The 72,089-nt window shown below is 39.6% G+C and overlaps 1 protein-coding gene across 3 annotated transcripts; it reads right to left on the bottom strand.

The window, feature by feature from the left end:
- Positions 1-13,810: 13,810 nt before the first annotated feature.
- Positions 13,811-19,080, bottom strand: ZBED5 (zinc finger BED-type containing 5). Of its 3 annotated transcripts, none has more exons than XM_061203009.1 (3): positions 18,878-19,080; positions 17,158-17,273; positions 13,811-16,086 (listed from the first exon to the last, which is right to left on the bottom strand). In XM_061203009.1, exon 3 carries the CDS (start codon positions 15,943-15,945, stop codon positions 13,861-13,863), a length of 2,085 nt encoding a protein of 694 aa, XP_061058992.1. In that variant the 5' UTR covers positions 15,946-16,086; positions 17,158-17,273; positions 18,878-19,080; the 3' UTR covers positions 13,811-13,860. The 3 variants fall into 3 exon arrangements, with proteins under 3 accessions (XP_061058992.1, XP_061058993.1, XP_061058991.1); XM_061203010.1 differs by having other exon boundaries at positions 13,811-16,118; XM_061203008.1 differs by having other exon boundaries at positions 13,811-17,273.
- Between the last annotated feature and the right edge of the window lie 53,009 nt (positions 19,081-72,089).

The following is a 72,089-nucleotide window of genomic DNA, read 5'->3' on the forward strand; positions in this document are numbered from 1 at the left end:
GTTTTATATATATCTATTTATGTTAATCATTCCCATTGACTTATTTTCTCTCCTAGTTTATATAAAGTACATTTGTTGTTTAATTGTATTGTACTAATGTTAATTTATTAATTTTTATAATTGTACAATGGTTATATAAGATGTTAACATTATAGGAAGCTAGGTGAAAGGCATTTGTACCATTTTTGCAACTTTTCGGTAAGCCTAAATTTATTTCAAAATAAAAAGCTAAATAAAGCAAATTATCATGAAAACATATAGAATATATAACTTAGAAATACATATAATAAAGTGATGAAATTTCAGGTGCAACCTGGCAAAAATAAGACGCACTTACATAATGTTTTATTTATTTATTTTTTTAATACATTAAATGGCATTAAATATTTCTTCTAAACTACACCAGTCATAGCAGGAATTTTTGGCTATTATTTTTTTAGTTATTGCTGCCCTACAATTTTCTGTTATCTCTTCTTTGGAATTATGAGAGAGATACTGAAATCTCTGTATTTATCTTGCATGTTTCTTAAATCACCTCTCCCCCATATCTTTGTTCTTTTGAAATAATTCTTCAGCTTATTCTTTCATTTTGCTATTCATCAGAGTCTATTTACTGTTTAGACTGTCTTTTAATTTTTCAACCATCTTTAAAACTAGCTCTTTTTCATGAAAGTTAGATGCAATACTCTCTCATATTCCTCTGGGGATACTCCATATATATATTAAATTTAAAAAAATACATGAGAGGGACTTCCCTGGTGGTCCAGTGGCTAAGACTCCACGCTCCCAATGCAGGGGGCCCGGGTTCGATCCCTGGTCAGGGAACTAGATCCCACATGCCACAACTAAGAGTTTGCATGCCACAACTAAGAGTTCACATGCCACAACTAAGAGTTCACATGCCACAACTAAAGATCCCGCATGCCACAACAAAGATATCGCACGCGACAATGAAGATCCCATGTGCTGCAACTAAGACCCGGCGCAGCCAAATAAATAATAAATAAATATTTTTTAAAAATACATGAGAACAATGCCTGATACCACACCTAGTATGCACTAAATAAATATTAACAATTATTGTTTCCAAGATCTTCTGTTTATTCTAATAACTACTTGCTTGGGTGTTAGTTCTTTTGTTTGTTGACTGGTGTCACCCTTTCATGGTATTGGTCTTCCTTGAGTATTTGGTTGTTCTTGATTTTGTTCTCATCTTGGTATTCCTTGTTCTCTGTGCCTGAGGTAGTTTCAGTTTATCATAGTTTGCTCTGATGATTGTGAGGAAGGGCTAAAATGTAATCTTGGATGGCGCATACCAGTGGCTGATATTCTGGGTGTGCAATGAGGTTTCCTTTCCTGGATGTAGCCACCTGAAGTACTGCCCGACTTATCTGCCCCAAGTTTCCAGAGTCACAGAGTGACAGTCTAGTGTAAAATACCATTTCAGGATACCTTAGCTTTGAAAAGTGAATGGAGTGAGAAGCCAACCCAACCAGAGGTTTCAAATTCCATTCCCCAGTTACCCTTTATGGTTGTTCTAGGACATTGTGCCTTTCCCCCAGCCCACCCCCCAACTCCTTGTATCATTTGCCTCTGAGATTGAAGTTTGACTCTTGCTCTGCCATTCTGATCCCATCCGCCCTCTGACTTTCAGGGAATCCCCCAAATTCCAAATTTGTTTATAATCCTAGGCCATGTTTCTTTTTTTTTTTTTTTTTTTTTAAATAACTCTGTGTCCTGGCCACCTGGCAAACTCAGATTCATGCTTTTCATGTTTCAAGGCTCAAACTGTTTTTTCCTCTTTGAATCATACTTCTTTAACCATATTTCTTTTCTGAACTTAAGAGCTCCTTGTATACACCTTTATTGTTATTTACAAACGTCTATGTCCTTTCCCATGACTCTCTGAATAAATTAACAATTGAAAGATATTCTCTCCAAAGGTCTATTAGTAAGTAACCCTAGCGTGTCCACAAGATTATTTTCCTTAGATAGTCTTGCTGAGAGGAAACTTACACTTTGCAGGTTTTTTTAAATACTGAAAATTCTTATATCACTAATTTGGAGTTTATGGTACCATGGAGCACGAATGAAAAAAAGTTTAACTTGTCCTAGCTATGACAAAAATGATTAGGATGAAAAATCCTAGGAAGAACAATTAGGATGGAGATCTATCCTAGAGAACAAACAGATTTTTAACACTTTAGAAAGAATCATTGCTAGACAAGTTTACGCTAACCCTATAATTATTCCTATGTATTCATTGGGAGAAGAGTAGTAGATGGAAACCCTGTGGGTTTTGTAATCAGGCAGATGTGATTTGGAATCTCAGGTTTGCTACTTAATACCTTTGTGAAACTAGATAAGCAACTTGAACACTCTGAGCCTGTAGAAGGCAGCCTTCTAAAATGGCTCAAGGTGATCTTTCCCTCCTGGTTTTCATGCCTTTGTGTAATATTCTCTCCTCTTGAGTATGGGCTGGATCTAGTAACTTGCATTTTTTTTAAAAATTATTTATTTATTTATTTTTAATAATCAACAGAAATTTATTTCTCACAGTTCTTCTGGAGGCTGGGAAGTCCAAGATCAAGGTGCCAGCAGATTCGGTGGCTGGTGCAAGCCTGCATCCTGGCTCACTAGTGACTTGCTTTAATGCATAGAACACAAGAAAAGTGATGGAATAGCACTTCCAAAATTAGGTTATAAAAGTCTGTGACTGCTGTGTTACTGGCACTCTCTCACTTGCTCACTTCGATGATGCCAGCTGGCATGTTGTAAGCAGCACTATAGAGAGGTCCACGTGTCATGGAGCTGAGGGCAGCCTCCCACTCAGTCCAGCAGCCTGTGAAAAACTGAATCTTGGCAACAGGAGTGAGCTTGGAAGTGGCTCCTTCCCCAGTGGAGCCCTGAAATGACTGTAGCCCTGGCCAATACCTTCATTGCAGCCGTGGGAGATGCTGAAACAGAGTCTGAAGCTAAACTGCACCTGGATTCCTGACCTACAGAAACTGTGAGGAAATAATGTTTTTTACAGCCAATAAATTGTTATTCAACAGATAACTAATACTGATGTCATACCTCACAGAGATATAATTAAAAAATGAATAAAGAGCATCTGGCATCGTGTGTGTGTGTGTGTGTGTGTGTATATATATATACACACACACACACACACACACACGATGCCAGATGTAAGGGTCTCTACCAGGCAATGTTTTGTTATAGCATTGTTGGTTATAGCATTAGAATAATGGTTTTTAATAATGCTATAGTTTTACAGTGACTTTTGATACATATCTTATTTGACTCTCAGAGCAGGGATATAAGTAAAACTGTGGTGTAATAAGAAATTTATGTGGTCTTAGTCCTGGGTTTCTGGCACAGAGCCATCCAAAGAAAACTCTTGGAGTTTCCTGCGTGATAGGAGCGCCTTTTGTCTTTCAGTAGGAGTCTCTTTTGAGCACTCTTGAGTTTTTGCTAATGAGGTGACTTCGGGTGGGGCCCCTAGCCCGGGATGGGGCTGGTCACCAGAAAGACTAAGTGATTGGAGGGTTGGAAATTTCACACCCACCCACTGACATCTGGGAAGGGTAAGGTCGAGGAGGGCTACAGATTAAGCTCTATAGAAACTCTTGAACCACAGGAGTTGAGCTTCTGGGTTGGTAAGCACGTGGGCATGTGGGGAGAGTGGCCTGCTGGGGGAGAGCGCACGCGCGGGTGAGCCTGGAAACTCCGCACTCCCTCCTCTATATACCTTACTTACCCTATGCATCTCTTCCATTTGGCTGTTCCTGAGTTATAGACTTTTATAACAAACCAGTAAATTTGAGTAAATGTTCCTCTGAGTTCTGTCAGCCACTCTAACAAATTGAACTGGAAGAGCGGGTCATGGGAACCTCCAATTTAACCTGTACTTGCTATTGGTGTCTGAAGGAGGGTTGGTGGGGACTCTTGTTGAACTGAGCCCTTAACCTGTAGGATCTGACACTATCTCCAGGTAAACAGTGTCAGAAATGAATTAAATTGTAGGACACCTCAGTCAGTGTCTGCTGAGAATTGGAAAACTGCTTGGTGGTGTTGTAAAAAACACATATTAGAAAAACAGAGACTAAAATATTATTCCTCTTTTACAGAGGAAGAAACTGAGCTTCAAGAGAATTTAAGTGACTTGTCCAAGGTTCTACAACTAGAAAGTGTCAGAGCTGAGATTCAAACCTAGCCTTTCCCCATCGTTACCATGTTGACATCTAACACTTAACCAACAACTATTAGGTGTCAGACATTATTCTAGGTCCTGAAAATACAGAGATAGATAAGAAAGTCAAGGTCTCTGCCCCCATGGAATTTACATTCCTCTTTATGCAACTGGAAATGAAAATTTAAATGTTTCATTATTTCAATCTTTCCTATGTTTATTTTGGAGTAGTGTGTTTTTAATATTTTATGACTTGGAAATGCAACGTTTCCTTTATCATCAACTTTGTCCTGATTTGAGTAAGTTTCACTAGCAGTGATGTAATACAAAGCAGAGGCATGGTTGTGTGTTTCAGTATTTGATTGGCTAAGTACTAGATACATCCTCCATACGTACACCAAACAATTCTTCATTGATTTTCATAACAGTTTGTGTCTTGAACTTCAGGGCTTTGTTTCATAAGCTCTATTCATTTCTCATGTTTTGGCATAAAGTTTAGTTGATGAAAGTCTGCTTTTTTCCTTGAATACAAAATTAAGCAAAAATAGAATAGGTACAGTTTATTGGTGTTGCACAATTTAAGGAGTGACGGACTTATCTGATGCTTGCAGGAACACTGAGACTATCCTAACTGGTAGTCAATATATTGTGAAATCAGTAAGACTCAGAACTTCAAGCCCATAACAGACTAGAGCTCTCTATTGTATCTGACAGAACACTGAAGCCTTGAGAGTAGCTTGTTTTCTAGAACAAGTACACAGTTTGACTGTCAGAAAGAAAACTGTTTCCAAAGCCTTCCTGAAAAGGGATGTTATGTTGGCTTAGTTCCTGATGACAGCTGTCTGGTTGATTCACGGTGCTTTGATCGACCATATGTATATTTAAAAGCTGGGAGGGCTACGTGAAAAGTGAGTTGATGTTAAGGTGGATGTATTCTAGAGCGATTCTCACTGCTGCCTCTTGAAATAGGTGCTTGGTTGAGAAAGAAAATGGTGTATGAATGTTTGAGTGTATCTGGGAGCCTTTTAAAGACTCCAGAAGTATTTGAAGATTGACAATATACCATGACTTTTTACTTTACTTTTCATTTATACATGTAGAATAGTAAAAATAACATTTTGCATTTTAAAGCCCCCCTCTAAACCCAAAGTACTTCGTAAGTGTTAGGCACTTAATTCTTCCATAGCTGTAACATGGTTATATAACCTACCTCAGAATTAATTGCCTAAGACCCATGAAGTGCTCTAGAAATGGATATCCAGAGTGACTTTTAAAATATTGTTTTAGCAGCATGGAGAAAAGCCTTGGACTAAAATCTTACTCTGTCATCCCAGGCCAACCCCAATGCTTGTACCATTCAGACCAGAGTTCTCTTTACATTATTTTGGGAAGAGAGGTAGGGGCTACTTTATATGAAGTCTTGAAATCATTAAAAATTAAGTTAACAAATAGTTCCAAAAGTGAAATTCCTAAGGATGAGTGAGTCTCTTTTGCTTCTCTACCCTCTAAGAATTCTGGGATCCTCTTCCTTGAGGGACAGGGGAAGGGTAGGAAAGAGTTACGACACCAACAAGGACATGATTTAGCAGCCAACTTGAAGAGTTACTAGACAAGGCTTGGAGACTCAACATTCATCCCTTCATTCAATAAAAACATAATGAAAGCCAAATCTGGGCATTTTTATACATCATAAGCCTTTGATTAATGCACTATATTTCCTTATGAGAAAAAATAATCAAAAGATAATCACCATTATATTTTGCATGCCCTCAAATTTAGATAGTTGTCAAGTTTATGCCACAAAACAGTGCCATAAGGAGTAAAGCATGGTGCTATATGGGATAAAAAGAGGCCCAATATATGTTCCCTCCTTTTAAGAGTGGAGATGGAGACTCTTTCAATTAACATGTACATTTTCCAAAGTGGGGTCTCTAAGGTTCTGGGTCTTCTCAGAAATATATGAAGGTCCCAGTGTCATCCAAACTCTGAACTCTTCAAAAGAAAGGGTGGATATTATGTACTAATGGATTTAAAATACCCCAGGTATAGTCCTCAATGCCCTCACACATTTACAAATGTCCCTTGGAGATGGTATCCTAATCCCTACCCCCTTCTCCCCTTTGAGAACCACAATGCCTTCCCATTGTACTTGAAATAAAATCCAAACTCCTTATACTGGCCTCTAATACCCTAAATAATTTGGTTTCTTCCTACCTCTTTGGCAATTTTTACCACATGCACAGTGACGTGTGTGCATTACTCCAGACGTTTAATCTTCCTATTCCTCAAACACACCAAGCTCTTTCTGTATCTGGGTGTTTGCACTTGCCTTCTCTCCATCTGTAGTATTCTTTCCCCAATCTTCATCTGACTGGCCCCCTCTTATCACTCAGGTTTTGGCTGAAATGTCACTTTCTCAATGAGACTATCTCAGATTAACTCAGTTAACATTCTCCTTCATTAACCTATTTACTTAATAGCACTCAATAGTTTGTCTTTCCCACTAGAATGTAAATTCTTTGAGAGTAATGACACCTTTACTCCCTTTTCTTAGTGTTGCTGTGGATTCAGTCTAACTTTGATATTTCTTTCAGCATGTCTGTGGACTTTTAGGAAGGTAAGAGTCAAATGTAGGCATTTAGATCACCACCTTACACCGAAAGTCCCAGCTTGTTTGGGGAAGGGTTTATTTTGCTCAAAGGTATTTGTCAAGAAAGCCTTGTGAACTGCAATGTAACAGATTTTGCGTTGTCAACACATAACTCTTATGCGAAGTTAAAACAATCTTGTAGGGAACTTGTTTACAACTTTGACAGAAAACAGCTTTGAAGGTAGAGGACTACTCAAATTATTTCTGGCTGATCATTTCCCCTACAAAGCATATGACTTATTAAACGTCAAAAATTTTTTAAATCCCATCACATTTATCAGGGTCTTCAACAAGTTAAAGGAAAAATGAATAGCAGATTTGTTTTCAAGGTTAATTTCTAATTTGAATTACACACCCGATTCATAACTAGGCCAGCCTAAACTAATACGTAAAATCCATTTATTACCAAGTTGTCCCACGAAGAGAAATGGCATTTTTTATAATATCTAATAATGTCAATACATGTGCTGATTTAGTTTCTGGTCTATAAAATATTGCCAGTGGCAGAGTTTTGAGTGATAGCACTATGGTAGATGGCAGAATAACCAGAGATCAGACTATTTCAGTTTGGGCTGGGACTCATCATTGCAGCTAAGTTTACCAGTAAATTCTAGTTTTATATTGCTTTCCCTTTAGACCACTATATTAGTTAAGATGATTTTGTCTATGGTAATAGAAAACCCAATGTAAAGGGTCTTAAACAATGAAGAGTTTTATTGGCCTAGGTAACAAAAAAATTAAAGGCAGGAATGTGATCAAGTTTGGTTCAGTCAGGGCTCTGGTTTAATTTCTAATTTTTTGGTTGTGCCCCGCCTATGTATTGGCTTTATCCCCATGCTGGTAGCTAAGAGTTGCAGCAATCCCAGGCCTCCCAAGTACACAGGATATTTATCTCTTCATTAAGAGTGAGGAAGCAACTTTTGTCAAAGCCCCTGTAATACTGCTCTTGCTTTTCACTTGCCTGTATTGGGTCACATGCTATTCCTGGGCCAATTACTGTGGCCAGAGCAATACTATGCCTTAATAGGCTTACAGCCAGGTTCCTTGAACAATTTTTTTAAGGGCAATGGCATTACACTCACTGGTGTTTTTCAAACAGTGGATTAGGACCTAAGAATGGGTCATGAAATTAATCTTTGAGTTTTCATCATTTAAAAAATTAATATATTTGGGATTACATTGCACATACAAAGGATTAGTACTGTTTTATGAAACTTTGGTGCTCACACATGCCCACACCTAGATTATATTGTAAAATCTGTTTCCTATGTGAATTGGGGTCAAAAAACTATCTTAGACAAAACAAGTCCACTCCTGAAGCTGGAGACGGATCAGCTTTTACTTAAGTATATGGATTATGTAGGGGAAAAGTGGATACCTGAAAGAAAATCAGGGTACAACTTGGGAGGGGAAAATAGATGCTGGGGATTAGTCAATAATTTCCACTGTAACCTGCCTGATGCTTGAGTTATGCCTTCAACTATACTAGATTCCAACATAGTCATAACCAAACATATTTTAGTTTTTCCAATGTACATTTCCCTTCCAAAAAAGCACTTCATTCCTTTCATCCAGTAAGTATCCACGATGGGGCAATTTATAAATTAATTGGTAAATAAAATATTATGGTAAAAGACTAATGTAAAAAGCTTGGCTTATGGGAATTCCCTGGCAGTCCTGTGGTTAGGACTCCGTGCTTCCATCACAGGGGGCACAGGTTCGATCCCTGGTTGGGGAACTAAGATCCTGCAAGCCATGAGGCACAGCCAAAAAAAAAAAAAAAAAAAAGCTTGTCTTAACAATGTCCTACTGTCTAGCACAGGGAACTATATTCAATATCCTGTGATAAACCATAACAGAAAAGAATTTGGAAAAGAATGTATATATATGTATAACTGAGTCATTTTGCTATACAGCAAAAATTGATACAACATTGTAAATGAACTATATTTCAATAAAGAAAAAAAAAAAAGGCTTGGCTTCCAAGGGAAAAATCCACATATTTCAAAAAACTGAGCATATCTTATCCTCACCCTAATCTTTATTTAGGTTAAAATTTTTAACTTATTTGACAAGAACGTTAGAGCTCATTCTAGTTCAACCCCTTTCATTTGGTAAGTGAAGAAACTAAGGCCAAGAAAGAAGGATGAACTTATCTAAGGCAATTAGTTGAAGAACAGGAGTCTCTTGATAGCTGCTTCAGAATTCTTTACATTGTAACTAATTAACAGTGCAGTTATTACCAACTTTAACAAAGGAAAGTAAATAACATGCATAAGCTCCAGAGGCACCTAGATTTACATAGCTGTTGGATTCTTTCAAGAGTTGTAGGTGAATTATATTTTGGAGAGTAAAACTGCATTTTTAAGGAAACGGGGGGCTTATTAATAAATGCTGCTTTGGGGAGTCAAAAAGATATTTGTGCTCCCATGTTCACAGCAGTATTATTCACAGTAGCCAAAGACAGATATAACCCAAGTGTCCATTGACGGATGACTGGATAAACAAAATGTGTACACACACACACACACGAAAACTACTCAGCCTTAAAAAGAGGAAATTCTGGCACATGCTACAACATAGATGAACCTATTTATAGCTATGTGAAATAAGCCAGACTTAAAAGGACAAATACTGTATAATTCCACTATGAGGTCCCTAGAGTAGCCAAATTCAGAGACAGAAAATGCGAATAATGAGTGCCAGGGACTAGGGGAGGAGAATGGGGGGTTAATGTTTAATGGGGACAGTTTCACTATGGGACGATGAAAAAGTTCTGGGGACGGATGATGGTGATGGTCCTTAACGCCACTGAACTGTATACTTAAAAGTGGTTAAAATGGTAAATTTTGTGTAATGTATATATTCCTACAATTAAAAACAAAAAAGAAAACCTTGTACAGAGTAAAAAAAAAAAAAATGCTGCTTTTGAAGTCTTTGAAAGACAAAGAATAGTTACTGCCTTATCTGTTTAAGTTGAAGCCAAGAATTTTAAAGCTAATTTTCATAATGTTATAGTATGAATTATATTTCACCTTAATACCTTACCTTTTAAGTTAGGGAATTCAATTCACTGAGCACTTACAGTATTATTAGAAATTTGCTAAATCTATGAATGATCCAAAAGAAGTCTAAACTACAAGAGATTACAATTTGTGTATTCATATACGTGTGGTACTAGGGCAAGATTTACATAGGAAACAATCCTCACTAAGAAATCAAGACAGGCGGAAGGGGGGTGGGGGAGGGAAGGATTGAGAGTTTGGAATTAGCAAACTATTATATATAGGATGGATAAACAACAAGGTCCTATTGTATAGCGCATGGAACTATATTCAATATCCGGTGACAAACCATAATGGAAAATATGAAAAGGAATATATATAATGGAATCACTTTGCTGTACAGCACAAATTAACACAACACTGTAAATCAACTATACTTCAATAAAATTTTTTTAAAAAGACAAAAAAAAAGAAATCAAGGCAATTTCAATTACACTTGATCCTTGAACATGGGGGTCGGGGTGCCAACCCTCCACGAAGTTGAAAATCTGCGTATAACTTATAGTCACCCCTCCTTATCCACAGATTTAACTAACCATGGGCCATGTAAGCACTGTATAATTTACTACTGAAAAAAATCTGGGTATAAGTGGACCCATGCAGTTCAAACCTGTGTTGTTCAAGGATCAACTGTACTTGAATTATAGGGATTAAAAGTGGGATAATGTACATAAAATATTGTACATTGGCTATACCTCAATAAAACAAAAAAACCCCAAAGTGATGAAAAGAGATTCCTGATAATATCATCTAAACAAAGATCCAATCATCCCTGAGGCTACTGCAAACACTGACCAATAAGTAAAACTTTCTGACTTGAGTAAGTTTGATTTGGGTTTCTATAAATTACAATTGAGAGCCTTGACTAATACAAGAAACATTTGTGGTTCGTATTTTTATTTAAGGAGAATGGGGAGCCAACTAAATTAACTTCAGAAACAGGCCAAAAAAAAAAAAGTGGGAAAGCCCTTTTGGATTGGATACATTACAGGAACTTCACTGTTTCATGCAGGCAAGAAGGGCAGCTGTCATTTGAGGTTGCCATGTTATTTAGCCCCCAAATATCTCTTGCAATATTAAGTAGAACGCCACCCATTTCTTCCTTTAGAGTTTTCTCTTTTGTGTGACAGGGTTTGTCAGTCTTCCATCTAGTTCTAGATAGAGCCTCTAGTATTTGGAGCCTTAGGAAGTACTGGCAGAATGGTAACCAAAGGTTTTTGGAGGTACAAAATAAAGGGAATCTGAGTGCTCAAGATTTACTTTGCTTTGGTTTTATTTAAGGAAGGTTGATGCTGAAGGGTAGGTAGAGTTTAAACATAAAGGAAAAGAATCTCCTCTTTTGGGATTCAGTCACGGTAACTACAGTGGGTTAGGGTAATAAAGAAGTTACTGTCTGGAACTAGACTTGCCCATCATCCAGCAGGTACAAGACCTACCTTTAGGTACAAAAGTCTGTTCTCACTAGCCGCACATGGTACCCATAGGTTAGTCCTGATAGGTTACAGAACAGGTCAGTAGTTGACATCAAGAACCAAGTTGGGTAGTGCCGGCATTAAACAGGTCTAGTAGCAGTTAGCAGTGTCTCAGTCAATAGATTTGGGTTTAAATGCAGAAGAGCAGACTCTCAGAGAAGGTGGTTAGGGGTAAAGGACTAGAAAGCGAGAGGTCTTATATCTCAAGAGGCTTACATCCTGGACAGATGACCTAAGCAGAGGCTCAGGTTCAGCAATCACACAGGGAGTCTGGTTACCACACTTGAGGCACCAGCCAAATGTACACATCATGGCATTGTACATACTTCTTGAAATAGTGTACCTTTAATTCAGGGATTAGCTGACAAAAAGTACTGCATGTATGAATAATTATGATGAATCTTTTTGGAGAATTAATTTTACTTGATAGCAATTTAATCCCTATGTTACATATTTTTATACTAAAACAAGCAGTCATGCTTTGAAGTAGATGGCTATTTTGGATGAATTTAGACAAGAAAGCACAGATTTCAAAGAAATGCTCACATCTTAGTAGGGAGTTTTAGCTATACTCCCAAGTCATTTTTTGATGCTCTTAGAAAAGTTTGAAATGCAATGAAGGCAAAAGTACTGTCAGAAAAGACCATTTTAAACTAAGTTCTGCTACTTGTGTGACATTGGGCAAATTCAGAAATTACCTAATCCCATAGGATTGTTGTAAGATTACTGATAACATACAAGCATATAGCAGAGTAACTGACAGGTAAATAGGTGCTTAATGTGACAAAGGAGAAAAAACCTAGGCTAAAAATACTTAATCTTGCTGCCTCATATTAGGTCAGGTCCTATATAGCCTGTTAGGTCTCCACATAGAATAAAAACTCAGACTGGAAGTGTGAGTGTGGAGTGAAGTTTGACTGGAACATGGCTGGATATGGCAAGGAACTAATGTAAGTCACTTATCTATTCCTGACTACCCACTGTTAGATTTATATACATACTCATTTTATCTTAATAACTCTTTAAAGGAGGCATAATTACAATTTTACAAATGAGACAATAGGTTCAGGAAGGCTCAAATTGACCAAAGTTAAGAGCTAGTTAGGGAATTCCCTGGTGGTCCGGTGGTTAGGACTCCGAGCACTCACTGCCGAGGGCCTGGGTTCAATCCCTGGTCGTCGGGGAACTAAAATCCCACAAGCTGCTAGGCATCACCAAAAAAAAAAAAAGCTAATTAAGTAGTGGAGCAGGTACCTAAGCCTAATCGTTCTATCACATTCTGCCTTAGGGAGGGGAGGTTCTCCTCTTCCCCAAAATGGGGAGTGGGTTTGAATAAGTGATATTAAATAAATAATGGCTATCTAGTAGTTATATGGTAGGTCTTGGCTACAGGAATAACAAAAAATATTTAACCCTGAGTTGGTGAACTGTGTTGCGTGATGTGACATGGAAGAGAAGACTAGAGGCAGGAATGTCGGTCAGAAATCTTTCATAGTATTCTAAGAATACACTGACAGGGGTTTCAAGTCCAATCATCTTCAAGTACAGTAAAGCCTCGTTAATTTAGACTATAGTATATGGAATTGGCAATAATCTATACACGAATTGAGAAACAAAGAAAATGTGAAAATGTTCTTCACACTCCCTCCACCTCCCCAACAGTTCAGCTCGAATCAAAGCTCTGACATTCCCCAGTAACTTCTGCCTAATGGCCACACTAAATTCTAGGTAATGGAATAACTGAGCCCAAACCACAAAGAGTAGCTTTCTATACACGATAACATACATATATAAGCTACCATGTCCTCTCCCACTTTTCATTGGTTCACCTTCACCAACATTTTTTCCTTTATTTAGCATCTACTTTAGTAAGGTCTTCTGCCAGATAATGGAGACATGGAGCTGGATAAGACCATATAACAGCTCAGTCCAATAACACTGGGAATTATGAGACCACCAAGCAGTTCACAGCTGAGACATACACAAAAAATAGGGCCAAATAGAAAGATGCAGAGAATGAAAGTACTGAAGATAAATTAAGTCAAAGGGTTGAAAAGCAAATAGGAGTCTGTCAGGAAGCAAGGAGAAGGAATGGCTTTTTGAGACCTGAAAGCATAAAACAGTGATATGTTTAGGCAAGAAGGTCCCTGTGATTGGAGGGTTACAGGGTGGCATGCTTAGAAACACTGGCAGCGATTAGATCCTGAAAAGATACATCATGCTAAGAAACTGGGACTTTTCCTTGTGAATCAATATTTCCCAGAGTCATGACCATGGAACCCTTTGAAATTACGTGAAGAAGAAATACCAACAGTAGTACAGGTTTAAATTTTTGATTCTCTACCTTTCTTAAAATCTAAGAGGTATAAAAAATTTGAATCATTTTTTTTAAAACCCCAAGATATCATCAGTGAAGTAAATCATCTTTTATTTTCATCTTATATTTGGTTATCAAGAGGCATGCAAAACCCTCCAATTTTAATGAGAACAGTGTTTTTGTGTCTTTTTGTCACATATCCGCTTAATATTAGGTGTAATGTTGCTAAGTCGGATCCGCATGTGAGGGGCAGCATCAAGTCTTTTCCTGTATTTCGTTTTTGTTGCAGCATAATATGAAAATCCTGTCTCACACAGGTGCATTGTAGCAAAAGGAAGAAGTACACGAACTGCACGCCTTGCAACACTTGGGTACTCTTGAATTAGGCTACTCCAAAAATCATTTAGTGAAAGTTCACTGAAATTTTGTTTCACTTGAGAATCAGATGTTAAATCCATCAGGCTCTCGTAGTCCCGTGCTACTAATGAGGCTGGTTTAACAGTTACTGTAAATGGATTTCTAACCCAAGCATTATTGTCATTTGTTACAGGAAAATATTTTAACAGAGTAGAGCGCAAACCCCTTAGGTGCTGCACTATGGCACTGCAAATATCTTTATCAACTGTAGAATTAATTTCAGTCAAAAAGTCACTGAGTGTAGGAAAACAATCAAAGTTTTCTTCTTCGACAGATGAGGCCCAAAATTCCAATTTTCTTAACAATGATGACATTTTATCAAATACTGTGAACACTGTCACATTTTTTCCTTGCATTGACAGATTAACCTCATTTAATTTAGTAAAAATATCTGCAAGATATGCCAGTCTTAGCAGCCAAGATGAATTTGTTAAACAATCAGACAGTCGAAAAGCAGAATCCATGAAAACCAACAGTTCACGACGAAGCTCAAAAAGTCTTACAAGAACTTTACCTCGGGAAAGCCACCTCACCTCTGTATTTAGAAGAAGTGCTGTGTGCTGGGCACCCATTTCTTCACACAAAATTTTTAGTAGTCTGGATTGATGTGGTCGAGCTTTAATATAATTGATGATTTGTACGGCCTGATCTAGCACATTTTTCAGAGATGCAGGCATTGTTTTAACTGCTAGTGCATGCCTATATAACAGGCAGTGACTACTGGAGCTTTCGGGAGCCACATATTTTATCAAGGTGACAGCCTCAGCAATTTTCCCGTCCATTGCCCTGGAAGCATCACTACAAACATCAACACATTTTTCCCATTCAATTTCATGTTTCTGCATAAAACTGTTGATGCAGTTGAAAATTTCTTCACCAGTGGCATTACTTTGCAAAGACTCACATAAGAGTAGGTCTTCCTCAATAGACTTATTAAACCTGTAACGAACAAACACAAGCAGCACAGCAAGTCCTGAAACATCAGCTGATTCATCTAGTTGCAGTGAAAACCCATCACAAATTTTCAGTCTACAAACAAGCTCTTCTTCAATGTCAGCAGCTAGATCCTTAATTCGACGTGCAACAGTACTGTTTGATAGCTGTACTGCATCTATTTTTTTACTATACTGTTCGTCAAACATCCGCATCACCACATCTTTTGCACAAGGCTTGATAAGCAATTCTCCAATAGTATGAGCCTCTCCACTCAGGGCTATATGGTAACTTACATTGTATGATGCTTCTGTAGCACTTTCATTATCTGTATTGACAATTTTAGGTGCTGGGGGTTTATTATTTTCAGGTGACTCAAGATGTTGCTTGAAAAAGCTTATGTCTTTGTCTTTGTATGCAGCATGTTTAGTTTCCAAATGTCTTCGAAGCTTACTAGGGGCCAAAGAGCTATTTGATAAAATTTTCTTACATAATACACACTGGGCATGAGGTGCATCTCTATTTCCAAAGTAAGTAAATCCAAAAGACAAATAACTTTCATCATATTTTCTTCTTTTTGGTTTCTTACTAAATGTTGTTATTTTGTTGGAATTGGACATAAATTTGACCCTGGAAAGCTCACCTTCTGAATTTTTAGAAACTGCAGGCTGCAACTGCTCATCTTCACTCTGTAATATTCCAACCTTTTGATCATTTGATTCAGACACAATTTGGTAACAAAAAGATTCTACTTCTTGTTTAAGACTTCCTTGTTTCAGCAACAGATCCATAGGCAATGAATTTGTGGTACAAAACATGGTTAATTTAGAATAAACATTGAGTATCACAAATGTGTTGAAATTATAAGACAGGATACACAGAAGATGAGCAACCATCAAAGAGATGATATATAGCAACACATCAGTTAATTTGTAAGTGCTGCCTATGCATCAACGCGCAGATGGAACATCACACGTTCGTGTATCAGGTGATCTCTCATTCGACTTCCTGGTGCTCTCAGGTATGGCACACCTTTTCTTAAAGGTAGATTATCACATAAAAATAAAAGCTATAGAAATGAGTTTAGTAGTCTTAAACTTACATTTTAAAATAAATTCTAAAAGAAGAAACTATTGTTAGCATTGATCTTTTTCTCACAACGCTTATTAACTTAAGATAACAGTAATCTTCTATAAAACACAGTTTGGGAACCATTGGACTAAGAAATAATGAGTTGATAAATGCATTTTTAAGGAAGGGACCTTGAGGTCCCATGGCAGGGTTGGCAAACTTCTCCTGTAAAGTGCCATACGGTAAATGTTTTTTACCTGATGGGCCGTATGGTCTTTGTTGCAACTACTCAGCTTTGTAGTTGTAGCATGGCAGCAGCCATAGACAAAACGTTAAAGAATGGGCACAACTGTGTTCCAATAAATCTCTATTTATAAAAACAGACAGCATGGGGCCATAATTTATCATCCCCTTTCATGATATACAGTATCTTGGAATCTCTTCTAGCTTTCTGATGCCTACTGCCATTAGATACATTCACTGTTGACACCGTCATACATCTTAAGGCTCCTTTCAGGGCTAGTAATTATTCTGATGAGCTATGTCAAAAACACACAAACAGTTCAAAGTTTTGCAAGACACAGAATTCTGTTGTATCTAAACACTGTGTGTTAACATTGAAAAATAAACTGTAAACCAAAAGTTAGCTACTATTTCTCTGGACTTAAATTACATAAATATTTATATTATCCAAAATAAGACTCATTCAAAATAATGCATATATTTTACTGATTACTCTGCATCCCATTATTCTTTAGGTGAAGGCTTAACGAAGACCTAAAGAAAACTCTCATTTAAATAGGTTTATTCCTCATATAATAGTTTTTTAAAAGCAAAATTAAATGGAAGGGTAATGCAAAGTTTAGGACCTCTGATGAATACCAGCCTTATAAGTTAAGGCATTCAAATTTAGTGTCTACCTAAATATAGCTACTTTTGATTTAAACTTTATGATTTGGCTCAGAGTAAGCTTTGGATTCTCATATTAGATCCTGAATCAAAATGGTTTTCTCAGTAACAGCTAGAGGGTAAGATACCTGAAATGAGGAGCACTCCCTTCTGCAATCACTCTCTCCAACTTGGCAGCTTGAAATGCAGACGCTTCAAAAAAAATAAAATTAAGGGATAGGGTGGAAGGGGAGTAACCAAAAGCCTAGAATGAGAAAAAATAAAATTAGACACTACAAAAGGAGAACGAACTATACACCTCTAAGATGACCATTCTTTACAATTTATTTTAGAGCCAGGCAGTGCAAATGATTCTTCACTGAAATAGAAGATGCCTAACATAGTAAAAATGCTAATATTTTCGTCCTGTTTAATACCCTGGTAATTTCATTATTTTGAAATGCTCCCCCATCCACTGACTTCAAAGAAAAACATTAAAAACTCTCAGAAACGAAACCTAACTTTTTAAAGTACAGCCACACCTTAAGTGTCTCTAAAACTAAGCACTGAAAGTAATCTAAAATGGAATTATACATGAAAGGGTCACATGAACTATGCCTTTTTGTTACAACCACTCGTCTCAATAACCAAGCTCCTTAACGTTACTAATGTTTATTGAGTGATCATTGTTTACTATGTGCCAGTAACTGCTAAATCCTTCCTAGATTAGGTCACTTAATCCTCAAAACAAACCTGAGAGTCAGGAACTATTATTAATAACCCCCCTTTAGGGATGAACAAATAGATACAGAGAGGCTAAGTCACCTCCTAAGTTAACACATCTGGGAAAAACTCAGAACAGAACCCAGAAAGTTCGACTGCAGAGCCCACGTGCCTAGTCACTGCTTGTGTGTCTCTGAATACTCTTAATCTCTCAAGCACTAAAAAATCTGTTACCAGGAGTTGGATGGTGCAGAGAGAAATGAATTACGATGGGTTACAACTGCCAGAAAGTCGAGGGTCTCAAACTGGCAGCAGGAGAAAGCCCTACATCTTCATTACTGGGAGCGAAAGAGTAGACTGTCCTTTCACAGTCCTGAATGCGCTTTAGCTGCCGAGAACTTCATGGAGCCGCTGGGTGACCTCAAAATTTAGGATCCCTCTCCCCTGCTACCACAGAAGGACACGACGGAGTGAAAACGCTTTGTTCGGAGAGCCTCAGTTCCACCTTTTTAGAGGTGCTTCCCCGAATCTCTCGAGGACAAAGAGACTGGACTCCCTAGAGTAAAGTTTCTATTCGACTCCCTGAAAAGGGGCGGGGGGAACCCTCATCTTTTGTCTCTTCGGCTAAGGTGACAGGTAGCACCCTCCATTCACCCCCCACCCTCAGGCGGTTCCTGCTCTGAACAATACCCATGGGGCAGGAGGGCTGGGTAGGAGTGCAGTCCATTCATAAGCCGAGGCAGGAGGTGGGCACGGACACCCCGTCCAGCACCTAAGTGCCTTTTTAAACGGGCACCTCGACGGGCGGCCCGGCCACCTATACCTCGGCTGCTCCTTGTCACAGGAGCGCGCTGCCCACCACAGCTGGGGGCTGGCTTCCTGTGGGCGTCCACCCTCGCCTACGGAACTGCTCTCGCGTCCCCGGGCGGTCGCCTCAGCTAACAACCACAGGAAAACGTCTCAGCACCCGACGCTATCTTTCTCCTTCATCTCCATCAACGATGGAGAGAACGGTCTCGGCTGCGGCTGGGCTGCGGAGCAGCGCCGCGATCCCCAGCTGAGCCTGCGGCCGCCATTTTACGACGCTCACGGCAGCGGCCATTTCACAGCGCACCACTCAGCCGCCGCGGCGGCTCTGGTCCTCACCTTCACCGAGGCCTGAACGGGGTCAAGAGCCAGTCGTCGCGGACTGGAGGGGAGAGGGGGTAAGGGAGGAAGGGGAGAAATGAAAAACAAAACAGAGGGAAGAAGGATTCGGGGGGCCGGGCGATGCTCTCAGCTCAGGGATATCGCCTATGCCACCTCCATAGAGATCCAATTCGCGGCGGGCGCGGTAGCTCGTCTGAAGATAAATTTAGCACTCTGCGGCACCCGAACTTACTGTCTCCTTGAGCGACTCCGCCGCCGCCCAATCAGCGCCGGAGTTGCTCCCCGCCACCAATCCGCGCTGAGTAGTGGGGTGGGACCAAAGGGAAGGACCAAGCCCGGTTGAGGCGTTGCCCAGCTGCCGTCGCCCCTGGCAGTCTGCAATCGTGAGCTGAAGGAGGCTGAGGTGAATGGCAGACGTGAGGCGATTGTTTTCAAATTTCCCTGGGCCCGAGCAGCCCCGGCGTTTTTTACAGTGTAGAGTCCTGGGTGCTGCGAGATAGCATTTGTGGTCCTGTAGGCTGGACTGGCTTTGAGAAATCTGCGTATCCACAAGCACTGGGGCTCTGCCCCGGCGGCAGATTTGAGTGGATTCGCAGAGTCTCGGCTGCTGGTGCTTTCACGCCCTCTTTGTTCCCCGAGCCGCACCCCAGGCCCAGATTGCGCAACCGCCTCCTCTTTTCCTTGTTTTCTCACTGGAATCGGGGCAGAAAACTCTCCCTTCCCCGCCCCTCCCCGACGCTGGCGTGTCGGGGGCCCCTAGCGGGCAGAGCTGGGAGCTGAGCCTGATCTTGCCGGGGCGCTGCTCTCGGGTGACCCCACATTGGGTCGGGGAGCCGCGGGTAGGAATATGTAGGGATAGCGGCGTCTCCGCAGTGTCAACGGGAAAGAGGCCGCTTCCTGTGTCTTTGCACCCCTCACTGGTGGCTCCCTCCTCGGAGGAACGTCCAGCGCTCTGGAACAATCAGTTTGCTAGCTGTAGCATCGGGTGTTTTAAGCCCATTTCTTCTACGCCCATCCCCTCTTTTTAAAAACAACACAGCAAAAGGCTTCGGGCTGTGTATTCCGTTATTCCATATTGTGTGAGATCCGTCGTGGCGACCTGCAGTCTGTTTTTCCAAACTGGCATCTTAAAATATGTACACTTCTTGGAGGGAATTTGTTAAAATACGCGTAGCATTAAACAGTGGGTCCCATTATTTGCAATATTTTAGATTTTCGAGGCCCCGTAGAAATAGCCAAATGAAAGTTGGATCTTGTTTTCAGGCGCTGCACCAATGACAGAAAATTCCCAACTTGTGGTCAAAAGCAAGGGCAGCTTTTGTTTTTCTTAAATATGCTCTTCTTTGATATGCGAATAAATTTCTTAGGCGTTGAAAGAAGTCTAACCTTTTATTTAACAGAATTTTCAGGAGGACTGAAAAAGATGATTTCCTAGGACTGATAATAGATGTTAACATTTGGTCCTAAATGCTTTAAAGTCATTTCAGCATCTTCAGAACTTTGCCCTATGGTAGGCTATCCAATCATTTTTAAATGATCCCTCTTAAATCGGCCTCATTTGAGCTTTAACCACCGAGGGGGAAATCATTTTGGGGAAGGGGCGCAATTTTACTTGAAGAGCGAAGAATTTCATTTTGTAATTGCAGGAGTTGTCTAGCTTAATAATATTGGAATAATATCCCACATTTTCATATGTTTTATATTTCAGAAAAGCCTTTTACATATATGCTCCCGATTTAATCTTCACGTATCTGGTTTACATCTTCATGAATTGGGAAAATCCAAAACATTCAGCTGATAACAAATTCAACTGAAGTCAAGTCTAGGATTTAACCTAGGTCCAAAAATCTGAAGTCTGATAATTAAGGGGCTTGAAACAAGAACTTTTTCTGTAATTGATTAGTCGATACGTTATTATAGGATGTTGGTTGCTGAGACAGATAAGAAAATGTATAGACAATGTAGAACTCAGACCAATAATGATAATGGCTAGCATTTATTGAATATGCAGTATTGGCAGAGGCTGTTCTATCTACACACTTTTTAAAGTACTAGCTCATTTACTCTTTACAACCCTATCAGATGACGATGCCTATTTTACAGATAAGGAAATTGAGCACAGATTGGTAAATAAATTGCCCAAGTTCCCACAGCTAATTGTTGGCAGAGCCAAGATTAAGTGCAGTGAGGTTGTGGGAACTACAGGCCATGTGTGTCTGGGTGGGGTGTGCTTGTACATATTTATATCAGGCAGAAAACGATTTCAAGTAAGATTACAGTAATATATTGGGTAAGCAGGTAGAGCTTCACCATGAAAAGGGAACTCGGTCAGTTACTTGGGGCTCAAGTGACTAACCGAGTTACTTCCCGTAAAATCATCATAGGAAGTAGTAACAGGAATTTTGACTGATATCCCAAATTTGCAGCCTTAGTTGCTGTGAGAGGTCTGAGATGGCAATTCTGTTCATGTTGGTTGCATGAGTTAATTTGCACTGCAGTTAGGTTTGCCAGAAGCAGATGATGAGACAGGGAGCTCTGGAGTCAGTATTGTAGGTTGGAGTGTCCCACTCCACCCTTTATACTCCCCTCTCCCTCAGATAGTATATGGCGGCCATGGGAAGGGCAGGACTGCAGCTGAGGCAGACCCTGAATGCGCTGACAGCTGGAGGCCATCTGCTGATCACACTACTGGCCCCTGAGCAGGGCAGCAAGTCCTTTCTTGAAGAAGGATCTGAGTGGCACATCTCCATGCCTGCCACAATGTGTCACCTTTAATATAAAGGTGGTAAATTAATACAATTTTCCTTATTTCTGTGAAAGTTAATAATTACTGTGGTGTTGTGTGCTTTGTGAACTTTTAAGATCTATGGGGGAGGGTGGGAGTTTAGGGGGTGGGGGGAGGAGGAATTGGATGAAGGCAATCAGAAGGTACAAACTTGCAGTTATAAGATAAATAGTACTAAGGACGCAATGTACAACATGATCGATATAATTGACACTGCTGTGTGTTATATATGAAAGTTGTTAAGAGAATAAACCCTAAGAGTTCTCATCACAAGATACTCTTTTTACTATTTCTTTATTTTGTACCTATATGAGATGACAGATGTTCACTAAACTTGTGATAATCACTTCATGATGTATGTAAATCAAATCATAATGTTGTACACTTTAAACTTATACAGTGCAGTGTGTCAATTATATCTCAATAAAACTGGTAGAAAAAATATGAAACATTTAAGAGAATTTTGTGACCACAGGTATAAGATTGATTTATCGCTATTAGATTTACAAGAGTTATGTAAGTGCTTATAAAATTTCACTGCCAAGATGTTAGATATATTACATTTGTAATTGTAGTTTAAGATATCTAAGAAAATTTAATTAATGGAGTATGCAAGTGATGTTAAATATTCAAGAAGTATTTAGTCTGTTATGCTTGTGAATTAAATAAATCATAGAGAATAAGTGAAAGTGATTGTCCATATTTTTATGCAAAGATTATGAGATTTATAAATAGACTAACAAGATTTATAAATTGAGCTTTTTAGAGGCTTAAGAAATACAAGTTTACAATTTTAATGTCTTTGCCTATTAATAAACAAATTAGTCATGTCAATTATCAGTTTTTATTGTAGCTAGTATTCACTCCCAGGACTTTCACTATTCCCTCTATGTTCAATGATTCTCAAAAATATAACATGAGCCCTGACTTCCCACTTGAACTTCAGTTCTAGATTTTCAAGTCTGTAGACTTTCTATTTGAATATATACCAACAGCTCAGATGCGGCATGTTCACAACTATACTAAATCTCTCCTAACACTTGTACTTTCTCAACGACTTCATTTTTGTTAAAGATTTTATCATTATTTTAATATTGCAAACTAGCAAGCTTTTGGAGTCAATAGTCACTCTTCACTCATCTTCATATTCCATATGTGCAGGCATCAAATTGTTATTTTCTTCTAATATTTCTTAGGTTCATCCACATCCCTCCATCACTATCACATGTTCTCTAGACCAGGCTCAAGAAATGTTCCTTCTAAATTATTGCCACAGTCTTCCTAGCTTCCATTGTTTTTCCATTTAATTGGTTTAGCATACCAATCTTCCATATTTTAGAATGGAATATGGAGTGACTCACTAGTTCTTCTATGTCATGGCATAGAATCATAAAACTTTAGAGCTGAAGAAAATCTGTAGAAAATAATATAGTCTTCACTCAGTATCTGTAGGGGTTTGGTTCCAGGACCCCTGCCCCTTGGATACCAAAAATCTGTGGATGCGCAAGTACTTTTTATAAAATGGCATAGTATTTGCATATAATCTGCTCACATCCTCCTGTACACTTTAAATCATCTCTAGATTACTTATCACACCTAATACAATGTAAATGCATGTAAGTAGTAATAAATTCAATGTAAATGTTATGTAAATAGTTGCTGATGCTTGGCAAATTCAAGTTTTGCTTTTTGGAACTTTCTGGAATTTTTTTCTGAATATTTTTGATCCAAAGTTGGTTGAATCCTCAGATGTGGAAACTAGATACATAGAGCCAACTGTACAATGTAATCCCCTTTTTCCTCCGTCCTACAGAAGAGAAGAATGAATCCCAGAGTTATCGCATGACTTTGATGTCACATTGATAACTGGTGACAACGCTGAAATAGATCTCAAGGTGTATGAGGCATGTCTTAGGATTTCTTTTTTTTTTTATTTCCCATTTTACTGGACATTTAACTGTTCATTTGGCATATATGCCGTAAATATTTTTTAATAAATTTATTTATTTTATTTTTGGCTGCGTTGGGTCTTCGTTGCTGCCCACGGGCTTTCTCTAGTTGTGGCGAGCAGGGGCTACTCTTCGTTGCGGTGCACGGGCTTCTCATTTTGGTGGCTTCTCTTGTTGCGGAGCACGGGCCCTAGGTGCACGGGCTTCAGTAGTTGTGGCGCATGGGCTCAGTAGTTGTGGCTCACGGGTTCTAGAGCACAGGCTCAGTAGTTGTGGCGCATGGGCTTATTTGCTCTGCAGTATGTGGGATCTTCCCGGACCAGGGCTTGAACCCGTGTCCCCTGCATTGGCAGGCAGATTCTTAGACACTGCGCCACCAGGGAAGCCCCGTAAATATTTTTTGATATGTAAATTAAGCCATCTTTGACTCTGTTAATAAGTCCTCTTTCTGTTGCAAATGATAGAAATCCAATCCATAAGCAAAAAAGTTAATTTCTTGACTCACATTACTAAAAAGTCCATCAGTATAGGTATGGATGGGTTCAATGATTCAAATGATGTCAGGGCTCTGTTTGACTCTCTCTTTCATGATAGGCCCTCTCTACGTGGCAGTATAATGGCTTCTGGCATTCCCAAACTCATGGTGGAAGAGAGCATCTTCCCCAGTAGCACTGGGGAAGAGTTTCCAGAAAGGTCTTTCATTAAGTTTGGGTTATGCCTGTGAACCAAACACACTGTGCAGGGAAGGAGTACTCAGTGTGGTCAACTTGGGACATATATGTCCTTTAGTTTGGGGAATATGAGTTTACTCTGATTCACCACCAGAATCTCATGGAATGGGTAAGGGGCCACCCCTAAAAGGAAGGGATTGCTGGAAAAGTGGAATATACCTACCAAATTTACTCTCCTTGCCCCTTATATCTGATCAGCTACCACAAAATCCTCCACTACTATATCTCTTTGTCCAACTTTTCTCTTCAATTCCACTACCATTGATTTAGTCCAGGATCCTATTAGTATTCTCCCAATCAATCTCCTGGCTATCGCCAATATCTATCAAATTTATCCTGCACACAGATAAGCACTCTATACACATTAAAGTCATTCCCTCACTCAAAGCTATTCCCATTGCTGGGGTGATTAACTCCTTGGCTTGGCATTTAAGTTTCTCACTAAACTGGTTTTGGTTTTTAAATTTTTTTCAATTTTACGGCAGTGGAGGTGCTGGGTGGGAAGTGAGGCAAGGAAGGACTGGACTGTCTGGAGCTCCCTCTCTTCAACTAGTGGTCATGTGATATGTAGGTTAGTTGTTCTGGCTTAAATGCTCAAATTTGGGGTATTCATTTTGTTGTTGACTGAAATGCCAGGGGATGGGTTTACTTATGGTGTTTCTAATTTTAATTTTTACCCTGGTAATACAAGCATAATGTTCAAAAATTCAAGTAGCACTAAAAGATTTATAAGCAACAACAACAAAAGATATTCCTTTGCCTCTCCTTCCGTTGTAACAACTTGTAACATTTTATTCCATTCCTTTTGGTATTTACCTCCATATTTCTCAATGAATATGTGTATAATGCTATTTGCTCACACATGACCCATTATCATTCTGACTCCCAATCTACTTAACCTAAAACCTATAAAGCCCCTCAATTCATTGGCTAAACCTATAAAGCCCATCAGTTCATTGGCTCATTCCTTCAATGTCCCAATCCCAAAATCCTGAGAGAGGAATCTGGTCCCAAGTTATGTTTTCATAAGGTCACCTACCACTGGCCAACCTGGGGTGGGCTGCTCTTGAGTCCCTACTGGGAGCTGTTGTCAGGGGTAGAGTATGATGTGTGGGTGCTCTGGGCTGGCTCTAATAATTCGGTGTCTGATTGTAGCTGAGGTCACAGATCGATGCACTCAGCTCCATTACAACTCTCTTCTAGCAAATCTCATTGCTTGAGGCTACAAACCTAGAGACTAGTTTTCCCAGAAGTCCTTACAGCTTGGATTCATGAAACCCAGTCTCTGTAAAATAGATGTAACTTAGCAAGTTAAAAGTGAACATTCTGAGGTGGAGGCTGTATTTCTGCCACTTCTGTTATTTCCACTGGCACATGTTGGTTTTTCTGGGACAGCTCCAGTGGAGGTCCCAGCATTCAGTCCCTAAATTTCATGGGTGATGAGAGATAGGGAGCAGGGCATCCATTTTCCTGATTCAGATTATGTCAGAGTCAGCGGGTATGGAGATGGCTTCCTTATTCCCCAGCCTCAGAAGTGTGGCAGAAGCATGGTGCCCATGTGGGGCCAGTTCTGAAATACTTTTCTAGAAGTTGTGCCTGTAAGTGCAGCCTCAACTCTGTTCTACTAGCCCTTTTAATGATTTAAGAAATCCCTAATTCCTCCTAGTAAATCCCTTTCTGTTTAAATTAGCTAGAGTGAAATCTGTTATTTACAACTGAATTCTAATGCACCTTTCAAAAGTGTTCTTTAAATATTTGTTCAACAATTACTTGATGGGGGCAATGAGAAGCTTAATTTTCAATCAATTAAAATTATAGATAGGTCCCTAAGCAGTGTCAGTATTTTGAAACAATGTGGCAATATATTTTACCTTAAAAATTAGTTTCTATTATCTTTTCACTTTTCTTTTGAAATTTTTCTGAACCAGACTCATTCTTTGAATAACATATCAAAAGGTGTGAAATTTGTATTTTATAATTTTCACTGGTTTCCTGGCCAACAGTACTCACTATCCATGAATTTTGGTTTCAGATTTAGTCTGCCTGGTGAATTTCATCTAATTTTCCTGCATGAATACTAGACACAGAAACATATGACAGACTTAGCTAGACTTGGGGAGAGCTGGCAGGCATAGTGAATACAGGTCCTGGAAGAAGACTGGTTTCAAATTGCACCTCCACTGTTTGCTACTTGTGCAGTCTCAAGTACAAGGTACATCTCAATTTCTTCATATGAAAATAGGTTTAAAAATGACAACATACAATAATTGCTGGGTTTAAATGCAATCATACATAAAGTACTTGGTATAGGGTCTGGTATGGTATAAGCATCCAATAAATGTCAGAGTAACTCTATTGTTTTTAGTTTCGACTTCCCTGTACTGTATTTCAAGCAGGAGCAAATTTATATTCTTCCACGTGTGTAAGAATCTGCCTGCAGAAGCCTTTACTGTTTTTATAGTTACTAATTATTCCAGTGATATTTCAGCGCCCCTTATAGATTAATGATTTGGGCAACTGCCCAACTGTTCACCTTTTAATCCAGCTTTGGCTGTGGTTAAGGAAGGATCATGTGAGCAGCGGAAGGAGGGGGCAGTTCACTCAGAAAAGGACCACAGCAGATATTGCAGTGAGAAACATCTCCAGCATAATCCTCTTTAGTTTATAAAAGGCTTAGGTCACTCTGTCACTTTAAATTGTGACACGTCACAAATAAATGCCACACACCTCTTTTCTAGACACTGCAGTTGAGACCTGTTGGTCTAGAAAAAACAAATGATTGGCTCCCAAATTGAGAGGCTTGAATGTGGCAAATCAGATGTTTTCTCACATTTGGGGGTGGGGGCAGAGAGTATACGTGTATCAAGAACTCAGGTTTTGTACATTAATAGTAATTTATCTGGAACTTCACACCTTACAGAGCAGCTTCACGATCTCTCTTATTTGAACTTTGAGACAATCCATTTAGTTAAGCCGGGAGGTGTTCTTATTCCCACTTTACAAATGAGGAGTCTCAGGTTTTGAGGAGTTGATGGAGTTATGCAGGGTCACACATATGGTTACTGGCAGAGGCAGTGCTTGGATCAGTTTTCCTGATTCGGATCAGTGTCTTTCATGCTTCTTTTTCTTTAGAAAGTTTTCCGAATTAGGCTAATGCTGTTGTAGAGTACTCCTGCTAAGTTATTGATTTTAGGCTAAATAATATGATCCGAGCTGTCATTTGGAAAAGCACTATGTTCTAGGGCTGTCCTCTTAAAGAGGGTGAAAACTAATCTTACTCTCTTACTTTCTTTGGAAGGTTGATGCTAAACTTTTCAAAGGCATCCCTTTAAAAAGAATGCCACAGTGGGCATTTTTTAAAGCCAAAGTGAAGGTTTGCAAGTCATTTAAACATTCAATTACTTGGGGAGAGACTAAAATGCCAGGGGATGGGGTTATTTATGGTTCTGTGCCAAGAGCCAGTATATATATTTATCTGTACAAGAGTGGAGTCCTGGCTCTGGATCATTTCTTGACTTGTTTGAGAATCTGGGCAAGTCATTTATTATGTCCGTATTTTGGAATTACAGCCTTGCTTCAAAGATGTGCTCTATGAATAAACAAACCTCTATTTGTAAATCTTGTTTAAATGTCTCTGATGAAAGGCACATCAGTGTTGATAGTTGTGAAGGGTAAGGATGCTGATAATAAATAACAATGGTGATATCAGTGTCTTGAATTTATGCAGTAGCATTGTTCTGAGAAGCTTTGAACGCTTCCCAGGTAGCGTGTATTCTTTAAAAACCTGTAATTACAAACATTTCACAAGAAATTATTCTTATAATTTTTTATAGAAATGAGCAAAAAAGATTTAAATATGATCTCATTTTATCTCCTCCTATCCCTCCCATTCCCCTCACTCACCAAAGGTAATCACGGTTAATAGTCTTTTTTGTCTATACAGATACATATGTACACGTACAAATGTATATAATTGTTTGATATACATATTTTATCAATTATTCTGCAACATGTTTTAGCCTTATCAATATGCCTTGGAGACATTTTCATGTTAGCATGTAAAACTCTTTTTAACAGTTGCAGAGTATTCTACTTAATTTATTTAATCATTCTCTTATGGAAAGATTTTTAGATTGTTTCTAATCCTGTAGCATTAAAAACAAATGCTACAATAAATGTCCTTGTGTGTCTTTGTGCATCTATGTGTGTACCTCTGTGGCTTACATTCCTAACAAGGAATTATTGGCTTAAACTTTAAGCCTTTAAGGGTATATGTTAAATTGTGCCCCTCAAAGCTGCTACCTATTTCCAGAAATAGCACATGACAGTACCCATCTCCCATACCTGTGCCAACATTGTTTTGTATATTATCAATCTTTCTAAATTTTGCAATTTAATAGATTAAAAACTCTCATTTTAATTTGTATTTTCTTGATTACAAATGAGGTTAAGCATCCTTTTATAAGTTTATCAACCATTCATATTTACTCTTCTGTGAATTGCCCATTCAGAGGCATTCTCATTTTCCCTGTTTCTTATTGCTTGGTAAAATCTCTGAAAATGTTATGATTATGAATGCTGTGTTAAGCATATTTCTTCCAACTTACCATGTATCTTTTAAGATATTGTTAATTTTTTTCCCCTGAGGAAAAGTTTTTAATATTTATGAAATCAATCTTTTCTTTTATGACTTCTGGGACTTATATCTTGCTTAAGAAGGAAATTCTTCCACCACTTCTATCCCAAGATTATAAAAAAGCATTCTCTTATTTTCCTACTGTTTACAAAAGCACCAAGTACTGTTTAATCCTTGTGGAGTGTATTATTCTGAATAGCTGTGAGAAAGGGACCTATGTTAATATTTTTCCGAATGTTTAGCCAGCTGTTTCAAATCAATCAAAAATTGTTCATTTTAATCCCAATGAGTTGAGATGCCATCTTTCAAAAATATCAAAATTCATAATTATTGATTCTCTGTCTAGATAGAGCTATTTGTCTATTTCTGCATTAACATTGCAATATTTTACAGTTACACAGCTTTATAGTCTATCTTGATATCTGGTATAGAAAGTTTCTCCTCATTATTGTTTTTCCCCCCAAATTGCAGGGCTATATCTTGTACATTTTTTTCTTCCATAATAACATTAGAATAAGCTTTACAGATTCTATAAATAATAACCTAGGGATTTTGATTTGAATTGGACTTAATTTATAGATTAAATGTAGGAGAGTTGGCATTTTTATAATATTGAGTCTTTCCATTCTGGAGCATTGTGGGTTTTTCATTTAGTATTTAGGACCATTATTTAGGCCTTATTTTAGGATTTTCAGTGTATTTATATAGCTTTATTTATCTAAATCTTAAGATTTCTTACAATGTTTGCTACTCATAGTTATGTTTGCTATTATGAATAGGATTTTTTCATTCTATTTTGTAATTGTTTACTATTGGTAAGAGAAAAGTTATTTATTTACTTACTTATTTGGTTGACATGTTTATTAAGTCTCTCCTCTCTCAGGGTCTCTTTTACTTTCCTTTCAGTATGGAAGACTTCAAACATATAAAAAGTAAACAGAATAATTATGAACCTCCATGTACCTATCTCCAATCTTCAACAATTACCAACATTCTGCCATTTTTACGTCTTCTATACATCCATCCAGTTACCCACTTTCCACTCCCCAAATTAATTGCTGTTACTTTTTACAGTTTTTTTTTTAAGATTAAAAAAATTAAAGTTTTTTGTGGTAATAATTATAGATTCACATGAAGTTGTAAGAAATAATACAGAGAGATCCCATGTACCCTTTACCCACTTTTCCCCATTGGTAACATCTTGCAAAACTGTAGTAAAATACCATAACCAGGATATTAACATTGATGTAGTCAAGATAAAGAGGATTTCCATTATCACAAGGATCCCTCATGTTGCCCTTTTATAGCCGTGGTCATTTCTCTCCCTATCCCACCCCTAGTTAATCCCTGGCGACTACTAATGTGTTCTCCATATCTATAATTTTTTCATTTCAAGAATGTTAAATAAATGGAATCATACAGTATGTAACCTTTTGGGATTAGATTTTTTTCATTTAACATAATTCTCTTGAGATTCACCCAGAATATATATCTATCTTTTGTTTTTTTACTGCTGAGCAGTATTCCATAGTATGGATGTACAACAATTTGTTTAACCATTTTGAAGGACATCTGGGTAATTTCCAGTTTTTGGCTATTATGAATAAAGCTGCTATAAACATTAACGTACAGATTTTTTTTGTGAACATGAATTTTCATTTCTCTAGGATAAATACCTAAGATGCAATTGTATGCAAAATAGTCACTGTAGGGTAGTTGCATATCTAGTTTTTTCAGAAACTGCTAAACTGTTTTCCAGTTTAGCTGTACCATTTTACATTTCCACCAGCAATGTATGAGTGATCCAGTTCTTTGCCTCCTCACTAACATTTGGCATGGTCTCCATTTTATATTTTAGCCATTCTGATAGGTACATAGTGATGCTTCATTGTGGTTTTAATTTGCATTTCCCCAGTGGCTAATGATGTTGAACATCTTTGCATGTACTTATTTGCCCTCTGTATGTCCTCATAGGTGTAATGTGTCTTTGTGTTTTTTTTTGTTTTTTTTTAATACTGTTGAGCTTTGAGAGTTCTTTATATATTCTACATACTAGTCCTTTGTCGAATAAGTGGTTTGCAAATATTTTCTCCCAGTCTGTAGCTCATCTTTTCATCCATTTCACATGGGCTTTCACAGAGCAAAATTTAAAAAATTTGAATATAACAAGTTTTCCTTTTATGGATCATGCCTTTGTGTCACCTAGGAACTCTCTGCCTAGCCTGAGATCCCAAAGATTTTTTCCTATTTTTTCTAAAATTTTTATAGTTTACATTTTATATTTAAGTCCATAATTCGTTTTGAGTTAATATTCTCGTAGGTCAAGATTCTTCTTCTTCCCCCACCGCCCCGCCCGCCATTTATGTCCTATGGCTCCAGCACCATTTGTTGAAAAGGATATCTTCCCTCCATTGAATTTCTTTTGATCCTTTGTCATTTGGGCATATTTGCTGTGGGTCTGTTTCTGGGTTCTCTTTTCTATTACATTGATCTCTGTGTCTATCCCTCCACCAATACCGTAGAGTCTTGGTTGCTGAAATTGGGCAGACTTCTTTTTCATAATGGTTTTAGCTGTTAACCTTTTCATACTAATTTTAGAATAATTTTGTCTATATCTGCAATAAATCTTGCTGGAATTTTAATAGGAATAGTGTTAAAACTGTATATGATTTTGGGGAGAATTGACATATTTACTATGGTGAGTCTTCCAGTTAATGAACATGGCATGGCTCTCCATTTATTTAGATCCTCTCTGAATTCTTTCATCAGCATTTTGTAGTTTTCAGCATGTAAATTCTGTGAATATTTTGTTAAATCTGTACTTAAATATTTCATTTCCTTTTTTTTCCTTTGAGTGATTGTAAATAGTACTGTATTTTAAATTTTGGTGTCTATGTATTCATTTCTAGTATAAAAAGAGATAAATTTTTTAAACAAGAAAAGCTTTTTATTCAAAGGCAAAACAAATAATATAAACACATATATACAGACCACAGTGAGAGAGTTCACTGGGCTTTATGGATAGAAAACTTCTAGTATCCAGAACACACTAGACAAAACAGTGTGACTTATGACAAAGCAATAATAAAAAACTACAGTTACATTATGGCATTTCTAATAACTGAAATATTAAATCATTTCTCTAAGGAGAGAGTACACAGGTTAAAATGTAGTATTTCTGTTTTCACAATCACTCAAACTGTTAAATCCTTAAATTTGAAATTTTAAAAATTGTTAGCTTAATAATCTATGAAAAACTATGCTCTACTTGATTTTCAAATGTTACACTAATCTTGTATTTTGGGGATAAACCCCACCTAGTTATAAAGAAACACTGGATATAAACTCCATCTATGCCAATTATGTTATGTCTCAGCTCCAAATCCACCTTCTGTATGCTGGGATGCTGGGGCTAGTTCTCCACAAACTGTTTCCCAGACTCCTTTGTCAGCTTGCTTCTTGTTAGGTTCTGCCAATAGGGGCACTAGAGGGAGACTGGGAGGCAGGAGAAGGGGAGAACGGACTTCCAGTTCCTGTTGTTCTTGTTAGTGTTGCCTGCAGGGCCAGCAGCTCTTCACCTGCAGCAGCACTTCTTCCCAGTCTTGGCAGTTGGTCCAGCCTTCAGCTTCATTCAGTACTACTGGAACCGGCCTCATCACACCCCCTCAGATATTACCAGGAGCAGTCAGGTGGTTCTACCCTCCTCAGAGGTTTGAGCCCTAGCTCTAAGGGTATATTCCTATTCTGGGCTTCTAGGTTCCGGTTACCTCATTCTCTTCTTTTCATTCCTTCAGGCCTAAAGGCAGCAGCGGCTTCCTGAGGTTATTATTTCTAGGTGACCTCAGCATTTCCTTTTTCCTTTTTCAGCCCTCTAACACCAATTTCCCTATAATAAATTCCCTCTGCTGAAATAACTAGTGTGGTTTCTTTTTCTGACTGGACTCTGACATAATGAGGGTCACCTGTAGTGCCAGCTCAGTACCACTTAATTAAAGTTATTCCTTCTATTCCTCAAAGATAGAATTCTGGGATGGATTTGTAGCTGTCCTTGGCCTTGAATAAAGTGCTTAGTTCCTTGTCAACAGAAAATGGGATTCTGGTAATCTAGAACACACAGTAGGATCACGACTAATTAAAGTATCACCTGGGGTTGCTTGGAAAGATGTACCTATTGAAGTAATTGCCTTTGAGACTAAGTGGATGTTGCACTTATCTATTATGGTAGTAATGATGACAACAAGAACTGTGGGTGGGGTGTTATCTTATGACTGCACTAGAAAACTGACAGAAAATGACAAAACTCAAGGCTTTAAAGTCTAAGGTCAAGTCACATTCAGACATCAGAGAACTTTTATGGCAACCCTAAAGAGGCCTTCTTATAGCTGTAAGACTAACTTTATTAAAAATGTGACTGGGTGGGTTGCAGAATCATAATGGAAATTGAATTCACAGACTCATCAAATTGTTTATGTGACAGTCAGGGCATTGGGAACAAGTGGGATTCTGAGACTTGGATTGGACCTGGATGAAAGTAAATGCCCATATCTCTCTGAGCAAGCAGAGCCCCTCTTCTTATGACTGAGAAGACTGACCTTTCCTTCTTGAAGACTCAGTAATCACCTTACTTGAGGCAGCTACCTTGCAAGGGGATTCTTATACTCCTCAAGTCCCATCTTCATTGTACATTATTTTCTATTCTATATGTAAACTAGAGTCAGACCTTAGTATGCTCAAGCAGAACGAATGAAGATTCTGACCTGGGAAGAAATTGCTTATACTTCAAAATAAATGCAGGAGTTTGATTAGTTTGATTAGTAGAGGCCCAGGAAATATGTGTGAGAATAGATTCGAAGGGTGTTAGGCCAAAAAGAACAGAATATAGTTTTGTATCAGGATTAATATATTAATATGTGTACATTTACCAGATATTCTGGATTTAATGTTTTAGCTAAAGCTAGAAGTGGCTCAAATAGCTTGCTTGGATGACTAAATTGTGGACTCAGTGATGGTCTACATTCAATTAAGTTTGGTGCCAGAACTTCCGTTGCATAATATACGGAAGGACTCCAAAGGCTAAGTAGGTGGGAATATTGGAATAGATTTTCATGTGTGACCTGCTGTGATATGGTGACTTATAATAAGAAATATATACAGACAGTTCCCAACTTACGATGGTTACGCTTATGATTTTTTTTGGCTTTAAGATGGTGGGAAAGCAATATGCATTCAGTAAAAAACCATATTTCAAGTTTTGAATTTTGATCTTTTCCTGGGCTGGCGATATGTGGTATGACACTGTCTCATGATGCTGGGCAGTGGCAGCAGCCACAGCTCCCAGTCAGCCATGTGATCATGAGGGTAAACAGCCGATACACTTATAACCATTCTGCACTCATACAACCAGTCTGTTTTTCACTTTCAGTATAGTATTCAGTAACTTACATAAGATATTCAACACTTTACTATAAAGCAGGCTTTGTGTCAGATGATTTTGACCAACTGTAGGCTAATGTAAGTGTTCTCAGCATGGTTAAGGTAGGCTAGGCTAAGCTATGATGTTTGGTAGGTTAGGTGTATTAAATACACCTTCGACTTACCATATTTTCAACTGGGTTTATTGGGATCTAACCCCATCTTAAGTTGAGGAAGATCTGCATTTGGTCTTCGTCCCCATCTCTGGCACAAAACTCCTAAAATCCATGGAATTTCCTAAGTGATAAAAGCGAGAAAGGTGTCTTGGTATTTATAACAAACCCCTTTCCACGCCTGAGTTTATGTTAATGAAGTGACTTTTGGAAAGCCCCTAGGAATGGGGGCTGGTTGCCAGTGGACCCAATCAAGTGATTAGAGGGTTGGAACTTTCAGTCCCATACCCCCTGACCTCCAGGGAGAGGAGAGGGGCTGGAGATTGAGCTCAGTTGCCAATGGCCAATGATTTAATCAATCATGCCTATATAATGAAGCCTTCACAAAAACCCAAAGGATGGGATTCAGGGAGCTTCCAGGCTGGTGAACACATTCACATACTGGGAGGGTGACACACCTCAGGTCCACAAAGACAGAAGTTCCTATGCCAGGACCCTCTCAGACTTCACCCTATGTATCTCTTCATCTGGCTGTTCATCTGTATGCTTTGTCGTATCCTTTATTGAATAAGAAACTGGTAAACATAAGTGTTTCCTTGAGTTCCGTGAGCTGTTCTAGTAAATAGTCAAATCCAAGGGGGAGGAGGTCATGGAAAACTATGATCTGTAGCCAAACCTGAGAGAAATTGTGGGTAACCTGGGACCTACTACTCGCAATTGGCATCTGAAGAGGGGGTCAGTTTTATGGGACTGAGCCCTTAACCTGAGGGATCTTATGCTATCTCCAGGTAGATAGTGTCAGCATTGAGTTAAATTGTAGGACACCCAGGTAGTGTCGCAGAATTGCTTGGCATGGGAAATGCCCACACATCTGGGGTCAGAAGCATTGTGGATGTGGTAGTAGTGTGAGAGTGTAGGAGAAACACAGGATGGAGTTATTCTTACTCAGTTGGTGTTACCTCCTTTTTACATCTCCCAAGAGGTTCCAGAGGAGACTTCCTTCCCTAAAGGATTAAATTCATTAGTGAGGAAGATACAAGGATCCATGACAAGCTCTATGGTATCTCCTCTGCAGCCCAAGAATGATAGTGGAAGATATGGCATTGAGATGGACACAATACCATCTCTTAACCACCTTTTAATAATCTCCCTCTGCCTTTTTTCTTCTCTCATAAACACACATATAGTCTTCCTTTTCTGGAACACACCTGTAGTCACAATTTCCTAGAAATGCTAAAGGAAGTAATAAGAAGTGTTTGCCTTCCAGCTCTCTAATATTTTTATCACTGACTGCTGTAAAACTGGTGAGTCACTTTAGGTAAGGGTGGGAATTTCAAAGATTGCTGAGGATAATAGCAGACCAGGGAGGAGGAGTTCTCAAAACTTCACTCCTAGTTACCAAAAATAAAAATGAGAAATGGGGGCAATTACACAGGAAACTAAGATGGTGTGTTATCAGTAAGTGGTGTTAGCCATTTTCCAGTTCTCTCAGGACTCATAACTCCATCAATGATGTGCTTTTTAAAATTTCAAATTAAGTCACCAGAATTGAGATATGAAAAGCAGTTGATTTTATCACTCTCCAAAGAAACTACATTGGGTATTTTTGGAAAGTAATTTCACTGATAATTTTAGTAGAATGATATTTGTGTTTCCAGAATTATTGAAACATTATAGATTTACTGAAATGCTTTACCTTATCACTGATTTAGAAATAATTTGTTTTCTAGACTGAGAATAACAAACCACTTCTAAAAAAAAAAAAAAAAGAAAATTTGCGATAGTCTGAAGGAGAGTATATCTGGTAGCAGATCCATATATATCTAAACCTTTTTTTAAAATCCCAAACCAACCTTTTCTTGGTTGTAAATGCACCAAGCCTTAATACTCTTAGCTCTTGGCCTGACCTTGTCATTCCTAGAGGAAGAAAGTGCCTGTCATAGCCTACAAACTCATAGTGTGTTTGCCTGAAGGTGGGGAGTCATCAACTGAAATCAGATGATTTTTCTCTTCATTATAGTTTCTTCATTTTATCCCCCCACTTTTCTCAAAACGGTATGGGGCCAGGCCAGCAGCTCCATGTCTGAATGGGTTGTATGGAAACCCTTTCATCTACTTTCCCAATCCTGCTCTCAAACTATCACTTTTCCAGCATCTACCGATGGATCTTAGGGTGTCCATGCTCCCTCAGGACTTTAAGCCTCATGAAAGGTATGAGGAAATTTATCCAAACAGCAGATAAAGTTAAGGGGCTTCACTGCTGTCATCCTCCCTTCCACTCTGGTTGCAGTTGGGACACTATCCACGCTCACTCTTCCCCAACTCCATCTGCTTTCTACCCCAGAATGTAGAAACCAACCATGGCAACCATGAGAGCGAATACAGCACTGATTCTCCAAAATTTTGGTGTCAAGACCACTTCACACTTTTAAAAATTATTGAGGATCCCAAAGAGCTTTTGTTTGTGATGATTTTCTATTGTTTTTGTTGTTGTTTGTTTGTTTGTTTGGCGGCCTGGCTTGCGGGATCCTAATGCCCTGACCAGGGATCGAACGGGGCCCACAGCAGTGAAAGTGCAGAGTCCTAACCACTGAACCGCCAGGGAATTCCCTGTGATGGTTTTCTATTGTTATTATCTATTGATAGTAACTATATTATATTAGAAATTAAAATTAGAGAAATTAAAAAATATTTATTTAAAAATAACAATAGAAACCCATTACAAGTTAATGTATAATAAATAACATATTTTATGAAAAATTACTATATTTTTCAAAGCAAAAAATTAGTGAGAAGAGTAGCATTGTTTAACATTGTGACAAATTTCTTTAATAACTACTTAATAGAAGACAGTTGGATTCTCACATCTGCTTCTACAGTTAATCTATTAAAATTTTTTTTTTTTTTTTTGCCACGCAGCTTGTGGAATCTTAGTTCCCCTACCAGGGATTGAACCCGGGCTCATGGCAGTGAAAGTGCGGGGTCCTAACCACCGGACCGCCAGGGAATTCCTAAAATATATTGTTTTGGTTGAAGCAGATGAAAAAAACTCAGCATCACACAGATGTGTAATTGGAAAAGGGAGGAGTATTTTAATAACTTTTTCAGATAAATGTGGATAATCTTCTTTGATACTACACTGAAACTTGACCAGTGCAAGTTTCTTAAGGATGGTTCAAATGTGGAATCTGAAACCTTAGCAGTGAATGTTTTTTATTCTATTACATTAAAATCAGGTGATCTACTTTGCACCTTGAAATTTTTGATTGCCCATGCATGATTTTGTAACATCATTCTTTGGTCATTTGGAAAATATTGGTTCCTTGAATTATGAAGATCTTTCAAGTACTGATACGTTTAATAATACAACATCAAAAAACATTTTTTTAAACCACTGGTCTCATCAAAAAAGTCTTATGTTATATTGGAATGATGGCAAGCTTACGGTGGTGTATTCAAGTTTTCAAAAATTCTAATATTTTTTCTTGAAAGCTAGAATGTTGTCATTGACAACAAACACTGTCAGCTGTTTCCTTTGCAGTGACAGGCTCACTTCATTCATTTTTGGGATAATGTCTGCCAGATATTTAATAGTTTGCCTACTATTCTTTCAAGAAATAATGATGTTCCATGAAAAAAGCAGCTAAGTCAGCTTGCAACTCAAACAATTGTACAAGTGCTTTTTCTCGAGACAACCATCATATTTTGGTATTCAATAGAAGTGCTTTATATGTACTTCCCATTTTGTCACACAGAATATTAAAAAGATCCAAAACTTGATATTTTAATAACATTAATAATTTTTACTGCTTCTTTAGGGCGTTCTTATGGGAAACGGTTTCCCACCTCCCGCCATCTGTGTCTGGTGATGAAGAATACAATGGATGCTAGTACCAGTTAGGTGTCTAAGGCATCAGCAGTGTCATCCACAATTATTTTTGTTCCATCAATATAGATGTCAACACAGTGAAAAAGGCAAATAGCATGTCAGTATTATTTTGAAAATAGTTTTTATCTCACAGGCCTCACAATGATATCTGCTAGTCCAGCATATGAGACAGTGACACAATTCTAAAATTTAAGTCTTTTAATATGCTAGTCTTGAGTTCCCTCAGCCTACTCTTCTTTATGTCCTTGTTGTGCTGAACCTGATTTTTTTTTTCTACAGTATTTTGGGGAAACCTTATCCATGTACATCCCTATCCCGTTCTGCCTGTGTTGGGTACTCAACTTTGTCATTAACTGCCTTATCAGTTTGATCAGTAAGTCAAATGTTTATATTTAGAGATAAATTTTAAAATGTACATCGAGTTATATTTAGCCTATCTGCTTCATATCTTTCAGGAATTCATCAATATTTCTTTGGTGGTAATAGCATTCCTCTCGATTTTTCTAGTACTGTTTTTTTTTTTTCTTTTTATATTTTTGTTATTTCAATGGCACTTTTGGAAGGAGAAGTGGAAAAAACTTTGATTCCATTTGTCAATTTCTTAAATCCAGAGGTATTATTCCTTGTATTTGGAAATAATGGGAATTTGGATTTTCCACTAATTTAGATGGATCTTTCCCCCAACTAGGTGGGTTTAAATAGTGAGGTTTTGGGTACTTTGTGACTTAGAGATGGACTCTTCACCTCATTGTCAACTTTGGCCAAGCTGCCTCCCTCCAGAGTTCATTTCAAGGGCAGGGAGGTTATACAAGCCAGAGATGTCATGGTGTATCAGCCTTTCTAGTTGGCTCAATCCCAGAGCAATGTTCTGTTCTTACTCCAAACAATTCTTCATTGAATTTGGCAACAGGCATTGGGCCTGGCTCTTAAGATCCTGTTTAAAAAATGTCTATCCTTTTCAGTAAGTTTTCATGGCTTCATATTTTCTGTCATGAAATTAAGATTAAAATGTTTTTCTTTTCACCAAGTTCTAAATCAAACAAATAGAATGGAAATATTTGTGGGAGAGATATTTATTGGAAGGGGGGTTATAGAAGGAGAGGGAATTATGCATCATCAATTGACTGAGTAATGCAGAATTCAGGATAATGTCATCATTCATAATCAGTTTTTTCTGCATATGAAAATATTAGCAACACATCAAAGATTAGACTCTGTACTGGATATTTTTTACTTGAGCAGAGATAAAGTTCACTAAGTTTTCTTCTGAGGGTTGAAGTTTTCTACAATAAATCAAAAATTCAGATGTCACAGGGATTTTTCTTTTAAGAAGATTATCAGAAAAGGTCTACTAAATCAATTCCTATTAGTGGTGTCAGATTCACTTTCCGTGTTTTGGCATATCATGCAGACACTTAAAAAAGTTCCTACTCAGTCCTAGAATAGAAATTGTGTCTAAGCAAAAGTTCTTCTTGAGGTGATGACGTTGCTCAGCTAAGAATAAATTAGTAAATCAATACTTGTTGACTGAATCTGGGTAAAATGGCTTTGAAGAATTTAACATTTCTGTATGGCTTTTAATAATTATAAATACAGTAAGAAGATTAGTCTCATTCATTTGTAATACAACCAACATGGTTAATAAGAAGACATTATTGTTCAGCATCCATAGTAGTAACAATAGCACCATTTTTCAAAGCTCTTCTCCAAGGGGGCTGTGGAAGAGTAGATTATTGTTTCGCAAACATTCATTCCCTCCCCTCCAATCCTTATGAGAGGGGTAAGTATTCTTCCCTTTCCCATTGATGTTGGACTTGGCTGTGTGATTTGCTTTGGCCAAAGGTACGTGGGCAGGAGTGGTAACATACAACATGTGCGCCTGGGCCTTGAGAGGAACTGTGTGCATCCCTTCATTGCTCTGGGAGCTTTTGTCCTCTGGCAGGAGAAGAAAATGCCCTCAGGTAGCTGTTGTTCCTTCTGCCTAAACATCCCACCTCCCCCACAGACCTGCAGCCTAAAGCAGGCTGTCCCAGTCAATCTGAAGGCTTGTGAGCGTGAGAATAAATGCTAATTCTTGCATGACAGGTTTATGGCGGTTTATGATGCAGCAAAAGCTGATTTGTACAGGGATTCATAGCATTGCCTAGACATCATACAACTGCTTCCTCTAGGATATTAAGGCAGCAGGTATTATAATTACTAGGTTGCTAGGGGAGGCAGAATTTTCAGAATTCTGCAAAGAACTTCTTCTTTGACCAATTGCTTGTCAGAGTGTGTTTTATTTCTATGTATCTGTGAATTTTTCAGACTTCCTTCTGTATTTTTTTTTTTTTTGGCCACGTGCAGCTTACGGGATCTTAGTTCCCTGACCAGGGATTGAACCCATGCCCTTGGCAGTGAAATCATGGAGTCCTAACCACTGGACTGCCAGGGAATTCCCCCTTTTGTTATTTATTTCTGGTTTCATTCCACTGTGTTTGGAGAAAATACTTTATGATTTTAATCCTTTTATTTTTATTATTATTATTATTTTTTAATAAATTTATTTATTTATTTTTGGCTGTGTTGGGTTTTCATTGCTGTGCGTGGGCTTTCTCTAGTTGCAGTGAGCGGGGGCTACTCTTCATTGCGGTGCGTGGGCTTCTCATTGCTGTGGCTTCTCTTGTTGCAGGCGCACGGGCTTCAGTAGTTGCGGCTTGAAGGCTCTAGAACACAGGCTCAGTAGTTGTGGTGCACCGGCTTAGTTGCTCCGTGGCATGTGGGATCTTCCTGGACCAGGGCTCGAACCCTTGTCCCCTGCATTGGCAGGCAGATTCTTAACCACTGCACCACCAGGGAAACCCATGATTTTAATCCTTTTAGATTAATTGAAACTTGTTTTGTGGCCTAGCATATGGTCTATCCTGGAGACTCTTCCTTGTGTATTTGAGAAAATGTGTATTCTGTTGTTGTTGGGTGGAGTGTTCTATATATGTCTATTAGGTCTAGTTGGTTTATGGTGTTATTCAATTCCTCTATTTTCCTGTTAATCTTCTAATTGTTCTACCCATTATTGAAAGTGGGGTATTGAAATCTCCAACTATTCTTCTAGATCTTTTCATCCCTTCAATTCTGTCAGCTTTGCTTCATATATTTTGGGATTCTGTTGTTAGGTATGTATGTGTTTGGAACTGTTATATCTTCTTGATGGATTGACCCCTTTATCAATATATAATATCTTTCTTTGTCTTTCTGATCTAGAGTGGTAAAGTGGATATTTAACCTACCTCACTTCTAAATAACATCTGCTTTAAGCAAATCTTTTATGCAATAAATCCTTTAACATTTGATGCACAAAAAGTTATGAATGAGATTGGTATTTTAAGGATGGAAATAAGGCCAGTGTGGCTGAACATATCAGTATCAACTGGAGTCAGAGAGGTAGGCAAGGGTCAGATCATGCAGGGTTTTGTAAGATAAGGTAAGGAGTGTGGAACTTGTTCTCAGTGAAATGAAAATTCAGTGGAGGGTTTCAAGCATGGGAGTTACATTTTAAAAAGTTCACTCTGGGAGCTGTATGAAGAATGGGTAGTAGACAGGTACAGGTGGAGGGCAGGGAAAGGAGTGAGGCTTTTTCTATACTCCAGGCAAGAGATGTTGATGGCTTGACCAGAGGGACAATAATGGAGATGGAGGGAAATGTAGACTTTTGAGATATATCTTGGATCTTGAGTGGATAGGACTTGCTGATGGACTTATGTAAGGAATGGGAGAGAGGACTCAAGGATAATACTTTTTTTTTTTGCTTGCATACCTGGATAGCCTTTCCTGAGACAAGGAGAAGAGGAGTAGGAGGTCTTTTTTGTTTGTTTTATTGGTTGGGTAGTTGCTTGGGCTACAGAATAAATCAAGAGTTTTTTGTTCAGTTTTGTTATTTTAAAATGTCTATTTTAGACAACTTTTCAAGAAGGAAGGAGTGGACCATTGCATCAAATGTTGTGTGACATCAAATAAGATGAGGACCAAGAAGTGACCACTGGATTGGCAACATGGGGGTCATTGATAATTCTGAAAAGAGCAGTCTCTGGGGGCAGAAATGTGATTTGAGTGGATGAATGAGAGACTGTGAGATGAAGAAGTAGAGACAGCGTATATAGATAACTCTACCAAGAAGTTTTTCTGTGAAGGGTTTGAGAATTGGTTGGTAATTATTGGTAGAAATTGTGAGTTTTAAGGGAGTTTTCATTTTTAAATGAGAGAGAACACAATTAGCAACCCTAGCCCCTACTAAATGCCACTAGGGCTCCCTGGTCACTGTGACAGTCAAAATGCATTGTCATTCATTTCCTAATTCTTCTTGGAAGGGAAAATCCTGCCTTCCGACCTTCCAAACTATGACTTGTGTAATGATGCAAATGATCTAGTAGGGAGGGAAAATGCAAGAGAGAGAAGGGATAATTGCAGAAGTGAAGACTGAATACAAAAGGGGATAGGATCTAAGGGTTGCTCATAGTAATGGAAAGGAAACAAAGAGAATGTGTGCTGAGTGGGTAGGTGGTATGAGGGGAGGTTATATGCTGTGTATAGGGGCAGCAGTATTGGGGTAATGGATTTGAAGAGGGAGAAGAAGAAGGAAACAGTTGTTTTGGATGGTAGAAAGCAAACATGCTAGGGAAGTGTTATCAGATTGAAAGAAGATTGAGTATCCATTTGAGATTCCATTGTTGTCTGTTTCTACCATTCAACTCTGAGCTCTGTGAGTGCAGAAACTGTGTCTCTTTTGTTGTGCACCAGTGTACCTGTGGCACACAGTATGGGACCCAGTGCCTAGTAAGTACTCAGTAAATATTCAATGATTTAATGACGTTTGACTCTGTTGAAATGGCTATCTTAGATGACAACTATATTCTTTACCAGTATTCCATAATCCTTGTTTTTCAGATATCTTATTCATTCATTCATTCACTCCATTCCTCCATCCCCCTGTTCGGAGAGCTCTGTGCCTTCTGCAGGTCTTGAGCTGATCAGCTTATCCAAGTGGCACCTCCTGGGCATGACCTCACTTGTTCATCAACTTCCTGTTGATGCTTTTCTAGGGTTTCTATTGTGGATGTAATTGTCATCTAATTAGTTCCCTTGCCATCTCCTCCTTTACACTCACACATTCTTTGATGAGCTCCTTGCTTTTTGCATTCTTCTCTCCCCCGACTTCCATCAGCATAGGTGCCCTCCGCTTTCCAAGTATCAGCTTGCTCCCTCCTCAGGGATTCCCAATATCTACAAGATACACTAGTATTTTTTAACTTTTCCTTTTTTAAATTACATGCATATTGTAGAAAAAATTAAGAAAACCGACATAGTGTCTTAATACTGAAAGTATCTTTCTCAGACACCATCTGGTATATTGCATTGATTGCAGTTTTTCACTTCCTCCTTTCCAGTAAGAAGATTATATATCCCTTCCTCACTGACTTGGGCTTTGCCATATGGCTACTTCTGGCCAATGAAATGTGAATGATATGACTTATGCTATGTCTGAACAGAAGTTTTAAACATGAATGTCTGATTTGGTTTGGCCATTTGAGTTTCTGCTCTTTGCTACAAGCATAGCATGTCCCAAATAAGGGCTGTTCCTTCTGCCTGAGTCCTGGAATGAGAAAAACTGTGGAGCAGACCCAATCCAATCCACAGCCTGACCCTCTGTGTAGTGAGAAATAAGTGTTTATGTTTATAAGCTACTGAATTGTGTTTTTTGTTGTTTGTTATTAAGGCAAGACCTAATACACATTTCTTCCACCAAGATTTGACTTTCAAGCTCAGTCCTCTCAATCACTACAACAGGGATGTCATGCATGGTGCCAGACCCTCCTCTTGTACTCGTTGATCAGGGCATTCTTTCCCTCTGAACCCAGATAGGAACCCAGATATGACCTCAGAATGTTTTTGAATACAGTGTTCCAGGGAGCTACTATGAATCAGGCAGAGATGGCTGATGAGATGAAACCTTTTCAGCATGCTTCCACTACTCTATTCTGTCCTCTAAGTTTATTGATAACTCTTGCTTAGATGGGTCCTTCAAAGCAGGAATGTCCTTAGAAATACTGATCAGAGCTGCCTGGGCTGGCAGAACTCACTTTTTTATTTTTAATGCTTACCATATCTTTAGTGTCTTGGATATAGATGAGATAATACTAGATAATATACTAGATGAGAAGGAAATAATAATAATTATTAATATTATAATATATAATAGTATTATTAATATATAATAATATAATATTATGTTAATTAATAATAATACTAGATGAGAAGGAAATGCAAACTCATAAAGGTGTGACTTGCTGAAGATCACACACTAAGACTTGAACTTGGTCTGTTTGCCTCTGATGCTCATAATCTTTCCATTATACCCATAGTGTCCAGGTGTGGCTAAAGGATTCTACTGGCTAGAGCCCTTGGATATCTTCTCTTGCTGGGCCTTAAACTTTTCATTTCCGAGACTTTAGAGGCACTGAAGCAAATGGATCCTTTAGATCTCTCTTTCCCCCCAAAAGCTGATATCCAAGTGTCTTCTTTGTGGATGAAGAGAGCTGTGATGGAATTGTATACTAAGGAGTTATTAGTGGGACTAGGAGAGGCACACAACTGGCTCAGGAGGCCTGTCTTCCTGGCAAATGCATATTCCTGAACTCCACTCAAAGCAGTAGCTGAGGCTTTATGGAGAAAGCCAACCAGGGAAGCCAAATATCCTTAGCATGTCATTGAATGTCAACCTGTTAATTAAAAAGGCATAGTGGAGGCTCCATCAAAACATGGGTTGGGGGCTTCCCTGGTGGCGCAGTGGTTAGGAATCTGCCTGCCAATGCAGGGGACACGGGTTCGAGCCCTGGTCCGGGAGGATCCCACCTGCCACAGAGCAGCTAAGCCCGTGCGCCACGGCTGCTGAGCCTGTGCTCTGGAGCCCACGAGCCACAACTACTGAGCCTGTGTGCCACGGCTGCTGGGGACTGTGCACCTAGAGCCTGTGCTCCGCGGCGGGAGAGGCCACCACAATGAGAAGCCTGCACACCACAACGAAGAGTAGCCCTTGCTCGCCGCAGCTAAGGAAAGCCTGTGCACAGCAACGAAGACCCAACACAGCCAAAAATAAATAAATAAATAATAAAATAAATTTATTAAAAACAAACAAACAAAACAAAACACAGTTTGGTCCTATGTTCATAGCAGCACCATTTACAATAGCCAAGACATGGAAACAACCTAAATGTCCATTGACAGACGACTGGATAAAGATGATGTGGTACATATATACAATGGAATATTACTCAGACATGAAAAGAATGAAATAATGTCATTTGCAGCCACATGGATGGACCTAGAGATTACCATACTAAGCAAAGTAAGTCAGAAAGAGAAAGACAAATACCTATGATATCACTTATATGTGAATCTAAAATATGACACGAATGAACATATTTATGAAACAGAAACAGACTCACAGGTATAGAGAACAGACTTGCGGTTGCCAAGGGGGAAAGGGGTTGGGGAGGGAAGGATTGGGATTAGCAGATGCAAACTACTATATATAGGATGGATAAACAACAAGGTCCTACTGTATAGCACAGGGAACTATATTTAATATCCTGTGATAAACCATAATGGAAAAGAATATGAAAAAGAATATATATATATGTATAACTGAATCACTTTGCTGTACAGCAGAAATTAACACAACATTGTAAATCAACTATACTTCAATAAAGTTAAAACAAAAAGCAAAAAACAAAAAAACCCATGGGGTTGGGTGATGAGGTAACTAAAATCTGCACTACTAGTTTTCTAGGTAATGGTTATGAGCTGAGGTTCACTGAGGTAGTGGTCCATGGTTTTACCTGCAAGGTGACTCATCCATGGCAGAGCCAGTCATTATCATGGGGGTTGACCAAATATAAAAAGAATTCTCTGCTAAGATATAAGGACATCAAGCTAAATGTTCTTCTAAGCATTTATAGCCCTGCAATGATGTTGCTATTGCCCCATTTTATGTTTATCCTTCAACCTACGTCATTTTTTTCAAAGTGGTTATGATTTTGGCCTTGTCATTTCTGCCACTAGGCGGCTTCCAAATTGTCCATTCTTGGCAAGGTTTAATGCCTTGTCCCTTGTCCTGTTGTCAGGGGCAGCTCATTTGAGCTGCCAAGAGGGCCTGCTTTATTGCTCAACCAGCCAAGGCCTAAGCTACTTTATGACATTTCAAAGTGAATTGATGACAGAAATTTCAATTTGTTTCAGAAGAGAGCTGTCAACAGGCCCAGAGCTCAGCAAATGAGTGGCCAGGTCTTTTGGAGGCACTGGTTTGAGTGCCTCATGGATGAAAGGCAGTCTTACTGCTGTTTCAGCAAAGGATGAAGAAACTCATCCTTCTTTATATGTTAAGTGCTGCTTCTGAAGAATGCTTGGTAATCTAACACTTACTGATTATTAAAATGGATTAAAACTCCATCTTATCTACTTTGCTAAATACAATGATCAGAGGTTGTTTTTTGTCTGTCCCTTTGCGAGTCAACTGCCCCCTCCACTCTCAATACCTGTGGTTTGGATGGAGCTGATTTCAGACCTTTGTTTCAGGGGTAGACATGTGACTCAGGCCTGTCCAACGAGAGCCATGGATTTGATTTAGAGATGGGTATGTTAGCTGTATCAATCAGGATCCTGGGAACAGATGAAACTCTCAAATAACCTTCCCATATAAGAGTAGGCAGAGTATAGGAAAACCATAAGAGGTAGTGCAGTTCCTGGGGTTACTCATAGTGGGTCATTGGTACCACCCACAGCTTGTAGAGGCAAGACTGAGGAGCCATTACGGGAACTCAAAGAGGGAAAGATGTGTGGAGAGAGCTGAGGCAGGACCTCTGACTATTGGCTAAGAGACACAAATACCCCATGCAGAGCCTTGCAAAAGGATCTGGGGAAAATGAACCTTCTGATGTCATTCTTCTGTCTTCCTTCAGTCTCCTGTTGGTCTTCCCACTGACAACACCCAAAGGAAGGAGCCATTGGAGCACCTGCCCAGGCCAGCCTCCCAGCTACAGAGCAGGAAGAAGGATGGAGAGCAGATTTGAAGGTCAAGCTGAAGATGTTCAGCACGTGAGCCAACTCTGGCCAATTGAGAGTCTGTCCTGGGACTTTTAATGGGACAGTTGAGTAATACATATTCTCCATCCACTGAGATTTCCGTGGAAAATAAGCTTGGAGCTACTGGTGGTCATCTTGTCATCCCTCTGAAGAGAGGAAAGCAGAGCAAAGAGATGGGGATGAATTCCTAATGACATTTAAGCACTTGGATCCAGTTACACTTGAAGACTGCCCTCAGAATTTTCAGCTAGGAGCCAATAAATTCCCTTTGCTTCAGCCAGTCAGGTTTCTGTCACTTGCATCTGAAAGAGGCCTAAGGAATGCATGGTGTGCACAGTTCAGCGTACTGCAGAACTCAACTCATGGAGCCATCAAGATGATCTCCTGCCACCCGAAGCAGTGGCTCCTAACCCATTCATTTCACTAAATGTGGGCTCCCTGTTCTGTGTGGGTGCCAGCCCCTGTCTCTCCATAACCATATCCAGCTGCAGCCTGTTTCTAGGTAGTTCTAACCATGAGAGCCAGGTATCAATGGCCCAGAGGCATCATTAAGCAACATCTGGAATTTTATGAATTTGATGTGTTTGGGTCTCACACAGGATTAACCCAAGGAGGAATACACTGAGACACATAGTTATCAAACTGACAAAAATAAAGAGAAAGAGAAAATATGAAAAGCAACAAAAAACATACAAAGAAATCCCCACAAGGTTATCAGCTGATTTTTCAGCAGAAACTCTGCAAGCCAGAAGGGAGTGGCATGATATATTTAAAGTGATGAAAGGGAAGAACCTACAACCAAGAATACTCTACACAGCACGGCTCTCTTTCAGATTTGACAGAGAAATAAAAAGCTTTACAGATAAGCAAAAGCTAAGAGAATTCGGCACCACCAAATCAGCTTTACAACAAATGCTAAAGGAACAACAAATGCTAGGTGGAAAAGAAAAGGTCACAACTAGAAACAAGAAAATAACGAAATGGGAAAGCTCACCAGTAAAGGCAAATATACAATAAACGTAGGAAATCACCCACACACAAATATGATATCAAAACCAGTAATCGGGAGAGGAGGAGAGTACAAATGCAGGATATTGGAATTGCATTTGAAATTAAGAGCTCAGCAACTTAAAACAATCATGTATATATATAGACTGCTACATCAAAACCTCATGGCAACCACAAACCAAAAATCTAAAATAGATATACACACAAGAAAGAAAAAGGAATCCAAACACAACACTAAAGATAGTTATCAAATCAATGTGTTTGGGAGAGACAATGTTTCAAAATATGAAGGAAAAATAATGAAGGAAAAAAGGCTAGAGTGAATATATTCTGCAGTTAGATATTTAGTTGACATATTAAAATGTAGGCAAAGTTGGTCAATGTTAGGGCAGATCACGTAATTCCATGGGAGAGCTATTTTAACATAAGGCTAGGCCCAGTCCGTGTGCTCAGGTTCAGTAATACCTGTTCTGAGAGATGCTTAGCCTCAAAGGACATTTGATAAGTCCTTGGTCAGCATCTTGGTAGGTGGTGGATCCTCTATTTATAGGGAGCCCTCTCCTTGGAGTGTGTGTGTGTGTGTGTGTGTGTGTATAAAACAAGGTCACCTATAATATTATGTTTTTCACCAGCAAGAAAGAAAAGGGAAAGAGTTTGTGGGCAGAGGGCCAGGAGGGTTCAGTCCTCTTCAGAGCAGCCCTGCAGCTCACCCTTCCCCCAAGCTCCCATCTCTAGCATTCCCTCCAACCATACAGAGCAGAGGGTGAAAATCCCATCTGTAATTTCAGGGCTGGGGGAAGGGCTGGAGCACAGTGTGGCAGAGCAGACAGAGCGTAAGTTTGGGCCCAGTTTCTTCCATTCATTAACTGTGCGACCTTGGATTAATCTCTTTGAGTTCCTGCTTCTTCCTTTGTAAAACGGGGATAATAATATCTTCCTCAGAGCATGGCTGTGAGGATTAAATGAGATCAAGTGAACAAAGCTCCTAATGTACTGCTTGGTGTATGTTTTCATAAATGGCCAAAACGACATTAATGACAACAAAATTGGAGAGGCCGGATTGCAGCACATCAAAGATTCAATTTGAAGCCAGCATGATGCCTGACACTTGACAGCATATGCTAGTTCCTTTCTCTTTCTTCCTGCTCCCCTGCCCTCCACCCAGTGCCTGCTGGAAACAACAAGGAAACTATTTATGATTTAATGTTAAATCAAAAGATACATACAGAATTGTGCCTATACTATGATGCACTATGGCACAGGCTTGTGTACATAGGAGGGGCACCATTGGGGGTCCCCTAGGTGCTTCATTTTTGTCATCTTTACACACGGGGTTTATGTTCAGATGGGGGAAATTCTCTAAGCTTTTACAACTTAGTTTATTTTTTGACCAGGTGTGAGTATTTATTACACATAAACCTTACGAAGGCCAGTAGAGAGGGCACTAAAAACTAAAAACAGTTTGATTCTTCGGAGAAATAGGAATTGTGCATTTCAACTCCTGTTGATGGGCAAAATAAACATTAGTGATAATTTAAATTAGAATTATGGAATGATCCTCTGTCCTTGTTTTACTTTGCTAAGGAAAAATGAATGATTGGATGTAAAGTATTTAGAATAAGTCCTGACATAGAGTGAGTAATCAATAAATGTGAGCTTGTAGCATCAACATTTATGACATGAGAGGCACCATTCCTGCATGAATAAACTTATAGAATGCTCACAACAATGCAGTGAGGGAGGGACTATTAGTATCCCAATTTTGGAGGTGGGAAAACAGGCACAGAGAAGTTAAATTACTTGTCTGGGGTCACATCACCAGTAGGTGGCAGAGCTGGAGTCACCCTGGGGCCCAGGCACCAGAGTCTTGTTCCTCAACATTCCACCCATGTGAATGGTCATTTAGCAAAGCTGCTCCCTGTGGGGCTCATGGAAAAGAAAATCGAGTGGCTGGCAGACCTTTTAGGGGAAGATGGTCTTTGGGTCCCTAGGCCTCTAGGGAAGGGGATGACGAAGGCTGGAGAGGAGGAAGAGGGGAGCAGGGGCTGGTCCTGGCCCTGGTTTCTGCACCTTCTGGAGGGGAGGGAATGGAGAGGTTGGGAGTGGCGGAACCCTGGGTGGACTCATTTGTTCTTTGGTGGAGGGGGCGGGAGGGACAGACATGTCCCTAAAGTCAGACATGGGATCTGGCAGATGAGGAAAAGGGACTGAACCATACGGGGCCACTCTTAACTTCCAGAGTCTTACGCCCAGAAGGCTGTCTGAGATATCATCTGGAGCAACATACCCGCCCAACCCCACCTCCACCCCATGTGCACAATTTAGAGAGCAGGACGCAAGGGCCTGAGATGGCAAGTGTCTTGTCTTCTGCTGCCCCATTAGGCTTCTATCAGTAACCCTCAATCTGTAGACAGAAATGTTCCCAGACAGAGGAGACAGAGGTGAAGCTCTCCCCAGTCTCTGCGCCCTGTCTGGGTCCGCTTGAGGCAGCGTTTCCCTCTCCTCTCAGACCCCCACTCCCGCTGAGACCCTTCCCCACTCCGATCTCAATGAGATAGTGGGTAGGGGGTAGGGGTGGGTGGGCCTGGTGTAACCCAGGCAAGGCCAGGATGAAATCAGACGCTGAGCCCAGGGCAGAGCTGTCCTGGGTGAGGGATGGGCTCCAGGGATCAGGACCTAAGTTGGGGCCAGAAGCCAGAGGCATGATTGGGGAGCTCCCACAGGGCTGGAATTGGAGGGCAAAGCAAGGCCGAGGAGTCAGAAGCAGGCAGGGACCTTAGGAAAAAATCCTGACCCTCTGCCTTTCCCGGGAGCCATCCCCGCCGAGGGGGTACCCAGAGGCTGGAGCTGAATCATGGCTCCTCACCTGAGACCAAGAGAGAAGCCGGCACTGCGGAAGCAAGTTGAGTCAGAAACATGTGAGAAGCTGTGGTCTAAAAAGGGAAATCCAAAGGGTCACCGAAGTGAAGGGGCCAGAAGCAGCTATGGCAGCTGGGCTAGGGAGCCAGGAACCTGAGAACCAGGGAGGTGAGAACAAAAATAGTATGTCCAGGGTAAACAGGATTGGCTTAGAACAGGTGTTGCTGGTAGCGCACTCTGGTGGGTCAGCTGGGCATGGTGGGAGTGTGGGCTGCTAAATTTAAAGCGCCAGAACAGACACCAGTGTCCAGGAGACCCGGAACCCATCTCAGCCTGAGAGCCTCTTATAATAGCTCAGCCTGGGTCTGAGATGGTCTAGGCACAGTTTGCCCTGGACCTGGAGCTGGCAGACCAGGCTGAGTCACTGGGGCAGAGGAAGGCAGCCTTGGAGATAAGGACGAATCTTGATGGGCTGGACCCTCAGCACCCTGGGGCCTGCACGCTTAGGCCTGCATGAGAATGTAGGGCTGCGGGAGAAAGTGGCTGATGAGCCACAAGTCCCAGATGTGGAGCAGATGCTACGGGCAGCTCTGGACTGCTTGTCAGTGGATCTGACCACGCCTGGACCAGCTGTCAGGCTCAGGCCACTGGCCCCGTTCCTAGCACAGAGAGCCTACGAACTTTCTCCTCTGTGAGTGTTCCCGCTTTGAAATGTTTCGAAGCCCCACTCGGGTGAGCAAGTGTGTTCTCAGAGCCAGGCTTTACAAGTTGATTTTATGACGCATCTAGGCAGAGGGCGAAACGCCCCAGTCATTAACTCACTTCCCCTTGTGGATGAATTCCACAACGAGTCGTTCATCTGAGCTGTGGAACGAACTTCTCCAGCACACACAGACCTGTCTGTCAGTGTACATTTGGCTGTTCAGATAAATCCTTGGCACCTCACAGGATGTCCCTGGTTCACCTCTGAGACCACGTGCTTTCTCTTGCAGGCAACTTTGCCGGCTGCTTCCTGGAACAGGCCGGGACACAGGGATGGTGTTCTGTGGATAAGGCTGTGCTGTGTCAGGCGAGGCCCAGAATACACATCTGGATGCTTAACCCCTAGCATACCATGGCAGCCAGATGGCTTAATCCATCCTCTGCTTGTGTCTGTCCTTTTGTTATTTTATTATTATTATTATTTTTTAGTTCACTCTTTCTTTTTAAAATTGAAGTATAGTTGATTTACAACATTGTGTTAGTTTCAGGTGCATAGCAAAAGGATTCAGCTATATATATATATTTTTTTTCAGATTCTTTTCCATTATAAGTTATTACAAGATACTGAATACAGTTCCCTGTGCTGTAGAGTAAATCCTTGTTGTTCATCTATTTTATATATAATGGTGTGTATCTGTTAATCCCATACTCCTAGTTTATCCCTCGCCCCCGTTTCCCCTTTGGTAACCATAAGTTTGTTTTCTATGTCTGTGAGTCTGTTTCTGTTTTGTAAATAAATTCATTTGTGTTATTTTTTAGATTTCACATATAGGTGATATCATATAATATTTGTCTTTCTCTGACACTTCACTCAGTATGATACTCTCTAGGTCCATCCATGTTGCTGCAAATGGCAATATTTCGTGTCCTTTTAAATCCTAACTTAATGGTCACAGGTTTTAGGCTACTTCTGTTGTTTTCAAATAGGGCTCTGACCATGTCTCCGAAGGAGGGTCCCCGAAGCAAACGCGGCAGGCAGGCTGCCAAGGCTGACAGAAGGAGAGGCAGCGCTGGAAATAAACACAGGGTGTTTGCTTACAGATTCTTCTCCACAACGTCATGGGTGAGTCAGATGATTTCTCACCCCAGATTCTGTTTTTACCCACTTTCCTACTCAGAGGCGGGGTGGGAGGATTAGATAAAGCTTAAAATATACCCCCCAGCTATCTCCTTTTGTCTTTTGGGTTTTAATGCAGAATCGGGATTCTTTCATTCTTTGATGCAGTCAGGAATTATTTTTGATTTTCTCACTTGCATTCTGTTTTTATTCACACTTGGTTGCAGAAAGAGCACTAGGTAGTGACTCAAGAGACTTCAATTAAGTCTCTTCTCTTCTCTTCTCTCTTCTCTTCAATTAGTCACTGGGATTTGGGGCAAGTCAGTCCGCCTCCCTGAGCTTCAGTTCCCTTGTTGGCAACATGGGGTGTCAGTTCCCCCAGGAAGCTGTGAGCATCCCTTGGGCAGGGCCAGTTCCCTGTCTCTGTAGCCCTGGAATCTGAACCCCTGCCCTTCATCCGTTACCTCCCAGCTTCTTATGACAGCAAGTTAGATCACTCCTGGAAGTGCTTGGAAAACGAAAATCCTGCATTCCTGAGAGCGATAATTACGACTATACACCATGTTAAAAAAAAAAAAAAAGTTTCTCTTCTCTTCAGCCCTCAGCATCTCAGGCAAATCACTTCACTTTGGCCTCCTGAGTCCTGACCAACCCCTTAACTCCATTTCTAGCACCTTCGGATAATTTTTGTTTTGTTTTAAGACTGATCTATAAGTTCTTTTATTTGTATTGTGGTGAAATAGACATAACATGAAATTTACCACTGTAACCATTTTTAGGTGTAGAGTTCAGTGGCATTAAGTATATTCACACTGTTGTACAGCCATCATCATCATTCACCTCCAGAACTTTTTTCATCTTCCCAAACTGAAACTCATTAAGCAATATCTCTCACTCCCCCTCCCCAGCCCCTGGCATCCACCATTCTCCTTTCTGTCTCGATGAGTCTGACTACTCTAGCGACCTCGTACAAGTGGACTCAGACAATATTTGTCCTTTTGTGTCTGACTTCTTTCACTTAGCATAATGTCCTCCAGGTTCTTTCACGTCTGCTTCTTTTCAGAGAGAGAAAATTTTCAGAAACTTTTAAGCAATAGATTAAAAAAAAAACCCAACATTTTCTCCTAGAAACTATGGTCAATTAGGAGGGAAAGGCTAAATGGACATACCCACTTCTTTGTTTGTGTGGTTTGTAGCCGTAAAGTTACTTTCTTAAATACGGAATAAAATACATTGTGTATCTGTATCTGAGTCTCAGCTGGGGAGAAGCTGAGAGGCCAGCATCTGGCATGTGTTGCTGGGCAATGCCCTTCCTTCCAAGTGTTAATTTATACCTGATGATTCACCTGGGGAGGGAAGAACCCCTTAGAAAGAACACTTAAACCATGTCCACTAAAGGGCTTCAGGCATATGGTGTCACAGCTGATAGTTTGTGGGGTTCTGACTGAAGCCATGTTTCAGGAAGGCAATTTGACCCTTTGAGGGAGAATTCACCGAAAGGGAAAAATGCAGGCTGGCATGGTGAGCCAGATCCAGCAGTGGGGCCTGAGCACGTGAGGGGAGCAGCTTCGAGACCCCTGAGTACCCTGGAAGGAGGAGACAGATGTGAAAATTAGAAGACCGGTCTGACTAAACTCTGTAATGCTTTGGGACCCAAAGCAAACCTGCTGGGGGAAGATACAGCAGGATGTTCCCCATGACGAACAGAGAAGCACATCATGGCCCTCAGTGGCTCAGCAATCTGGGGTCAGAGAGAGGGTCTCCATCCAGCTCAGCAGAGTCAGCGCAGTGACAGTGGTGGGCTAGGTCTGTGATGATGTGCTACAGGCAGGAATCCCAGATGTCGGGCCTGGTGGAGGGCATGTTAGCAGCTGCGTTTTGCATGGACAGAGGCCTGCAGCATGGGGAGGCTGAGCTGATTCATGTTCATTTGCAAGCCCCCTTAGAGACTCTGGAAAGTCCTGGGGAGAACTCTGTAAGACACTGCAATTCTTTTTTTTTTTTTAATTTTTATTTATTTATTTATTTATTTATTTATTTATTTATGGCTGTGTTGGGTCTTCGTTTCTATGCGAGGGCTTTCTCTAGTTGCGGCGAGCGGGGGCCACTCTTCATCGCGGTGCGCGGGCCTCTCACTGTCGCGGCCTCTCTTGTTGCGGAGCACAGGCTCCAGACGCGCAGGCTCAGTAATTGTGGCTCACGGGCCTAGTTGCTCTGCGGCATGTGGGATCTTCCCAGACCAGGGCTCGAACCCGTGTCCCCTGCATTGACAGGCAGATTCTCAACCACTGCGCCACCAGGGAAGCCCGACACTGCAATTCTTGACTGACTGGATGGGGGTCCAGGCTAATGGATTCAGATATTAATGTGAATGTAACCCTAGCTGTACCTCCTGGCTGGTGAGGCTCAGGAACCTTCAGGTTACATATGTTTTGATTTGTTAATAACATAATGATGATGTGGTTTATTCCAACAAATTATCAATTTAATAATCTCATTTAATTTAAAATGTTTTGTTTCCAGCAGAGCTACAAATTGCTGATACAGACGGACTACGCCTCTTAACTTTTGGCTCATTTATGAAACAGGGACTTTGGGAACAGATGAAATCATCATTATTATAGTCTGCTTTTTGGATTTAGTCACATTTTCAGAAAACAAAAAGACATTAAGAAAACAGGAGGCAAACGAGTCTTGAAACCTATGGAATATAGTTTTTCTATGTGGAAGTTTGTCAAATCATTCTCCACTTCTGAGTGGCCACACCATCAGTGGTTTCTGCTTCTTCCAATGTTCCATTCATCATTGTCCTAGACCGCTGGGATCTGGAGGGTGCTTGCTCAGAAGTGACAGTTGTTTTTTTTTTGAGCCATTCTATGCTAGTTTCCTTCAGGAATGTGTTTGGGGATTTCTACATGTCATGTGGGTGGGTTTTAACAACTCTTGATCCCAAGAAGAATTCTCCAAATGGTTCCATTCAGTCCTACACAAGTACAGGCACTAGAAGGTAAGACCTATTAAATCCCCATCCTCCCCTCGGTGGGGTTTATAAGTGTCCTGAGCCATTGAAAATGGGATCTTTCTCATTAAATAGGTCTCTTGGACTAAGAAAATATCAAGGCATGGGTAGGCATTGTCCCTGTTGGACCATGAATAGTTGCTTCACAGAGGCAACTCCTGGTGGGATGCCCTCCCTTGGGGACAATGAGTGCAGCAAAAGGGGCTCATTGGCACAGGCCACAAGTGTTGGCTGAATTCTGGTCATTGGCCGAGCTCCCATGTGGCACGTTGCACTGCCCAGTGACAGTGCTCACTTGGGCCCAGGTGGTGCTGACTCGCATCTTTGAGTGGCCCCTTGGGTCTTGGAGGCTCCACTGACTTCCCTTCTGGTGCCCCCACCCACTCACCCACGGCAACTCCAATTCCACCTCTTGAGGTTGGATAGTCTAGGTCTTCATCTGTTCTCTTTTCTCTCTCTCTTTTTTTTTTTTTTTTATACAGCAGGTTCTTATTAGTTATCTATTTTATACGTATTAGTGTATAGATGTCAATCCCAATCTCCCAATTCATCACACCACCCCCACGCCCCCACCGGTTTCCCCCCTTGGTGTCCATACGTTTGTTCTCTACATCTGTGTCTCAACTTCTGCCCTGCAAACTGGTTCATTTGTACCATTTTTCTAGGTTCCACATATATGTGTTAATATACAATATTTCTTTTTCTATTTCTGACTTACATCACTCTGTATAACAGTCTCTAGATCCATCCACATCTGTACAAATGACCCAATTTCGTTCCTTTTGATGGCTGAGTAATATTCCATTGTATATATGTACCACATCTTCTTTATCCATTCGTCTGTCGATGGGCATTTAGGTTGCTTCCATGACCTGGCTATTGTAAATAGTGCTGCAATGAACATTGGGGTGCATGTGTCTTTTTGAATTATGGTTTTCTCTGGGTATATGCCCAGTAGTGGGATTGCTGGGTCATATGATAATTCTATTTTTAGTTTTTTAAGGAACCTCCATACTGTTATCCATAGTGGCTGTATCAATTTACATTCCCACCAACAGTGCAAGAGGGTTCCCTTTTCTCCACACTCTCTCCAGCATTTGTTGTTCATAGATTTTCTGATGATGTCCATTCTAACTGGTGTGAGCTGATACCTCATTGTAGTTTTGATTTGAATTTCTCTAATAATTAGTGATGTTGAGCAGCTTTTCATGTGTTTCTTGGCCATCTGTATGTCTTCTTGGGAAAAATGTCTATTTAGGTCGTCTGCCCATTTTTGGATTGGGTTGTTTGCTTTTTAAATATTGAGCTGCATGAGCTGTTATATATTCTGGAGATTAATCCTTTGTCCATTGATTCGTTTGCAAATATTTTCTCCCAATCTGAGGGTTGTCTTTTCATCTTGTTTGTGGTTTCCTTTGCTGTGCAAAAGCTTTGAAGTTTCATTAGGTCCCATTTGTTTATTTTTGTTTTTATTTCCATTACTCTAGGAGATGGATGAAAAAAGATCTTGCTGTGATTTATGTCAAAGAGTGCTCTTCCTATGTTTTCCTCTAAGAGTTTTATAGTGTCCAGTCTTACATTTAGGTCTCTAATCCATTTTGAGTTTATTTTTGTGTATGGTGTTAGGGAGTGCTCTAATTTCATTCTTTCACATGTAGCTGTCCAGTTTTCCCAGCACCACTTATTGAAGAGACTGTCTTTTCTCCATTGTATATCCTTGCCTCCTTTGTCATAGATCAGTTGACCATAGGTGCATGGGTTTATCTCTGGGCTTTCTATCCTGTTCCATTGATCTATATTTCCGTTTGTGTGTCAGTACCATATGGTCTTGATTACTGTAGCTTTGTAGTATAGTCTGAAGTCAGGGAGTCTGATTCCTTCAGCTCCGTTTTTTTCCCTCAAAACCACTTTGGCTATTTGGGGTCTTTTGTATCTCCATACAAATTTTAAGATTTTTTGTTCTAGTTCTGTAAAAAATGCCATTGGTAATTTGATAGGGATTGCATTGAATCTGTAGATTGCTTTGGGTAGTATAGTCATTTTCACAATGTTGATTCTTCCAAACGAAGAACATGGTACAACTCTCCATCTGCTGGTATCATCTTTAATTTCTTTCATCAGTGTCTTATAGTTTTCTGCATACAGGTCTTTTGTCTCCCTAGGTAGGTCTATTCCTAGGTATTTTATTCTCTTTGTTGCAATGGTAAATGGGAATGTTTCCTGAATTTCTCTTTCAGATTTTTCATCATTAGTGTATAGGAATGCAAGAGATTTCTGTGCATTAATTTTGTATCCTGCAACTTTACCAAATTCATTGGTTAGCTCTAGTAGTTTTCTGGTGGCATCTTTAGGATTTTCTAGGTATAGTATCATGTCATCTGCAAACAGTGACAGTTTTACTTCTTCTTTTCCAATTTGTATTCTTTTTATTTCTTTTCCTTCTCTGATTACTGTGGCTAGGACTTCCAAAACTATGTTGAATAATAGTGGTGAGAGTGGACATCCTTGTCTCGTTCCTGATCTTAGAGGAAATGCATTCAGTTTTTCACCATTGAGAATGATGTTTGCTGTGGGTTTGTCATATATGGCCTTTATTGTGTTGAGGTAGGTTTCCTCTATGCCCACTTTCTGGAGAGTTTTTATCATAAATGGGTGTTGAATTTTGTCAAAAGCTTTTTCTGTATCTATTGAGATGATCATATGGTTTTTATTCTTCAATTTGTTAATATGGTGTATCACATTGATTGATTTGCGTATATTGAAGAATCCTTGCATCCCTGGGATAAATCCCACTTGATCATGGTGTATGATCCTTTTAATGTGCTGTTGGATTCTGTTTGCTAGTATTTTGTTGAGGACATTTGCATCTATATTCATCAGTGATATTGGTCTGTAATTTTCTTTTTTGGTAGTACCTTTGTCTGGTTTTGGTATCAGGGTGATGGTGGCCTCATAGAATGAGTTTGGGAGTGTTCCTTCCTCTGCAATGTTTTGGAAGAGTTTGAGAAGGATAGGTGTTAGCTCTTCTCTAAATGTTTGATAGAATTCACCTGTGAAGCCATCTGGTCCTGGACTTTTGTTTGTTGGAAGATTTTTAATCACAGTTTCAATTTCATTACTTGTGATTGGTCTGTTCATATTTTCTGTTTCTTCCTGGTTCAGTCTGGGAAGGTTATACCTTTCTAAGAATTTGTCCATTTCTTCCAGGTTGTCCATTTTATTGGCATAGAGTTGCTTGTAGTAGTCTCTTAGGATGCTTTGTATTTCTGCGGTGTCTGTTGTAACTTCCCCTTTTTCATTTCTAATTTTATTGATTTGAGTCCTCTCCCTCTATTTCTTGATGAGTCTGGCTAATGGTTTATCAATTTTGTTTGTCTTCTCAAAGAACCAGCTTTTAGTTTTATTGATCTTTGCTATTGTTTTCTTTGTTTCTATTTCATTTATTTCTGCTCTTATTTTTATGATTTCTTTCCTTCTACTAACTTTTGGTTTTCTTTGTTCTTATTTCTGTAGTTCCTTTAGTTGTAAGGTTAGATTGTTTATTTGAGATGTTTGTTGTTTCTTTTTTTTTTTTTTAAACATCTTTATTGGAGTATAATTGCTTTACAATGGTGTGTTAGTTTCTGCTTTATAACAAAGTGAATCAGTTATACATATACATATGTTCGCATATCTCTTCCCTCTTGCATCTCCCTCCCTCCCATCCTCCCTACACCCTCCCTATCCCACCCCTCTAGGTGGTCACAAAGCACCGAGCTGATCTCCCTGTGCTATGCGGCTGCTTCCCACTAGCTATCTATTTTACATTTGGTAGTGTATATATGTCCATGACACTCTCTCACCCTGTCACATCTCACCCCTCCCCCTCCCCGTGTCCTCAAGTCCATTCTCTAGTAGGTCTGCGTCCCGTCGGGCCCCTAGGTTCTTCATGACCTTTTTTTTTTTTTCCTTAGATTCCATATATATGTGTTAGCATACTGTATTTGTTTTTCTCTTTCTGACTTACTTCACTCTGTATGACAGACTCTAACTCCATCCACCTCATTACAAATACCTCCATTTCATTTCTTTTTATGGCTGAGTAATATTCCATTGTATATATGTGCCACATCTTCTTTATCCATTCATCTGTTGATGGACACTTAGGTTGCTTCCATGTCCTGGCTATTGTAAATAGAGCTGCAATGAACATTTTGGTACATGACTCTTTTTGAATTATGGTTTTCTCAGGGTATGTGCCCAGTAGTAGGATTGCTGGGTCGTATGGTAGTTCTATTTTTAGTTTTTTAAGGAACCTCCATACTGTTCTCTATAGTGGCTGTATCAATTTACATTCCCACCAAAAGTGCAAGAGTGTTCCCTTTTCTCCACACCCTCTCCAGCATTTATTATTTCTAGATTTTTTGATGATGGCCATTCTGACAGGTGTGAGATGATACCTCATTGTAGTTTTGATATGCATTTCTCTAATGATTAATGATGTTGAGCATTCTTTCATGTGTCTGTTGACAATCTGTATATCTTCTTTGGAGAAATGTCTATTTAGGTCTTCTGCCCATTTTTGGATTGGGTTGTTTGTTTTTTTGTTATTGAGCTGCATGAGCTGCTTGTAAATCTTGGAGATTAATCCTTTGTCAGTTGCTTCATTTGCAAATATTTTCTCCCATTCTGAGGGTTGTCTTTTGGTCTTGTTTATGGTTTCCTTTGCTGTGCAAAAGCTTTTAAGTTTCATTATGTCCCATTTGTTTATTTGTGTTTTTATTTCCATTTCTCTAGGCGCTGGGTCAAAAAGGATCTTGCTGTGATTTATGTCATAGAGTGTTCTGTCTATGTTTTCCTCTAGGAGTTTGATAGTGTCTGGCCTTACACTTAGGTCTTTAATCCATTTTGAGTTTATTTTTGTGTATGGTGTCAGGGAGTGTTCTAATTTCATACTTTTACATGTACCTGTCCAATTTTCCCAGCACCACTTATTGAAGAGGCTGTCTTTTCTCCACTGTATATGCTTGCCTCCTTTATCAAAGACAAGGTGACCATATGTGTGTGGGTTTATCTCTGAGCTTTCTATCCTGTTCCATTGATCTATATTTCTGTTTTTGTGCCAGTACCAAACTGTCTTGATTACTGTAGCTTTGTAATATAGTCTGAAGTCAGGGAGCCTGATTCCTCCAGCTCCATTTTCCATTCTCAAGATTGTTTTGGCTATTCGGGGTCTTTTGTGTTTCCATACAAATTGTGAAATTTTTTGTTCTAGTTCTGTGAAAAATGCCAGTGGTAGTTTGATAGGGATTGCACTGAATCTGTAGATTGCTTTGGGTAGTAGAGTCATTTTCACAATGTTGATTCTTCCAATCCAAAAACATGGTATATCTCTCCATCTATTTGTATCATCTTTAATTTCTTTCATCAGTGTCCTATAATTTTCTGCATACAGGTCTTTTGTCTCCTTAGGTAGGTTTATTCCTAGATATTTTATTCTTTTGGTTGCAATGGTAAACGGGAGTGTTTTCTTAATTTCACTTTCAGATTTTTCATCATTAGTGTATAGGAATGCAAGAGATTTCTGTGCATTAATTTTGTATCCTGCTACTTTACCAAATTCATTGATTAGCTCTAGTAGTCTTCTGGTAGCACCTTTAGGATTCTCTATGTATAGTATCATGTCATCTGCAAACAGTGACAGCTTTACTTCTTCTTTTCCAATTTGGATTCCTTTTATTTCTTTTTCTTCTCTGATTGCTGTGGCTAACACTTCCAAAACTATGTTGAATAATAGTGGTGAGAGTGGGCAACCTTGTCTTGTTCCTGATCTTAGTGGAAATGGTTTCAGTTTTTCACCATTGAGGACAATGCTGGCTGTGGGTTTGTCATATATGGCCTTTATTATGTAGAGGAAAGTTCCCTCTATGCCTACTTTCTGCAGGGCTTTTATCATAAATTGGTGTTGAATTTTGTTGAAAGCTTTCTCTGCATCTATTGAGATGATCATATGGTTTTTCTCCTTCAATTTGTTAATATGATGTATCACGTTGATTGATTTGCGTATATTGAAGAATCCTTGCATTCCTGGAATAAACCCCACTTGATCATGGTGTATGATCCTTTTAATGTGCTGTTGGATTCTGTTTGCTAGTATTTTGTTGAGGATTTTTGCATCTATGTTCATCAGTGATATTGGCCTGTAGTTTTCTTTCTTTGTGACATCTTTGTCTGGTTTTGGTATCAGGGTGATGGTGGCCTCATAGAATGAGTTGGGGAGTGTTCCTCCCTCTGCAATATTTTGGAAGAGTTTGAGAAGGATAGGTGTTAGCTCTTCTCTAAATGTTTGATAGAATTCGCCTGTGAAGCCATCTGGTCCTGGGCTTTTGTTTGTTGGAAGATTTTTAATCACAGTTTCAATTTCAGTGCTTGTGATTGGTCTGTTCATATTTTCTATTTCTTCCTGGTTCAGTCTCAGCAGGTTGTGCATTTCTAAGAATCTGTCCATTTCTTCCAGGTTGTCCATTTTATTGGCATAGAGTTGCTTGTAGTAATCTCTCATGATCGTTTGTATTTCTGCAGTGTCAGTGGTTACTTCTCCTTTTTCATTTCTAATCCTATTGATTTGAGTCTTCTCCCTTTTTCTCTTGATGAGTCTGGCTAACGGTTTATCAATTTTGTTTATCTTCTCAAAGAACCATCCTTTAGTTTCATTGATTTTTGCTATTGTTTCCTTCATTTCTTTTTCATTTATTTCTGATCTGATCTTTATGATTTCTTTCCTTCTGCTAGCTTTGGGGTTTTTTTGTTCTTCTTTCTCTAATTGCTTTAGGTGCAAGGTTAGGTTGTTTATTCAAGATGTTTCCTGTTTCTTGATATAGGCTTGTATTGCTATAAACTTCCCTCTTAGCACTGCTTTTGCTGCATCCCATAGGTTTTGGGTCGTCGTGTCTCCATTGTCATTTGTTTCTAGGTATTTTTTTATTTCCCCTTTGATTTCTTCAGTGATCACTTCGTTATTAAGTAGTGTATTGTGTAGCCTCCATGTGTTTGTATTTTTTACAGATTTTTTCCTGTAATTGATATCTAGTCTCATAGCATTGTGGTCAGAAAAGATACTTGATATGATTTCAATTTTCTTGAATTTACCAAGGCTTGATTTGTGACCCAAGATATGATCTATCCTGGAGAATGTTCCATGAGCACTTGAGAAAAATGTGTATTCTGTTGTTTTTGGGTGGAATGTCCTATAAATATCAATTAAGTCCATCTTGTTTAATGTATCATTTAAAGCTTGTGTTTCCTTATTTATTTTCATTTTGGATGATCTGTCCATTGGTGAAAGTGGGGTGTTAAAGTCCCCTACTAAGATTGTGTTGCTGTCGATTTCCCCTTTTATGGCTGTTAGTATTTGTCTTATGTATTGAGGTGCTCCTATGTTGGGTGCATAAATATTTACAATTGTCATATATTCTTCTTGGATTGATCCCTTGATCATTATGTAGTGTCCTTCTTTGTCTCTTGTAATAGTCTTTATTTTAAAGTCTATTTTGTCTGATATGAGAATTGCTACTCCAGCTTTCTTTTGATTTCCATTTGCATGGAATATCTTTTTCCATCCCCTCACTTTCAGTCTGTATGTGTCTCTAGGTCTCAAGTGGGTCTCTTGTAGACAGCATATATATGGGTCTTGTTTTTGTATCCATTCAGCCAGTCTGTGTCTTTTGGTGGGAGCATTTAATCCATTTACATTTAAGGTAATTATCGATATGTATGTTCCTATTCCCATTTTCTTAAATGTTTTGGGTTTGTTATTGTAGGTGTTTTCCTTCTCTTGTGTTTCTTGCCTAGAGAAGTTCCTTTAGCATTTGTTGTAAAGCTGGTTTGGTGGTGCTGAACTCTCTCAGCTTTTGCTTGTCTGTAAAGGTTTTAATTTCTCCATCAAATCTGAATGAGATCCTTGCTGAGTAGAGTAATCTTGGTTGTAGGTTTTTCTCCTTCATCACTTTAAGTATATCCTGCCACTCCCTTCTGGCTTGCAGAGTTTCTGCTGAAAGATCAGCTGTTAACCTTATGGGGATGCCCTTGTGTGTTATTTGTTGTTTTTCCCTTGCTGCTTTTAATATGTTTTCTTTATATTTAATTTTGGATAGTTTGATTAATATGTGTCTTGGTGTGTTTCTCCTTGGATTTATCCTGTATGGGACTCTCTGTGCTTCCAGGACTTGATTAACTATTTCCTTTCCCATATTAGGGAAGTTTTCAACTATAATCTCTTCAAATATTTTCTCAGTCCCTTTCTTTTTCTCTTCTTCTTCTGGGACCCCTATAATTCGAATGTTGGTGCGTTTAATGTTGTCCCAGAGGTCTCTGAGACTGTCCTCAGTTCTTTTCATTCTTTTTTCTTTATTCTGCTCTGCAGTAGTTATTTCCACCATTTTATCTTCCAGGTCACTTATCCGTTCTTCTGCCTCAGTTATTCTGCTATTGATCCCATCTAGAGTATTTTTAATTTCATTTATTGTGCTTTTCATCATTGCTTGGTTCCTCTTTAGTTCTTCTACGTCCTTGTTAAATGTTTCTTGCATTTTGTCTATTCTATTTCCAAGATTTTGGATCATCCTTACTATCATTATTCTGAATTCTTTTTCAGGTAGACTACCTATTTCCTCTTCATTTGTTAGGTCTGGTGTGTTTTGACCCTGCTCCTTCATCTGCTGTGTGTTTTTCTGTCTTCTCATTTTGCTTATCTTACTGTGTTTGGGGTCTCCTTTTCACAGGCTGCAGGTTCGTAGTTCCCATTGTTTTTGGTATCTGTCCCCAGTGGCTAAGGTTGGTTCAGTGGGTTGTGTAGGTTTCCTGGTGGAGGGAACTAGTGCCTGTGTTCTGGTGGATGAGGCTGGATCTTGTCTTTCTGGTGGGCACGTCCACGTCTGGTGGTGTGTTTTGGGGTGTCTGTGGCCTTATTATGATTTTAGGCAGCCTCTCTGCTAATGGATGGGGCTGTGTTCCTGTCTTGCTAGTTGTTTGGCATAGAGTGTCCAGCACTGTAGCTTGCTGGTCGTTGAGTGAAGCTGGGTCTTGATGTTGAGATGGAGATCTCTGAAAGATTTTCGCCATTTGGTATTACGTGGAGCTGGGAGGTCTCTTGTGGACCAGTGTCCTGAAGTTGGCTCTCCCACCTCAGAGGCACAGCCCTGATGCCTGGCTGGAGCACCAAGAGCCTTTCATCCACATGGCTTTTGGGAGGTCTGACGTCTTCTGCCAGTGTTCAGTGGGTGTTCTGTAGGAGCAGTTCCACGTGTAGATGTATTTCTAATGTATCTGTGGGAAGGAAGGTGATCTCCGCGTCTTACTCTTCCGCCATCTTGTCCTATTTATTTCGTGAAAGTCAGCAAAACAGATCAACCCCAGGCCTCCCTCACTGGAGCTCAGGCAAAGATGTAGAAAGTACAGTTCCTGAGGACAGGCATCTTAGCTACATTAAATCAAGACTGCTGTTGTTTCTTGAGGTAGGATTGTATTGCTATAAACTTCCCTCTTAGAACTGCTTTTGCTGAATCCCATAGGTTTTGTATTGTCGTGTTTTCATTGTCATTTGTCTCTAGGTATTTTTTGATTTCCTCTTTGATTTCTTCAATGATCTCTTGGTTATTTAGTGATGTATTGTTTAACCTCCATGCGTTTGTGTTTTTTACGTTTTTTCCCCTGTAATTCATTTCTAATCTCATAGTGTTGTGGTCAGAAAAGATGCTTGATATGATTTCAATTTTCTTAAATTTACTGAGGCTTGATTTGTGACCCAAGATATGATCTATCCTGGAGAATGTTCTATGCACACCTGAGAAGAAAGTGTAATCTGTTGTTTTTGGATGGAATGTCCTATAAGTATCAATTAAATCTATCTGGTCTATTGTGTCATTTAAAGCTTGTGTTTCCTTATTAATTTTCTGTTTGGATGATCTGTCCATTGGTGTTAGTGAGGTGTTAAAGTCCCCCACTATTATTGTGTCACTATCAATTTCCTCTTTTATAGCTGTTAGCAGTTGCCTTATGTATTGAGGTGCTCCTATGTTGGATGCTTATATATTTATAATTGTTATATCTTCTTCTTGGATTGATCCCTTGATCATTATGTAGTGTCCTCCCTTGTCTCTTGAAACATTCTTTATTTTAAAGTCTATTTTATCTGATATGAGTAGTGCTACTCCAGCTTTCTTTTGATTTCCATTTGCATGGAATATCTTTTTCCATCCCCTCACTTTCAGTCTGTATGTGTCACTAGGTCTGAAGTGGGTCTCTTGTAGACAGCATATATATGGGTCTTGTTTTTGTATCCATTCAGCGAGCCTGTGTCTTTTGGCTGGAGCATTTAATCCATTCACGTTTAAGGTAATTATCAATACGTATGTTCCTACGACCATTTTCTTAATTGTTTTGCGTTTGTTTTTGTAAGTCCTTTTCTTTTGTGTTTCCCACTTAGAGAAGTTCCTTTAGCATTTGTTGTAGAGCTGGTTTGTTGGTGCTGAATTCTCTTAGCTTTTGCTTGTCTGTAAAGCTTTTGATTTCTCCATCAAATCTGAATGAGATCCTTGCTGGTTAGAGTAATCTTGATTGTAGGTTCTTCCCTTTCATCACTTTAAATATGTCATGCCACTCCCTTCTGGCTTGTAGAGTTTCTGCTGAGAAATCAGCTGTTAACCTTATGGGAGTTCCCTTGTATGTTATTTGTCGTTTTTCCCTTGCTGCTTTCAATAATTTTTCTTTGTCTTTAATTTTTGCCAATTTGATTACTATGTGTCTCAGCGTGTTTCTGCTTGGGTTTATCTTGTATGGGACTCTCTGTGCTTCCTGGACTTGGGTGGCTATTTTCTTTCCCATGTTAGGGAAGTTTTTGACTATAATCTCTTCATATATTTTCTCGGGTCTTTTCTCTCTCTCTTCTCCTTCTGGGACCCCTATAATGTGAATGTTGTTGCATTTAATGTTGTCCCATAGGTCTCTTAGGCTGTCTTCATTTCTTTTCAATCCTTTTTCTTTATTCTGTTCTGCAGCAGTGAATTCCACTATTCTGTCTTCCAGGTCACTTATCCATTCTTCTGCCTCAGTTATTCTGCTATTGATTCCTTCTAGTGTATTTTTCATTTCAGTTATTGTATTGTTCATCTCTGTTTGTTTGTTCTTTAATTCTTCTAGGTCTTTTTTAAACATTTCTTGCATCTTCTCGATCTTTGCCTCCATTCTTTTTCCGAGGTCCTGGATCACCTTCACTATCATTATTCTGAATTCTTTTTCTGGAAGGTTGCCTATCTCCACTTCATTTAGTTGTTTTTCTGGGGTTTTATCTTGTTCCTTCATCTAGTACATAGCCCTCTGCCTTTTCATATCATCTATCTTCCTGTGAATGTGGTTTTAGTTCCACAGGCTGCAGGATTGTAGTTCTTCTTGCTTCTGCTGTCTGCCCTCTGGTGGATGAGGCTATCTAAGAGGCTTGTGCAAGTTTCCTGATGGGAGGAACTGGTGGTGGGTAGAGCTGGCTGTTGCTCTGGTGGGCAGAGCTCAGTAAAACTTTAATCCACTTCTCTGCTGATGGGTGGGGCTGGGTTCCCTCCCTGTTGGTTGTTTGGCCTGAGGCGACCCAACACTGGAGCCTACCCGGGCTCTTTGTTGGGGCTAATGGCGGACTCTGGGAGGGCTTACGCCAAGGAGTGCTTCCCAGAACTTCTGCTGCCAGTGTCCTTGTCCTCACGGTCAGACACAGCCACCCCCCGCCTCTGCAGGAGACCCTCAAACATTAGCAGGTAGGTCTGGTTCAGTCTCCTATGGGGTCACTGCTCCTTCCCCTGGGTCCTGATGCACACACTACTTTGTGTGTGCCCTCCAAGAGTGGAGTCTCTGTTTCCCCCAGTCCTGTCGAAATCCTGCAGTCAAATCCTGCTAGCCTTCAGTCTGATTCTCTAGGAATTCCTCCTCCCATTGCCAGGCCCCCAGGTTGGGAAGCCTGATGTGAGGCTCAGAACCTTCACTCCAGTGGGTAGACTTCTGTGGTATAAGTGTTCTCCAGTTTGTGAGTCACCCACCCAGCAGTTATGGGATTTGATTTTATTGTGATTGCGCCCCTTCTACCGTCTCATTGTGGCTTCTCCTTTGTCTTTGGATGCGGGGTCTCTTTTTTGGTGAGTTCCAGTGTCTTCCTGTCGATGATTGTTCAGCAGTTAGTTGTGATTCTGGTGCTCTTGCAAGAGGGAGTGAGGGCACATCCTTCTACTCCGCCATCTTGAGCCAATCTCTGTTCTCTTTTCAAGTTATGTTTTCAATGGACTGTTCCAGAAATGTTCAAGCATACGGAAGAGATAAAGCAGAACCATGACATTTGCATGTACATTATCTTGATTAAACTCTTGTTAACATTTTGCCATATTTACTTTAAGAGAAAGTTTTATATATGAAACACTTCAAATTGTAGACTTTTCTCTCCTAAATACTTCAGTATTCAGTATGCATCTCCTAAGAATAAGGTTATTCTTCTACATAATAATACCATTATCACACCTAAGAAAATGAATAATAACTTGCTAATATCATCTAATTTAAATTACATATTCAAATTTCCCCAGTTGTCCCCAACATAAATTTTTGAAATTAATACTTTAGAACCAGAATCCAATCAGAGTTAATGAATTGCATCTTGTTGTTATGGTTTTTAATCTCTCTTATTCTAAAAGAATCCCCTCACCTTTATCTTTTAAGTTACATTGACATTTGAGTTGTCATGTAGAGTCTCATCTTCTGATTTGCCTGATCATTTCTTTGTGGTGTCATTTAACTTTTTTTTTAATATAGTTTTTTTTCCCTGTAAACTGGAAATTAATTTTAAAGGCTTGATTATATTTGGTTAACAATTTTGGTAGAATGCTCACTTTTTTTTTGTTAATGGACAAATATCATTCCTTATTCCTTAATGGTTTGTCCTTTGAATTTCAACAATTCCTCTTTCTCCCTTTTTCTATCAAATAGCTTAGTTCTGGCAAAGTGCTTTTTTTTGGTTGTTGTTCCTACAGCTATGACTACTGAATGATTTCATCAACCCATTTTGGAGTCTCTTTCTTTGTATTCCAGTATAACAATCTTAATCTGCCCTGTGGCAATACACACGTCTCATGGGGAGAAATGGAGTACAAGGAAATGTAAATGAGAAAAGCACCTTGATTACAGTTTAAGAATTACTGTGCCATGCCTTTTTTTTTTCTCATGAAACTTACAGTCTAATGCGAACGTGGTGGCAGATACTAGTCAAATAGTCACACAAATGAGTGATTAATTAAAACCAAGGCAAGGGCTTAGAAGGAAAGGAGAACAATTCTAAGAAAGCAATCCTAGGAGGACCTAGCCTGGATGGTGGGGCCAGAGAAGACTTCCTGGAGGATGCAACTGTGCCATGCCTTTAAAAAAGTTGTGGAGGATGAAGCTTCTGGAGCAGGTGAGAAGTCAGAGGAAGCAGAGGTCTTGCCCCCAAAGGTCTTGCTCCACGGAGCTGGAGGGGCACACTGCAGAATCCCAGACTCCATTCTTGGGTCTGTATGATGTTGAAATATGGGATCTTTTTCAACAGCAGGTCCCATGGATAAGGCTCATTTTGTAGCCACTCATATTTTTTACACAGCACCATCATCCTTAGCATTTTTTCTGTTGACTCGGATCTCAGAGATTAGTAGAAAGATAAATTAACTGTGAAATTCATCTTGATTCTGAATACAGTCTTATAATAGTCTCTATCCTGTTGTGACTTTTCCAATAGTCTTGTGAAATCAGTAGGGAGTAGACCGTTTATTTCCATTCCAGAGGAAAAAGAATCAATTTTGAACTTTTTTTTTTCCAGTACAACAAATGTTTATTGAACCCTTATTGTACAAAGGAGTTGTACATAAAGTTAGCTTGAACCCACATGTTGCTAATAGTAGGGAAGAAGACACATAAACAAATACCTTCCTTGTAAATGTCAGAGATAAGGTGTCAAGGGGTCAAAAATGAAGGGCTTGGGACTTCCCTGGTGGCGCAGTGGTTAAGAATCCGCCTGCCAATGCAGGGGACACGGGTTCGATCTCTGGTCCGGGAAGATCCCACATGCCACAGAGCAACTAAGCCCATGCGCCACAACTACTGAGCCTGTGCTCTAGAGCCCTCGAGCCACAACTACTGAGCTCACGTGCCACAACTACTGAAGCCCGGGTGCCTAGAGCCCGTGCTCCGCTACAAGAGAAGCCACCACAATGAGAAGCCCACGCACCGCGACAAAGAGTAGTCCCCACTCGCCACAACTAGAGAAAGCCCGCGCACAGCAACGAAGACCCAACGCAGCCAAAAATAAATAAATAAATAAACAAACAAACAATAATAATTTGTATGATGGTTTGAAAACATCAAAAAAAAAAAAAAGATGAAGGGTTTATCTCAGCCTTCCTGGAGGAGATGAGGCTGAGCTAAGCCTTGAAGGATGAGCAAAAGCCAGATGCCAAATGGTGAGAGGAGCCTTCTTGGCTTGTTCACTGTGGTATTTCTAGCATCTAGCACATGGTAGACATTCAATCCAGTGCATTTATAAAAGAAATCTCAGCAGAGGAAATGTTATAAGCATGCACACACACACACACACACACACACACACACACACACACACAAAGGCATGGGAAACTATAAATAGATCAGAGTTACCAGAAGATGAATCCTTACCCTTTATGGGGTCACAGACCCCTTTGAAAAACTAATGGAAGCCATCGACCTACTCCCTAGTAAAATAAATATACACTCAAAATTTTACAGATAATTTTAGAGGATATAGATATTCTCTAACCCCATCCATATTAAGAATCTCTGCTGTAGAAAAAGAAAAGAAACAAACAAAAAAAGAATCTCTGTGGTAGGGAATTAGGAGCATTGAGGTTTTTAAAAACATATATTTGTTTTATTTTGTTTTGTTGTAAACTAGGGAATGACATAACTGAAGATTTACTTTGGATGCATCATGAAGGGTGGGTTTAAGGGAGATAACATTGGAGGCTGGGCTAGGGATTCAGGAATCTGAGAACCAGGGAGGTGAGAACAAAAATAGTATGTCCAGGGCCACTTAGAGCAGTGCTTCTCAAACTTTAACATGCATACAAAGCACTGGGGTGCTATGGACTGAATGTTAGTGTCCCCCTAAAATTCCTGTGTTGAAATCTTAACCCTCAAGATGATGATATTAGGTGACTTTTGGAGTTGCTTAGGCCATGAGGGTGAAGCCCTCATGAATGGGGTTAATGCCCTTATAAAAGAGATCCCACAGAGCTCCCTAACCCCTTCCAGCATGTCAGGACACAGCAAAAAGACAGTTGTCTATGAACCAGGAAGAGGGCTCCACCAAACAATGAATCTGCTAGTACCTTGATCTTGGACTTCCCAGCCTCCTAAATGATGAGCAATGAATTTCTGTTGTTTATAAGCCACCCAGTCTATGGTACTTTGTTATAGCAGCCTGAATGGACTAAGACACTATGCACCTTCTTAAAACGCAAATTCTGATTCAGTAGAGCTAGGATGGGACCTGAGATTCAGCACTTCCAACAAGCTCCCTGGTGACGTTGATGCTGCTGGTCCAGAGACCACACTTGGAGGAGTAAGGTTCTAGGGAGTCCCTAGGAGGAAGTGCCTTGATACTATTATGGTCTGTCCTCGGCTTTGCAAGCCCAGAGTAGTGTAATCTAAACCTCTCATCTGCAATTTTGAAATTCTAATGATCTGAAAACCAAAAGCACTTTTGTAACTCCTTTGGAGGCAAAACCTGAACTCACGTGAGG

This window comes from Eubalaena glacialis, chromosome 10 (assembly GCF_028564815.1).
Source record: "Eubalaena glacialis isolate mEubGla1 chromosome 10, mEubGla1.1.hap2.+ XY, whole genome shotgun sequence".
Lineage (NCBI taxonomy): Eukaryota > Metazoa > Chordata > Mammalia > Artiodactyla > Balaenidae > Eubalaena > Eubalaena glacialis.

Bases quoted from the DNA above. Each gene is read 5' to 3' on its own strand.
- ZBED5 (XM_061203009.1), bottom strand. From the start codon at position 15,945: ATGGTTGCTCATCTTCTGTGTATCCTGTCTTATAATTTCAACACATTT.